Below are 72089 nucleotides of genomic sequence, written 5' to 3' on the forward strand. Positions count from 1 at the left end.
CTAAAAAAAATAACATATTTTGTGCCATTTGTCACTTCCTAAACAAAATTTGTACACATTAATTAGCCTGTTTGGATTGTCATTTGTGACCCCTCAAATAAATTTTTAAACACCTTAGGCTGGGAATTTAAGAGAGCAAACAAAGTATATTGCAGTATAAAGATGAAGTCCAATATACTCAACTCTATATATGCATATAAATTTAAACATGAGATTATATATTCAGAATCATTCATTCATACTTGTGTGGCAATAATGAATATTATGGTACGCACTGCAGATGGAACAGTTATAACCACTTCCCATGCAAGCTCAGCGACCAACTACTTCGCCAGACTGGTAAAATATATACAATGATACATATATATATATATATATATATGAATTCGGTCTCACTGTTTTTAGTTTTATTTTTCTTTTTTTTTGGACTTCCAATAAATACCTCTATATATTGAGGAATTGTTATCAAACTCTATGATTTTTCTGTTGGAAAAAATGATTTTTGGTGACTTTAATTTAATATTAAAGTGTGGTGACTTTAATTAAATATTAAAGTGGGTCCCAACTTTTTATTGTGTTAGGTCCAAGTGAGCCAAAAATCATTGGGTTTTGAATAAGAAATTGCCAAGAAGATGTTAGATTCATGAATAGGATTTTAAAGAGTATTTAAATCCTTTTTCTTGGCTAAAGGGTGTGAATCCTTTGGGCATTCAAACTTTCATATTTTTGGAAAGGGGCTATGGATGCTTGTTGTTTTAATGACCAGCCTTAAAGGCTGGAGGCTCTTCTTCTCTCCCCTTCATATGTATAAATTGAGACCCTCCTATCAACTTTCAATATAGAAATTTTTTGCTTCCATTTTACAAGTCAGTTTGCCAGAAAACACTGAGAGAGTGCTGCCACTGTTCTTGTTCGCTAAGCTAGACAGAAAGTGCTTCTGCCGTAACTGTTTTTGACTGTCGTATCCTAGGAGACAGACGCCGGGTTTCCTCAAGCACTCGACCCGTGAGGCGGCGAAATCTGTTTTAAGGAAACTGCTTCCGTGCAGGCTTCGGTTTCGTCTCTTTACCCTTTTATTGTTTTGTGTATTTATGTTGAAATTTAATTGTAATTATCAGCATATGCTCTTGGTATATAATTTGATTTCTTCATAAATTTATTTATTTAATTTCACAATTTGAACAACAAGCTTAAAACAAATTTTATATATATTTTCTATGAAATTGATCGAATAGATTTATATAGACTATTAGGTTAGCTTTGTATAATGTTACTAGGAATTGTTACGGAATTGCTCACTATTTCAATGATTGTAAATTATGCAATAGTACTCTCTAATTGCTTAGTTTAGTTAGAATTCTCTATCATAATTTACATGAATTTTAAGGTTATAAAATATAATTTATGGATGTTGCAATTTTGACATGCTAATTCTATTCTAGTTTTAATTTGTTACATGCTTATTATTTTCTAGACTAGATTACATAATTTAATGTTTTTAGAATTATTTGCATATGTTAATTGCTAAATGGTTATTGGTTTGTACTCTTACCTATTAATTTTAGTTTAATGCATTTAGAGTTATAGAATTTTTATGAATTGTGTACATGATTAATTTGAATTAATTGGGTGCATTAATCTAAATTATCTAATTGGGTACATTAATGTGAATTATTTAATTGGGTGCATTAATTTGAAATTATTTTGGTGCATTAATCTAAATTATCTAATTGGGTGCATTAATCTGAATTATTTAATTGGGTGCATTAACTTTGAATTTAACTTATTTATTTAGAGTTATTAGTTTAAATATTTATTATGAATTAATTTCATTCATAACTCATGAGTATTGAATTTTTTTTTTAAAGTTTTAATTAAATTGACATTTTAATTCATTGGTTAATTTTATAAATAGTTGCCTAGATGGTTTCTATTATTTATTATATTTATTTTTTGCTTAGATTATCTGTTTGTATTTTGTTGTGGTTTGCTACTAACTTTCTTTGTAGGCATACCAATGCGAAAGGGAATGGAAAAACAAATACAAAACCAAATGAATAGTATTTGGGATGTAAAAAAACAAAAAATGTTTGGACTACTAACTTTTGTGTTGAATAGGAATACCTAAGCGTGGAAAGGCTTTTGGACTAAATAGAATCCTTATGGATTGGCTATTTTATTTAAATGTTTGAAGCATGTTTTGCTTGAGATTTAGTTGGTTTGTTTATCAATTTGTGGTAGCAAATTTTATTTGCTTGTTATATTAGTAGCATTTTATATGCATGTATTTGGTTGTAGCAATTTTTAAATTGATTGTAAATTTAGAATTTGGTTTGGTTTGGTTTTCTCTAATAGAAATCAAAGTGTTTAGCCTTGGCTAAAGAGTATTTCTTATTTGTTCAGAAATGACAACTAAGACGGATTTGGTTGCAAACCTTTGGAGTTTGAGGAAGTCTTTGGGTTTAATCATTTTATTCTCAAAGTGTTGGAAAATCAAGTTTGGAGAAAGTCTTTGGTTATAATCTGATTATGTCCCAAGTGTTTTGGTTTTGAGAAAGGAAACCAAATTTTAGCTTTAGCTAAAATATTTCTGATTTTATTCAGAAATAATGGGCTCAGTTCCGGGAGTACCGGTTAACTTTTATGAATGGTGTAATTCTGGTAGCAAATTTTATTTGCTTGGAAATCGGTTTGTTATAACCTGGTTTATCCCCTGGAAATCTTAATTTTAAAATTATTTCCTATGGACTAGGAGTCAACATGCTCTTGGATGTTTTGTCAAAAAGGTTAACTGGGTTTTAAGCGGGACTGATGTGACCCCTCCAGTCTTCCTAGGAATATTCCTGACCATGTTCGATTCTAGGTTAAATGGTGAGACTAGTTTTGAATTAAATTTCCATCTGAGGGATTTTCTAAGGGTTAAGTTTAATTTCTGAAATCAAAGAAGTGAAATTCTGTTGTGATGTTTCAGAAATGGCTTCAAAAGGTGACAAACAGAAATGTTGTTCCACCTAACAACCTTAGCCTCACGAGATTCTTAAAGGAAGATCTTGAGAGATCAAGTATGATTAAAGGAAATCATAAGATTGTAGTAAAATTTCTCTGATTTGATCAGAGGCAATTAGTTTGGTATCCTTGTGATTGCTATGTGACTTTGCTTGAAAGCAAAGATGAGACAACTTGTTATAGTGGGTGAATATTTTTTGGATTTTTAAATTCCAAATATATTCTTAAATTGGTGGCTCCTAGTGAGTACAAGATCACTGATCACAGAGATAGAAAACTGGTGGTTCCTAGGAGGTGTTAGACCACTGGCTACACAGTTATGAGATTGTGGTTCCTAGTAGTGAACGGATTACTGATCACATGTCAAGACATCATGGTTCCTAGTAGTGGAGAGGCTACTGGTCATATGTCAAGACATGATGATTCCTAGTAATGAAAGAGTCTATTGATCCTATGTCAGGACGTTGTGATTCCTAGTAGTAAAGTGACTACTGATCATAGGCTAAGATATTGTGATTCCTAGTAGTAGAAAGTCTACTGACCACATGTTGAGAAATTAGTGATTCCTAGTGATAAGACTACTAGCCATGTTATGAAGTTCCAAATAGTAGACTATTGAACACTGGATTTGTGTTTCCTAATAGTAAGACTATTAGCTTCAGAATGATAGGCTGGACCAATTATATTTGGGTGCCTAATTCGGTTAATGACATTCTGGGAATGTTTTTACTGTGATATGATTTTGAGAGTTTCATAATCATTGTGACACAAGGATTTGTTTAAGACTTTGTATAAATTCTACAAAGAAGACTTAATTATCCGACTCCGAATTGAGGAGGATAATAGAAAGAAATGAGGGAGTACCTCCTCAGTGAAGGCCAATGTCATTGAGCATGGCAAATCTTCTGGGGTAAGGAAGAAGCCCCCTCGTGAACAAGGGCTCTAAGCTGGGACCAAGTGGCGGTGTTGCAAAAGAAGCTGGCACATAAGCCGCGGGAACCTGGTTATTGGTTCTTTGGGAAGTGCTACAATTGTGGTAGCGAGGGGTTTTAGTTTTACTAGGGCAACACGCCACATCTGCTTCGAGAAGGAGCTGTTTACAACTTTCGAACCAGTTACAAACGATGAGAAGTTGTTTATGGGAAACTCTACTACCTCATTTGTTGAGGGAAAGGTGGTCCTAAAGTTAACCTCAAGAAACGAGCTAACCTTGAACGAAGTCCTGTATGTTCCGGACATTCGTAAGAATCTTGTCTCAAGGTCTCTTCTCAATAAACATGTTTTCGCATGGTTTTTGAGTCCGACAAGGTTGTTCTGACGAAACACAAGTGTGAAACTTGTGTTGAAGCGAAGTAGACAAAATCCCGTATGAGTTATGGAAAGACGTTAAGCCTTCTTATAAATTCTTACGAATGTAGGGGTATCTTGCAATAGTGGCGATTCCTACACCCAAACGGGTTAGGATAGGCCCGAAATCCGTGGATTGTATATTCATTGATTATGCATATAATAGTAGTGTATATCGGTTTCTTGTTCATAAGTCTAAAATTCCAGACATTCACAGGAATACCATCATGGAGTCAAGGAATGCATGTTTCTTTGAAGACATTTTTCCTTGCCGAACCCATGAAGGGGTTCCAAGGACTTTGGAGCAATTTGATGAGCTTGTTAGTGAGGATGATCATGTTGATGATTCAGGTGATGATCAAATTGAGGTTTTAGATAAGCCCAGAAGAAGTAAAAGGGCTAGGATATCCAAGTCTTTTGATCCACACTTCTTGACTTATATGGTTGAGAACGAACCTCAAACTTTCCACGAAGTTATGACTTCTCCTGAGAGTCCTTGATGGAAAGAAGCGAACAAAAGTGAGATTGACTCCATCTTACAGAACCAAACCTGGGAGTTGGTAAATTTACCTCCAGGTTGTAAGCCTTTAGGCTGCAAATGGATTTTTAAAAGAAAGATGAAGGCCGATGGGTCTTTTGACAAGTATAAGGCGAGGCTCGTTATCAAAGGGTACAGACAACGAGAAGGCCTGGATTACTTTGATACGTACTCACCTATAACTAGGATAACATCCATTTGCATGGTGATTGCGTTAGCAGCTTTGCGCAATCTAGAAATACACAAGATGGATGTAAAGACAGCTTTCTTAAATGAGGATTTGAATGAAGAAATCTACATGGAGCAACCTGAAGGGTTTTTAGCTCCAGGACAAAGCAAGAAAGTCTGTAAACTTGTCAAATCTTTGTATGGTTTGAACCATGCGCCTAAACAATGGCATGAAAAGTTTGACAATGTAATGTTGTCAAATGGGTTTAGAATCAACGAATGTGACAAGTGTATTTATGTTAAAGACACTGACAGAGGTTATGTCATTTTGTGTCTACATGTTGATGATATGCTCATTATAAGTAGTAACGATGAAATGATCAAAACTACCAAGAAGTTGTTAAACTCTAAGTTTGACATGAAGGATATGGGCATTGCAGATGTTATTCTGGAAATTAAGATTACCAGAATCTCTGGCGGAATTGTACTTTCTCCGTCTCATTATGTTGATAAGATACTTGAGAAGTTTAGTGGATCAAATACGAGTGTGTCATCGACACCTGTAGACTTATGTCTATATTTTACCTAGAATAATAATGAAAGTGTCTCACAGTTAGAATATTCTCGAGTAATTGGAAGTTTAATGTATCTGATGAGTTGTACTAGGCCGGATATAGCTTACTCGGTTAGCAGGCTTAGTAGATACACAAGCAATCCCGATGCTTCTCATTGGAAGGGCATTGTGCGGGTGTTAAGGTATTTACGCTACACTCGGGATTATGGGCTGCATTATACTCGATATCCAGCGGTGCTTGAAGGATATAGTGACGCGAATTGGATATCAGATATTAAGGACTCAAAGTGCACTAGTGGATATGTGTTCACTCTTGGTGAGGCAGTCGTGTCCTGGAAATCTTCCAAGCAAACGTGCATATCTAGATCAACGATGGAATTAGAGTTTATTGCTTTGGATAAAGCAACGGAAGAAGCAGAATGGCTTCGCCATTTCATTGAAGATATTCTACGTTGGTCTAAACCTGTGCCAGCTATTTGTATTCATTGTGATTGTCAATCTGCAATTGGTAGGGCACAGAGTAATATGTATAATGGAAAGTCTAGACATATCCGTCGTAGACATAATTCCATACGACAACTACTCTCGAATGGAGTTGTCTCTTTAGACTATGTAAGTCTAAGGACAACATTGCGGATCCGCTAACCAAAGGGTTAAGTCGAGTGTTAGTCGAAACGTCGTCAAAAGGAATGAGGTTGAGGCCTTTGGAAGTTACCGGAATGGAAACCCAACCTAGTTGACTGGAGATCCCAAGATCTAGGTTCAATGGGATATCACTAAGGAGGTTAAAGCTCCAGCCATTCCTTCTATCAGTGATACCTGCAAGTGCAGAGGTTAAGTTGAGCTTTTAATGACTCTAGTGTGTTAAGCTGTTGAGCTGAGTATTGCAGGATACTCAAGTAGAGTCACCTATGTAAGTGCGAAGTGGGGCCGCTTCTAGAAGAATTGGGCAGGCCAAGATTCTTTGAAACCACTCACTGAACCAGGCTAGTGTCTAGGGCCACACAGGGCACACCAGTGAGAACAGAATGGTGGTAGGAGTAATTCCTGTGTGAGATCTATTGTCTCAGTTTACATAAACGGCAGAGCAGTTCAAGATGTCTTATTCATTGATCAGCCAGTAAACTCGATAGGTTTTCACTGGGAGAGGTTCAAAGCCAAAAGCTACCTTCTCTGATGTCGGGGTTAGTTCGTTGTACTCTCTCTTCGAGTCATTATTATTGAACGATGTCCGTTTGTTGAGTCTTTCAGTCAATTTTTATTCATGTGGGGGAATGTTGGAAAAAATGATTTTTGGTGACTTTAATTTAATATTAAAGTGTGGTGACTTTAATTAAATATTAAAGTGGGTCCCAACCTTTTATTGTGTTAGGTCCAAGTGAGCCAAAAACCATTGGGTTTTGAATAAGAAATTGCCAAGAAATTGCCTCATGATGTTAGATTCATAAATAGGATTTTAAAGAGTATTTAAATCATTTTTCTTGGCTAAAGGGTGTGAATCCTTTAGGCATCCAAACTTTCATATTTTTGGAAAGGGGCTATGGATGCTTGGTGTTTTAATGACCAGCCTTAAAGGCTGGAGGCTCTTCTTCTCTCCCCTTTATATGTATAAATTGAGACCCTCCTATCAAGTTTCAATATAGAAATTTTTTGCTTCCATTTTACAAGTCAGTTTGCCAGAAAGTTCCTACGTTGAGAGAGTGCTGCCACTGTTCTTGTTCGCTAAGCTAGACAGAAAGTGCTTTTGCTGTAGTTGGTTTTGACCGTCGTATCCTGGGAGACAGACGCCGGGTTTCCTTAAGCACTCGACCCGTGAGGCGGCGAAATCTGTTTTAAGGAAACTGCTTCCGTGCAGGCTTCGGTTTCGTCTTTTTACCCTTTTATTGTTTTGTGTATTTCTGTTGAAATTTAATTGTAATTATCAGCATATGTTCTTGGTATATAATTTGATTTCTTCATAAATCTATTTATTTAATTTCACAATAGGTTTTCACTGGGAGAGGTTGTCACGACCCAAACCCGGCCCTATGGGTTTAGCACCGTAACCGGCCAGTAATCCGAGATTACCAAAGGCCTGCAGAACAGTAATACAGTAAAACAGAGTACAGGGCCTGGCGGAAGCCAATACAGTAAATGAATAATGTCCATTGAGTTGTGTCAGTCTGTGTGCCAAAAAGATTTTTCATGCATTCACATATACAAACCACATATACAAACAGTACAGTCTATACAAAATTTACAGTCACACAGTACAGGGACCTAATCCCTTGATAACAGTACAGTAAACATTCAGTCTATACAGAACAGTAGACGGTACAGAAGGGGGAAAAACAAGACACCCCAAAGCCATAGCATGGCAACTCGGAACCTCGCAGTGAGGCACAAAGGCTGGCTTGACAAAACTGGAGTCTAACCCACGCTCCTAGCTCCGATCTGGTGGCTGAGCACCTACATATATATATAAACAGTGAGCTAAAGCCCAGTGAATAACATAATGCGTAAAGAGGTTAAGAATGAATGTCCTTACAGTATGAAAACAGTTCATTTCAACAGTATTTCAGTTGTTCAGTCAGTACAGTCATATGTGGTACATCCATTAGCATAACAGTACAGTAAACAGTAGGTCTTAAAAGACCGAGCAGTAATGATGGCCATCAGTCAGTAACAGTAGTGGTTCCACAAGGGAACCGACAGAGATCTCTGTAACAGTAACAGTCAGTAACAGTAGTTGCTAAGGATGCCACAATACAGTTCAGAATAGAGGACATACATTCATTCAATTAACAGTAATCAGTTCAGAAAACAGTACAGTTCAGTTGTTCAGAAGATAATCATTTGTGAACATATCTTTACACAATCGTTACTCACAGAGTTTGGGCTACAGTATGCTAGAGCGTGCCTCCCCAGTCGTCAACCCTACACAGTTCACAGGTTGAACACACACTAAGCTACACAGTTGGGAAAGATAACAACTTGATCCCTAATGCCTCGGTGTGTTCTACATCTATATCCTCAATAAGATGCCTTAAACTAGGCCTAAGAATGCCTAGAATGGGATGAGGATGCAAAGATGCACATTTAAAAAGCATTTTCAGAAAACAGAGTCCCGCTCGAGCGGTCATGCAACAAAGGTACACGCTCGAGCGTAAACTTTCCCGCTCGAGCGTACTGTAAAAGTACTGGATGGGTGAAATCTCCGCTCGATGCCCGCTCGAGCTTGAGACATGACTCCGCTCGAGCGCCTAGTTCTCCGCTCGAGCGGACTGTAAAACATTGCAGAAATACTGGATGCTCGGATTCCACGCTCGAGCGGCGATTCCCCCGCTCGAGCGGAAGTGCAGAATCTGGAAATTCCAGATTGCACCTCCAAGCTCAAAACCAAGTTCAAAGGCATCAAAACCGATCCTCTTGGGCCCATTTTCTGGAAAACATTTATAAACACATAGAATAGCACGTTTCAAAGCTCAATTTTAAGAAATCAAAGCCCAAGGGTGTTTAATTCAAACTCAATTTAAACCAATTTCATGAACAATATGAACACGCAAACATGCACGAATTCAAATCATTTTGAAGCTCCAATTTGATGCTCTAAGGAGCCAATTCTTTTCAAAACATGGTGAAATCATGGACTTAAACATAATTATGAACATGCATGTAACCTTTTGCCATGAAAGCAACTCAAACATCTACAATTCAAACATGCATGCATGAAATGAAGCTATAATTCCACATTCTTGAACCAAATCATGACTTAGTTCTACAATAAAGTATGAATTATGCAAGAACTAGCTCAATAACCACAAGAAGAAGATGAGTTTCCTACCTTAGTCTTGTATTCAAGGTTTAGGAGTCCAATTTGACAATTTACACTTCAATTCCAAGCAATTCAACAAAATGAGCTCAATTCTCTTCTATCTCCTCTCTTGGTCGGCAAGAACAAAGGGAATGGGCTGAGGAAATGGTTTGATCAAGCATATACAAGTCTCTAAGTGTGTGAGGTAGTGGCCCACTAAGTGTGGCAAAATGGTAATTACGGCAACTATTGCAATTTATCAATGTTTAATCTAATTTAATCATACCTAACAGTTTTCAGATAAATATACCAAAAATCACATTAATCATGACGATCATAAAACATCAATCAATTTCGGATTCGGCCGCCGATAAGGCCTTCAATTAGCAGTTTAAACACAAAACACAAACAGATCAAATAATCAATCAACAGATAAAAATGCAATTCAAACAGATGTATTCATCCAATTCGGTTTCAATTTCGGTCAGTCAGTTCAGTATTTTTAATCAGTCCAATTATCAGTCACAATCAGTTCAGTTTAACGGTAATCAATGTTTAACGGTACGCAGTGGTGAGGGTTATTACAGAGGTTCAAAGCCAAAAGCTACTTTCTTTGATGTCGGGGTTAGTTCGGTGTACTCTCTCTTCGAGTCATTATTGTTGAACGATGTCCGTTTGTTGAGTCTTTCGGTCAATTTTTATTTATGTGGGGGGTTGTTGGAAAAAATAATTTTTGCTGACTTTAATTTAATATTAAAGTGTGGTGACTTTAATTAAATATTAAAGTGAGTCCCAACCTTTTATTGTGTTAGGTCCAAGTGAGCCAAAAATCATTGGGTTTTGAATAAGAAATTGCCAAGAAATTGCCTCATGATGTTAGATTCATGAATAGGATTTTAAAGAGTGTTTAAATCCTTTTTCTTGGCTAAAGGGTGTGAACCCTTTGGGCATCCAAACTTTCATATTTTTGGAAAGGGGCTATGGATGCTTGGTGTTTTAATGACTAGCCTTAAAGGCTGGAGGCTCTTTTTCTCTCCCCTTTACATGTATAAATTGAGACCCTCCTATCAAGTTTCAAGATAGAATTTTTTTTGCTTCCATTTTACAAGTCAGTTTGCCAGAAAGTTCCTACATTAAGAGAGTGCTGCCACTGTTCTTGTTCGCTAAGATAGACAGAAAGTGCTTCTGCCGTAGCTGGTTTTGACCGTCGTATCTTGGGAGACAGACGCCAGGTTTCCTCAAGCACTCGACCCGTGAGGCGGCGAAATCTGTTTTAAGGAAACTGCTTCCGTGCAGGCTTCGGTTTCGTCTCTTTACCCTTTTATTGTTTTGTGTATTTCTGTTGAAATTTAATTGTGACTATCAGCATATGTTCTTGGTATATAATTTGATTTCTTCATAAATCTATTTATTTAATTTCATAATTTGAACAACATTTTCTTCTTTCACAGCGGATGCAATGGTTTCTACTGGGCTAGCAGCCTTGGGATATGAGTACATTAATTTGGGCAAGTTTTTTTGGGTTTTTTTCTTCTTCTGAATTTTGAAAGAAAGTAAAATTAATTTATATAATCCAACAAGTATTAACGTCTTTTGTTAATTTGTGCGTTTGAATTTTAATTAAACAGACGACTGTTGGGCTGAACTGAACAGAGACTCTAAGGTACAAATCAATAATCTATATAAAGTCTTTTGCATCCATTATTATTTGTACATTTATATTATATATATCTATATATGTATGATTAAATAACAAGAACAAATACTTATATAACATCCTGAGTATTTAATAACTAATTAAAAATATTTATATGAGAAATGATTAGCTTTTCATCTCCATACTCACTGTTGGTGGTGGGTCTCATTGTAAGTAGAAATAAGAAAATTTTAAAAACAAAAGGACTTGGTGGTTTAGACTAGGGCTGAGCAAGAAATCCGTAAAATCCGTAATCCGATCCAGTCCAGTCCAATCCGATAGGTTTGGATTGGTTTTTCGAATCCGTGGTTCGGTTCCGGATTGAAGAATTAAAAATCCGTAGTCCATGGATTGGTTCCGGATTGAACCTCACGGTTCCGGATTGGAACCGATCCGGACCGTATACAAATAGTCTATATTTTTATTATACATCCTCCCCCATAGTATCTTCTCTTATTCTATATAAAATCTAAACTCAAACCTAAACCTCGTATAATATCTTCTTTTATTACTTTTGTTTTTTAGTTTTTAGTTTTAATTTGTAATGATCTAAATACTTATGATGAAACTAGTTTTTTTATGATTGTTTAAATTCTAGAACATTATGTCGCTATTATAAAAAAACATGTTGCTATTGTAGAACTAATATAGCGCTATGTTTATATTTTTATAAAATTAAAGTATTATATATATATATATATATATATTATTTAATTATGTGAATCCGTGGTCCTAAACCGATCCAATCCGTGTTGAAATGGATTGGTTCGGATTGGTTCCAAGATTTAAACGGATCGGATTGGTTCTGATTTTTCAGGAACCGTAGATAACGGATTGGTCCTGGTTTTATCCCAATCCGGTCCAATCCGGACCATGCTCACCCCTAGTTTAGACGGTGTTGGAACTAAAACTATGGCCTCTAGCAAGCATAAGTGTATGCTCAACAATTCACTCTGATCAAGCATCTCAAATATATATACATATCAAAAGTTTTTGATGGTTTGATTAAATTAATTTCTCTCTCTCTCACACACACATACACACATACATATATATATATGCACTAATATATACTAGAAGAAGATTGAAATACATACATCTATAATACGTATATCAATGTTGGGCCGCATTTGTCTTATATATATATATATATATATATGCAGGGAAACTTGGTACCAAATGTTACAATTTTTCCATCTGGTATGAAGACTCTAGCAGATTATGTCCACAGCAAAGGGCTCAAGATTGGGATTTATGCTGATGCGGGGTAACAGAGTTAACTGACAGTTCGAATTTGACAAATTATAGATCATCAAAGATAACATATGTCAGTAATTTGTAAAATTTATGAGAGCTGATTATTTATAGTCCTAAAACCTCACTCATCATAACTAATTCTTTAATCCAACATATGTTATCAATATCTTCTCTCTTTTTTTGATCAGCAAAAAGAAAGAGTATTATTTATGCAAATAAAAGGATTCCCTAGCTTGTAAATTGTTCCATTTATGTATTATTGTTTTCAGGACATTGACTTGTGACAAAAGGATGCCTGGATCACTTGGCTACGAGGAACATGATGCCAACACCTTTGCTTCATGGGTACGTATGCATGTCTTAATTAATTGATCGGTTATGCATTTTCATTATGTTTTATTCATCAAATGATTGCATAATAAACTAAATTAAAATTATATTAGTTATGTATGCCATGTGTGCGTCCATGCTTGCATGCAAGATTAATAAGATGTTGGAGGTGGGAAGAATAAAAACTATAAACTTGGGATTGTATTTGTTTCTATTTTATTGTTCCTTTGATACTAATTAGTTTATTTAAAACTATTTTATTTGTTTCTATTAACATGGCATAAGGTATATAAAGAATATAAAATTTAAAATAAATTTAAGAAAGACTCAATTTAAGTATGTATAGGGAAATGATTCATTGGCATTACGAGTTTAATCTGTCTTCCAACACTGCAGGCTTATTTCAATGCACCTGACGGAGACGAGCCTCTGGCTTTGGACATGGGGAGTATGGGAAAAGGTCAAGTATGGATTAATGGTCAGAGCATTGGAAGATATTGGACAGCGTTCGCAACTGGTAATTGCAATGGACATGGGGAGTATGGGAAAAGGTCTCTTTGCTTGATCAAGTACAAGGCTGATGCTTGGTGAAAAGAACGATCAAGCACAAGGCTAATGCTTCAAAACCATATATATTCCTTCAAGTTTTAGGATTTTTTTTGGATTCCTTCATTGATTTTCCTTTTAATTTTTGTTCAATTACTTATTGGTTTTCAATGGATGGATGTTTAAAACTTGTCTCAATTAATGTTTTGAATGGAATGATTGTAAAGTTTGGGATTCAACAGGAAAATATGATGAATTTTAATGTTATATTTGGGTTGGGTTGAATGAATTTTGTTCAATATTGGACTGAATGTTTATAAACAAAAATTGATTGTTGAAAAAAAAAAAAAAAAAAAACGAGATTTGGTGACTAACTAATTAGTCGTTGATTGTTTAATATCTTTTGGCGACTAAATAATTGGTCGCCAAATTCTACACTTTTGCGACTAAAATCATTGGTCGGCAATTCCTTACCTTTTGGCGACTAAATTATTAGTTGGCGATTTCTTAACTTTTGGCGACAAAAACAGTTGGTCGCCGATTTTTTGCTTTTGGCGATAAACATATTTGGTCGGGAAAATATCACTTTTTGCGACCAAAGTGTTTTAGAGACTAAATGAATTAGTCGCAGTAATGATATATTTAGCGACCAAAAAATTAGTCGGCAAATCTAACTTTTCCCGACCAACCAAAATTTTGGTCGCGAACTACTTTTGCCGACCCTCAATTGGCGACCAAAGTAGCGACCAAAAAAATTGGTCACGGATAACTTTTGCCGACCAAAAATGGGCTTTTAGCGACCAATTTTTTGATCGGCAAAAGTGTTAATTCTTGTAGTGCGTGTTTTATTCTATGTGCGATTTACCCTTTTGACATTTAAAAATAAGCCTATAACCCCCTTATATCTGTCATGTGTTTCACAAGTACTGTTAAGTTAGATAAAATGTTTAATTGTGCACTTCAAACCACAAACTACGTAGGGATTATGTGATCATTTCTAAACGTTAAGGAATAAACCACACATGGTCCAAATCATGTAGAGTAAAATGAAGTTTGACCTAAAGTATATTGTAAGTATTTATGATTAGCATTAAAATAACAGAAATAAGTAATGCATGGTGGGCTTTTTTAAGAGTTATGCTAGGGACTCCAAATATTCTACCAAACCTTTTGCATGGGTGTGGGACCTACACACACGTGGATTTGTGTGAGTCTTACCCTATGTGAGAGATTTGATGGAATATTTGGTAAAATATTTGGGATACATAACATTTCTCCTCTTTTAATACCTAACTGCATTTATTATGAATTTTTTCAATATTTTAACTGTATTTATTATGCTTTAACTAGTGTCTTTCGAGTACTTGTTAGCTAGACCTTTTATTATATTAAACAGTTATTTATTTATAATAATATTTACATATCATTCTTATAAATTTTTTTTTTATCAATTTTATGTATAAATAATTCTTTTTTTTATTGCTAAACTCTCTCTCTCTCTCTCTCTCTCTCTCTCTCTCTCTAAATATAGAGGCTATTACACCAACAGATCATTAAAAAATACAAAAACCCTTCATTATATTGCCTTAGCCATTGGTTATTGAGTTAGTAGCTATCGATCACCTCCCAATGGCACCAAAGTCAATTGCAACACTCACCAAATTGTCTTTCCTCATCCTTCTAGTCATATTTGCATCTTCACAAGCCTATGACTACCATTTCATAGAAACCAACATGACACTCTACTTCCAAGAGTACTACGCCGGCCCCAATGCCATGGTGAACAAACTTACTAGAATTTCCGGCAACATCTGGGCATTCGACAGTTTTGGAACCACTTATGCCGTTGATGATCAAATAACACAGCCCTGACAAGAATTCATCCAAAATTGCACGTGGTCAGGGCATCTACATAACGTCCTCACTAGATGGGGCTAATATGCAGGTGTTGATTTCCATTGTTTTTACTAGCAATGAATACAATGGTAGCACCTTGGAGATTCAAGGCCGCAACATACAACGTGCTGATGTTAAAGAAATCTCTGTGGTGGGCGGCACTGGGAAATTTAAGTTTGCCAAGGGAATTGCGACATTTGAGACGATTTGCACGCACAAGTCGATTTTCTACTCGCTCATACGGTGCAATTTTACTGTGCTACACTATTGAGGACGGGTTTTTCAACTATGTAGGAAATGGAATTGAATAAAATGCAAGTGATGCAAGTGCAAGTGGTTTTTTTTTTTTTTTTGTAATGTCTCGTCAAATCTTAATAATCAATTATCAAAACCATGATTTAAGTCATTTATTCTTTATTTTTGTATTTCCTTAATAGTCAAAAGTCCCCTTTTATCGTTTGCGTCAGAAATGTGAATTATATATAGTAAAATATTTTTATATCACGTGATTGTGAATTTGCCATTTCCTACATAATTTTAAACAAAAGTCAAGTTTGAAAATTGAAAAAAAACTTAAAATATGAAGAGTCAAAATGAAAATATATATATATATATATATATTTTGAGTCGAAGTGAGAAAATAACCAAATATAAAAATAACAAAGCGTAATTTATCCTAACAAAAAAAAAAAAAAAGAAGAAGAAAAGAAAAAACACTCTAACAAACTCACTTAATCGTAACAAATCTCTACGCAAATTTATGCTTTGGAAATTTGACATTTGCCTACACATTTGTTAGTATATTATTATACTTTGTATATAATATAGCATTGTTTATAGCATTACTTTAGTATTGTTTATTAGCATTGTATCCGTTCATTGTTATCATTATGTTTGTTCACTTTCGGCTAAAGCTTTAGCCTTGCCTTTCGGTGCCTCGCGTCTCGCATGGCATGCCTCGCAATATCAGACTATAAATAGAGAGCTAAGCTCCCTTTGTAATAGCACACAACAAATTCAATATACACATTTATTCACTTGCTCTCTCTCTCTATCAATTTATTTTACATGGTATCAGAGCATCACATTTAGACAGATTGTTGCATCTCTTGAACTTCTCTGTCTTCCCTATTCAATCACACCAATCTCTTCGTCTCCTCACGACGAATCCATCGCCACCAAATTCATCACCAGAAGACCTTCCACGCGCCTCCACGCGCTGCCAGAAGTTAAGGCCACGCTCATCCTCGTTCTCCGACGCGCTCTACGCGCCTCTGCACTATCCCGTACTACTGTGCGCCGCGGCCTTCTCTGCTAACGTGAGCCGCGTGTTTCTGCGTCAGCCGACGTCAGCCCTACTGCTTTCGTGCGCCGCCTGCTGTCCTCTGCTATTGTGCGCCGCGCACCTCTCTGCTAACGTGCGCCGCGCACCTCTCTGCTTTCGTGCGCTGCCTGCTGTCTCCTGCTATTGTGCGCCGCGCACTCTCTGCTAACGTGCGCCGGCCGAATTTTGACCAGTAACTTTGACCAGCCCATTTAGTGCCTTTCTGGTCCTATTTTTTGGTCCGGTCACTCTTTTCCCACTGATTTCGACCTTCTGAATTCACTGGTACTCTCGGATTTTTCAAATTCTACCTCGAAAGTACGCTTTTGCCCTCATGGATCGTCTCGACTCCTCTAACCACCCTATTTCCGTTATTCTTGACGGGACTAACTATGTCTTATGGGCACAAGCTATGTCTGGGTTTCTCAAAGGAAAGAAACTTTGGCGCATCATCACTGGGGATGTGTGCAAACCCATCCATACAACCACCGAATCCGCTGCCACCACAGACTCCGCTGCCAAATATATCGATCGTCTGGAGGAATGGGATAGTAAAAACTATCAGATCATTACCTGGTTTCGCAATACTTCTATCACATCTATCAGCCTTCAGTTTGGTCGGTTCCAACTTGACTCTGCTTCCTCTCCCACCAAGGACATCTGGGATTTTTTACAAGAACGCTATCAGACTACTGGCTTTGCTCACCAATATCAGCTTCTGAGTCACCTTCACCGTATGCGCCAAGAACCAACTCAGACCATCAATGATTTCTTGTCCCAAATGTATTCTGTTTGGGATCAACTCGCTCTTTCTGAACCTCCATGGGATTGTACTAAGGATGCTGCCTTGTTTACTACTTACCGTGACCAACATCGCTTGGTTCAGTTTTTTATGGCTCTTACTTCCCGTTTTGAGCCCGTACGAGCTTCTCTCCTCCATCGCACTCCTTTACCCACTCTTGAGCAAGCAATTTCTGAACTCTTGTCAGAGGAAACTCGGTTTGGTACTCTCCATCCGCACCCTGTGGACTCTGTTCTTGCTACTCCCCAGACTAAGAGTTCTCATTCCCCACCTTCACCACAGAAGTCAACCTTCTGCAACTACTGTCAAAATCGCCGTCTTCCGTCGACTCATCTTCTGGTTAATTGTCCTGTTCGCCTCTGTCGGTTTTGCAACAAGACTGGTCCTGGTCATCTCCAGCAAGATTGCTTCCGCAATCCCGCCCGTGCTTCTCGCAATGGTCCTTCCCCCGGGCATTTTTCCCGCAGCACCTCACATGGTCGGTTCCAACGCACTGCTGCTGCTGCCTCAGAGGATGTACCTTCCCCTGTCCCTATCGATCCTTCCACTCCAGTCTTCTCTCACACAGATGTCGAAGCCCTGTTTCAACATTTTTTGCAAAAATCTGGTACTCCTTCCTCTCCTGCCTTGTCTGTCACTGCAGGTAACACTTCCTGGTACTTTGACTCAGCTTGTTGTAATCACATGACCTTTGACTCTACTATTTTTACTCCTATCTCTGTTACTCCTCATGTTCCTTCTATCCATACTGCTGATGGGTCTCTTCTGTCTGTGAGTCATGTTGGTTCTGTTTCCACCTCTCACTTATCTTTATCTCATGTCTATCTTATGCCTGCTCTCACTTTAAATCTTATCTCCATTAGTCAATTATGTGAGCATGGTCTAACTGTTACCTTTTCTCCTACTGGTTGTTTGGTGCAGGACCCTCGGACGGGGCAAACCCTTGGGATAGGCCGTAAGCATGGACGCCTCTACGAACTTATCCATCTTCATGTTCCGGATTCCTCTCAGATCACAGCTCCTACCACTACTACCACTGCTCCTCGTTTATCTCCTTTTCAGCTTTGGCACTGTCGTTTAGGCCATCTTTCTGCTGGTCGTTTAAAAACTTTAATTTCTAGTGGTCATTTAGGTCCTGTCAGTTCTGATGCTTTAGATTGTGTGTCCTGTCAACTTGCTAAACAACCTGCTTTGTCGTTTAATAAAAGTGACTCTGTTTCTCTTGCACCATTTGATCTCATCCATTCTGATATTTGGGGACCCTCTCCTACTCCCACTATGGGCGGAGCCCGCTACTTTGTTGTTTTTATTGATGATTTTTCCCGTTTTACATGGTTGTTCCTTATGAAAACTCGCTCTGAGCTCAAACAACTTTATTACAATTTTGCTGCAATGGTTAACACACAATTTTCTAAAACTATTAAGATTTTTCGCTCCGACAATGCCATGGAATATAAAGATTTTGACTTTCTTTCCTTCCTTCAGAGTCATGGTACTTAACCTCATCGTTCCTGTCCCGGTACGTCTCAACAAAATGGACGTGCTGAACGGAAACATCGGCATCTTCTCGACACTACTCGTGCTCTTCTTCTATCTTCCTCTTGTCCGGAACATTTTTGGGGAGAGGCAGCTCTCACTGCTGCTTACACTATCAATTGTATCCCTACACCTGTCATTCATAATCACACACCTTATGAGCGACTGCATGGCACCCGTCTTCCTTACACCACCCTTCGGGTCTTTGGCTCTGCCTGTTTTGTTCTTCTCCAACCTCATGAACGTACCAAACTTGAACCTCGTTCCCGCCTTTGTTGCTTCTTGGGCTATGGTATTGAACATAAAGGGTATCGTTGTTGGGATCCTCTCTCCCAACGACTTCGTATCTCTCGTCATGTGGTCTTTTGGGAACACAAAATGTTTTCCTCTCTCTCTCTCTTCCGTTTGTCTGTTCCCTCCCCCTCTCTGTTTTTTACTGATCCTTCCACCGATCTATTTTCTGATGATCTTCCTCCCCCACCCACGCCAGCTTCTCTCGAGATCACCTTGCCTGCTGGACTGTCCCATGCTCCTGCTCCCTCTGATGGTCCTGCTCTTACTTCCTCGGCCTCCTCCCCTCCTGCTGAGTCTCTTCCACTGGCTCCTCCTCCGTCTGCTCGCCCACGCCGGGTAACACAACCTTCTACTCGTCTTCGTGACTTTATTGTTGGTTCTACTGCTTTTTCTACTTATGAACCGACCTTCTATCGTGAGGCTCGCTCTAATCCTCTTTGGCAGCAAGCTATGACTACTGAATTGCAGGCCTTAGCCAAAACTCATACTTGGGACATTGTTGATCTTCCTCCTGGCAAGTCTGCCATTGGCTGCAAATGGGTATACAAAATCAAGACTTGTTCTGATGGATCTATTGAGCGCTACAAAGCCCGCCTTGTTGCCAAAGGCTTTAACCAAGAATATGGTATTGACTATGAAGAGACCTTTGCTCCTGTTGCTCGTCTCACCTCAGTTCGCAGCTTAATTGCTGTTGCTACCTCCCGCCACTGGGATCTTTATCAAATGGACGTCACCAATGCTTTTCTTAATGGTATTCTTCTTGAGGAAGTCTACATGAAACCTCCCCCTGGGTCTGCTTATCCACCTCATAAAGTCTGCAAACTTCGGCGTGCCTTATACAGTCTCAAACAAGCTCCCCGCACTTGGTTTGCCAAGTTCAGCTCTACTATTCATGACTGTGGTTTCACCTCCAGCTCTTATGATACTGCTCTTTTTATCCGGAAAACAGCTCAAGGGACCACCCTGCTTTTACTTTATGTGGATGACATGATTATCACCGGTGATGATTTTGATGGTATTCTTCGCCTTAAACAGTTTCTTAGCCACCATTTCGAGATGAAAGACCTTGGTCCTCTCAGCTATTTCTTGGGTCTTGAAATCTTCCATGATTCTACGGGTTCTTTTATCTCTCAAGCTAAGTATACCTCTGATCTTCTCACCCGTGCTGGTCTTACGGATTGCAAGACTGCCTCCACTCCCCTCGAGCCTCAGAGTCGTCTTACACCTCTTGATGGCACTCTTCTCTCTGATGCTACCCTATATCGCCAGCTGGTTGGCAGTCTTGTCTATCTCACTGTTACTCGTCCTGATATTGCCTATGCAGTTCATATTGTCAGCCAGTTTATGTCGGCTCCTCGTACCCCTCATTATGCTGCCTTACTTCGTATCCTTCGGTATCTCAAAGGCACCATGTTTCATGGTCTTCATCATTCCGCCCGCTCCTCTCTCCAGCTTCGTGCCTTTTCCGATGCTGATTGGGCTGGAGATCCTACTGACCGCCGGTCTACTACCGGGTTCTGCTTTTTTTTGGGTGATTCTCTTATTTCTTGGCGCAGCAAGAAACAATCTCTTACTGCTCGTTCCAGTACTGAGGCCGAATACCGTGCTCTTTCTGATACTACTCAGGAACTTCTCTGGCTTCGTTGGCTTCTTACTGATCTGGGTGTTCCCTCCTCTGGTGCTACTGAACTTTTTTGTGACAATCACAGTGCTCTTCAAATTGCTCACAATGATGTCTTTCATGATCGCACCAAACATATTGAGATTGATTGTCATTTCATTCGCTAGCATGTTACCTGTGGTACTATCCATCTTCTCCCTATTGCTTCTGTCGATCAACCCGCTGATATCTTCACTAAAGCTCATCCTCCTGGCCGCTTCATTGATCTTGTTTCCAAACTCAACTTGGTTGATGCTTTCCCTCCTTGAGTTTGCGGGGGGATGTTAGTATATTATTATACTTTGTATATAATATAGCATTGTTTATAGCATTACTTTAGTATTGTTTATTAGCATTGTATCCGTTCATTGTTATCATTATGTTTGTTCACTTTCGGCTAAAGCTTTAGCCTTGCCTTTCGGTGCCTCGCGTCTCGCATGGCATGCCTCGCAATATCAGACTATAAATAGAGAGCTAAGCTCCCTTTGTAATAACACACAACAAATTCAATATACACATTTATTCACTTGCTATCTCTCTCTCTATCAATTTATTTTACAACATTAATGATTTGAAATGAAAGATTCATAGCCATTTGGAGGAGGATCCCCTTCGGTCATTGTTTTGGCTCGTGGGGCTCTACCACGAGCTTTATTTTTGATAATTTAAATTATTCATTTTGTTGGGTATTTCGTGTATTTTATCTTAAAAAAAATTAGATTGATCTGATAACTGTAACTAGTTCAATTTCTTGCAATTTTTACCCAAAAAAAAAAAAACTAGATGACAAAAAAAAAATAAACCATACATTTTTTTTTTTATGATAAATATAATAAATTGAACCAGTTACAATTATTAGATTAACTAGATTTTTTTTATAAATAAAATATCCAACAAAATAAATGATTTAAATTATCAAAACAACACCTATAATAGACCTCACCAGCCAAAACAGTCTCGTCCAATCTAAAACAGTGACCGGTGGGGATCTCCTCCTTTACGATCAAGTGATCAACACTATCTGAGAAAATAAATAAATAAATAAAAAAAAGCTAGTGACCAACTAAACATGTAAATTATTAAGGCTCTTTTTGTATCATGATTTACATCAATTGGAATAAAAATAACGTATGAGTCGATTCTCGATAGCGGTTAAGAATTTATTCACATTTGATATGATCAATCCAATTGCTATAAAGCTTTTTTTTTGTGTGATTGATTATTTTTAAAAATAATAATGTTAAGAACACAAGAGATTCACAAAAGACGAATCCTACATGTGTCGAGTCTTGTATCATGTGGACATCACTCCTTGTAAGACATTCATATTTTATACTCTGTGCACTCAAAAAAATTCATAACGATTACACATACTCATTATTTTTATATCGTTACATTGCAATTGATATCATACTGGCACATTCTTTTATATATAGAGAGACTATGATCATAGCCCACAATAATTTATGACAAATTCAATGAGTGATTATTAGATGGTATTGAAATATTATTCCTCACCATTTATCACTTTGACAAGTTACTTCTAAAAAATCTAATAAAAAGTATTAATTTTCATTATTTTAATTAATAAACGTCAAATTGAAGTATCTCATGGCATTGCCCAACAGTAAAAAACTAATTTCTCAAATTCAATAGCAATGGTTCAACTTCAATCACTCTAAAGTGATAATGCAGATCTGCACATACATTCTGGCACGGAAAATCAAATTAATCAGTGAAGTCTCTCCCACTCCATAAATACATACCATTACACCCAAGGTTTTAAAAAGCGGCTGCAACCGTTACGTAACGCCGTTACGTAACGGTTTTGGTGGTTACCGCCACCCGTTACGGCCGCTTTTGCAATGTGATTGAGATTCACAGGTGTATCGGCCGTAGCGACTGCCGTAGCGGTCATAATGGTGCCGTAACAGTCGTAATGGCCTGTTACACACCGTTACGTAACAGTTCCAAACTGTTTCTTTCGAAAAAACACAAAAAAAAAGCTGAAAATGAGAGAAGAGGGATAAAGAGAAGAAGGAAGATAAAGAGAGAAAATGGAGGAGCAAAAGATAGAGAGACAAAAAAGGGAAGATGAAGAACATGTTATTGATTTGTTGAAACTGTAAGACCTATGCTATTCTATTCAGCTGCTATCACTAAACCATTTTGTTTGTGTGTGTCTATCTATATATTGTTTGAAAATAATAATAATAAGTGTAGTCATTATCTATTTGACTTGGTTAAAATATGTATATATATATATATATATATTTAGACTCTTATTTATTCTCTTACTTTTGTCATTGTTTATCTTATATATAATAGTTAGTGATTGATTTTTTGTATAATATAAAGTCATTAATTATTAAAATAAAATATAAAAAATTCAGTTTATAGTGATTTAAAAATATGAAATATATTGGATCATACTTAAAAATTTACAAAAATTGATCAATATTTATTTTTAACCCAATAAATATGATCATGGAAAAAAAATATACGTATCGGTAAGTTTTTTTCAAATTGTGCAAAAAATAAAAAAATTCACGGTTCCGGTTACCGCAACCGTTACACTACGGCCTTTACACCCCGCAACCGCAACCGCGTCACCGCCACCGTTACGGCGACCGCAACCGCTTTTCAGAACCTTGATTACACCAATGGTTCAATAGTAAATACTACCAACTCAACTCTGAGGAGTTGGGTTAGTGGGTGCAATTTGAGTTTGAGAGTGTGCTCCTTTTAGATATCAGATTCAATTTCCATCAAGTATTATCAATTTTTTAGGGTCACGTTCGTGAGTTTTGTCTGAAATTTGTCCGATACACGTAGAAGGGGCTTTATATAGATCTCGAGATTAGTTGAGATACGCATAAATTAGTCCGGACACCCAATTATAAAAAAAATTAAAAAAAAAAAAAAAAAAAACAACAACATGTAACTACCAACTCCTTCATTCTTTGCTTTTAGCCATAGCCATTAGTCACTCCCAATGGCACCAAAGTCACCCACGAAATTACTATCCTTACTCTTCCTTCTATCAATTTTAGCATTTGCATATTGAGAAGCCTATGATTACCACCAACTCAAACAAACCAACATGACTCTACTTCCATGGCTTCTCTGGAGACCCCAATGCCACGGCTGTTATTCTCACCGGCATCCTTGGGAGGGTGTGGTCCTACACCGGATTCAGAACCATGTTCGTCACTGATGATCCCATCACACAAGGCCCTCACAAGAACTCACCTCAAATCGCACGACTTACTTGACTTCCTCGCTCGATGGGACGAATATACGCACATCCTGTTTTCCATTGTGTTCACTAACAAGGACTACAATGGTAACACGTTGGAGAGATTCAAGGCCGAATTGTTCAATTTGCCAGTGTCAGAAAAACCTTCGTTTGAGACGATTCACTTGGACACATCAATTTTCTACTCGCTCATACGGTGCAATCGTAACAGAACTGTTAAGTTAATGGTATTAGGACTTGTACGTAACAGAACTATCTTTTTACCTAATTAGTATGAATAATTAGCTGGAATTAAAATTTGTTTTACATTCAAATTGCAGCTACTGAAATCAATTATGTCTTTAATCAAGGTTTGGAACTTCTGCTCACATGGATTAATCATATATGATGAAATGAATCATTTTCAAGAGACAATGATTGATTGAAGCTAGACAGTATTTCGTATCTTACACTTCACACCTTCTTGGATTTAGTTTCTGCTAGCAATTTTTTTATCAGCATTTATGTTTGGAATCAATTTTTAAATTTCTGGGTATATTCTAAAATAACTTGTTATTTATTTATTTTCTTTGAAAAGCCACAACAGAGACTTTTTTTTGGGTGTCGTGTCACAAACACATCTCAAAGCTTCCCAGGTTTTGATTAATGGCAATTGGCCAACAATCACAATATTTATTTATTAACACAATTATCAACTATGTCCCATGGCAAGAGATCTTTTGTCTCTCTATTTTAAAATGGCAGTGGCTTTGGTTCAGTCCGATCTGCTGTTGGGCCCGTAGGGACCCATCACGGGTCCCGTTTTGATAATCCGAACTGTTCAATGTGTAGAACTCGTCGAGTACTATATGCTTGTAAAAAATCACGTTGATCGGATATCGATAGCTATGTGAACAAAACAGTTTTTTATCAACCGTTAATTGTTTCACCGTCCATTTTTTTTATTTATATAAAACTGATTTGATCACATAGCTATTGATATCCGATCAACGTGATTTTTTGTTAGCATGTAGTACTCGACGAGTTCTACACATTAAACGGTTCGGATTATCAAAACGGGCCCAAAAAATGGATCCCATGGGCCGAACTGGACGGGTCCAGTCTTGATTTCAACTTGAGACAAGCTGGCTTTTAAAATACCCGTAATTATTAAATTATGTTTCGAGTTTTTTTGTATCTTGAAATTCTCATAACGTGATCATGTGAATGTTCTAAAACAACAAAACAAATAGATTTAAGGACAGATGATCCTTAGTTATAATGCAAAAAATTTGAACCTATTTGGGTTTCATACAAAGTTGCCAAAATAAACCCCGACTGGGGTCCTTGATATTTTTCCAATTTGGTAACATCCTGTAGCTAGGTTATACGTGTGTGTGTCTGTGTGTGTGTGTGTGAGAGAGAGAGAGAGAGAGAGAGGGGAGAGAGGCAGAGGAGGCAGGGACAATATTTTGGTGGGTAGTACCTACATTTTTAGGGCACACCTCAGTTTGCAACATTTGCCACAATTGGCATTACTGATAGGCTCTAAATTAAAAATAGTGATGGAATTAGGATAGCCCACCAGGAACAGGTTGATCAATTCCTAAACACCAAACTTCAAATTTTCTCCTTTAATTCCATTTATATGTACATAGAAAAGTATGACTACTTGCACATGTGGAAAATGATTATGACATTTCCATTACTTTTCTATTTTTTCTTTCTTTATTTTTTTTTCCTCTTCAAGTTTAGACCATAATCTAGTCCAACACTTATAATAAATGGTATCATTATTTAATAATAAATATATGTGTAATATATATACAGTAATTACAATGTTTACTTAGAAATTGAAATAAGTAAATACGTTATAGAGTGAGATTCACTGTCTAATGCATAATTTTATTATTAATTGATGATAATATGTGTCGGTGATTATTGAACTATTTTTCTGCATAATCAATAAATAAGAGTGTTATGCTGCTAACAAACTTTGGACACATCACTCCAACACTCTGGAGGTTCAAGTCTCCATCCACCCTTATTTTGCAATATTGTAATATTCTTATAAAAACAGAATATTCTACATGGACAGTGTATTATATATACACACATCACTCCAACACTTTGGAGGTTCAAGTCTCCACCCCTTTTTTTTTTTAATTTAATTAAGTTCAAAAAATTGATTATCCTAAAACTAAGAAAAATATACTTCTAGATTCTCTTTATAAATGATCGGTTTTTAAATTGTACCAAACGGTACCTTAAGATAAATAACTGCAGCAAATTATAGACTCGGAGGAGAATTTGAACAATGAATATCAGATGGAAAATTAGAGACAACTGACTATATGAACTTTTTTCTATGAGAACTAAAAGAATTGACATTAGACAGGTAAAAAGAATTGAGACTGCTATTGACACCCCTATGCTCTGTACATGTACAAGCTATCAAAATATTACTAATGCTATTTCTACAACTAACATTCCTATCTATGAAATCGTTCTAATTCCTCAATGCTCATTGTTATTGCTTCGAATTGTGATCCAATTCTCATCCCATCTCCAGTTTGCCACCCCGGAACACAACAACAACCCTCCGATCCTCTTCGCTGGAGAATCCGAATCCAAAGTCTCTGACTCTTCTACTGTGTTCCAAACACCATGATCAAGTATACTTGTTGGAGAATCGGAATTGAATCCCACAAATTGCTTGGTATGAGAATTGGATTCTCCCAGAAAAGTGTGGTTGAGAAGTTGTTTAGCCGTCCACCGCTCTTTCGGATCTCTCTTCAAGCACTTGCCCAAGAAATCCTTTGCTTGGCTGGAAAGAAAATCTGGGAATTCCGGTATTTCCCCGGAAAATCCAATTCTGTACAAAACCGATACTGGGTCAGCGACACGTGTCCACGGCGAGCGTCCACCGGTGGCCATTTCAATCACGGTACATCCAAGTGCCCATATATCACCAGACAACCCCTGTTCTTCCCCACGCGCCACCTCCGGAGCCATAAACATCGGCGTGCCGCCAATCGGTGCCGCCTTGTCCTCCCTCGGATTGAGCCACTTGGCACAACCAAAATCTGCCAGCTTGGCACCACTTTCCCCAACCAAAATGTTCTGACTCTTAACATCACAATGTGCTACCCCGATTGAATGAATGTACTCTAGGCCTTTCAAAATTTCGCGGGTATAATTTCCGATCACCGCCTCATCGAGCCGTCCTCCACCACCACCTCCGTGGCGACGAATTGCGTCGGAGAGCGTGCCGCCAGGGACATACTCCATATGCAAATTGTATACGAGCTTGTCTTTCTCTTTAGTGATATCGTACCCAATGTATTCAACTACATGAGGAGAGACGAGAGTGGATAGAATTTTTTGCTCTCTTTGTAAGAATTGGGATTGAGAGAGCTCGGTTGATTTGACAGCGAAGACGTTGCCGGAATGGGGAGATGTGGCGGCAGAGACGGTGGCGGAGGAGCCGCGGCCGATGGTGTGGCCTCTAGTCCAGTTCATTTTTTTTTGGAGGAAGAAAGAACGAGTTTGGGGGTTTGGGGTAGTTTCTGTTTGAGTTGGTTAGTTAATGTTGTTTATATAATGAAGTCATGAGTCGCACAAGGTGTCCTGTTTGTGAAGTAAAAAATTATTGGTTTGGTGGGGCTATATGGAGCTGTAGGCGGCCTCTCTCTCTCTCTAGCTGGCTATAACTTTCTCTCTCTAAAGTTGACGATTCCTTTAACGTATCAAAAGCTTGGTGGGGTTGACAAGGCACCTGAACACGTGGAGGCATTTGGTTCAGAGGTGTGAAATAAGGAAAACTCAGTTTTACAGAATTTTTACATAATAAAACACGTGTGCAAGACAGAAGTCAGGAAATTTATTTTTTTTTGTCTCATATTTGTGTCTTATTTTATGTATTTATAGTATAATTATTTTTACAAGTTATAGGTTAAGGATTCTGTATTCTATGTATTATGTCTATCGTTGTAATGTTATATTTGATTGAGAGATTTATGGAGGAATTTAGAAATAAAAAATTAAAAAATGAGTGAAATTAAGTGAAATATAAGTATATTTTATTCATATTTCATCAATATTTTTTCTTTTTCTTTCCAAATCCTTCAACCAAACATAATATAATATACTTCTAATTATAAATACGATGATAATTATTTGAAAAAAAAATTCTTGATGTATACAATTTCTTTTTTCAAAAGAATTGAAATTGAAAATATACCAACTTTTTAGGGGATTTTAAACAAAAAATGATTTTAAAAAAATGATTTTTAAAAATTTTCAGAACCATCTGATTGAAATGAATCTAAAAAGTAAAAGCATTTGACATAATTTGGATGAAAATTCAGTAATATGAAAATAAGTTAAATTAAATAAGCTAAAACAGTGAACTCCCTTACTAAGAAGGGGAAAAAAAAAAGGTAAGAAAGTATATTAGAACAGGGTGACAGATTTTACGAACAAAAGATTTTATGCAATTTTTATAAAATTGGGTTGGTTATTAGGTGGACATGTGGTAAGGAGGTTGGGGATGGTTAGATTGGGATAAATAATCCAAAATTCCAAGCATGGATGCTCTGTTCTGTATGAGAGTGTAATTTGACTTTGACAGCTAAATTTGGTGGTGAGGTGGGTTGAAGTTGAACCACCAATGTTAGTTCACTTTTTTGAGTGAAAAATTCCACAATTTGGCAGATGGTTGAGTTTGAGTTGATGTGTATACACTGTATACTATTTTATGTGTTTATACATTACACATACCTTGTATCTTGTCAAAATTGAGGTCTTTGGGTTGAAACAAAGTACATAGTCTTAGGAGGCAAATGTAGGAATTTCGTGACTAGTCAAAATAGATAGAAAGGTTTCATGGTCATCACTTATCCAACCCAATACATTGCATTAAGAGATGCATGCATTTCGTAGATCAACTTCTTTTTTCTTGTTTTTTTCTTGACCTAAATTTAATTGAGTTAGGTTTTTTCCAAGTTCAAATCTAAATTTACTGTCTAGATTCTAGGCTTACCATGGATCCCATTTCGATGATCCAAACTGTTACTATCTATGAAAAATGATACAAATAATTTTTATTTATTTTTTTATATAAAATATATACAGAATGATGTGACAGTAATTAGTGGCGGAGCCACTAAGAGTCTGGGGGGTCACGTCCCCCCCTTTCAATTTGTGTGTGTGTGTGTGTTATAATACTAATACACAGCACAGCTTCAAACCAAACACTGCTCATTTTAAAATATATATATATATATATATAAATAAAATATTTTAAATAAAAAAATTTATAAAAATATTATTTAAAGTGAAATTTTAATGACATTTTTAAAATTATGAGAACAATAATGGTTATTTTGATTGAAAATAAAGAGATTATGATAGGTCATATTATTATTTATGAAAATTTCAATATAATAGTGATGTCTATCATTATTGACATGCAAACATAATTAATTTCAATGAAGATATGAAATTTATTGGATTGTTTGTTACATTTGACATGTTGAGTTTATCCTTCATTTGTTTATTTCCATTCATAACTAAAATAACCACTATATAAATTATAATCAAGCAACACATCTTCAATTATAAAAAAAAAAAAATTAAAAAAAGTACAATAGGTTATAACCAATATCAGAATGAGTCATAACTAACTATTACTGGATATATAGTCATAACCAAAATAACAACCACAAGAAGTTATAATTAAATTATATCTAATACTATAATGTTTTATAACTAAAGACCACAAAGATCATAATTGCCACATATGATAGACATTTTTTTGTGGTCTGTTTTATAAAATTTCTCTACTAAAATATATTATTTCTATCTCAACTTATCTTATTTTTAAATTTTTCAATCCACCTATAAAATAGTTACTCCTCAATATTTGTATAAAATTTAATCTCAAATCTTTTAATTTAAAATTTACATTTATCCAAATGAACTCTTAACATTTAAGTTTAATAATATCTCATTGTTATTTATTATAATAAAAAAAATTAATATTATCATTAATTTATATCCCCTCTTCATTGAATCCCTGACTATGTTACTGAGAGTAATATTTTTATAATTTTAAAGTACAATAGCCAAAAGTAGACTTAAAGTCTGTAACCATAAACTGTTTTTGGTACACTCAAGAAATTAAAATTTATCTCGCTCTCTATGATTTCCTCGTGTTGCCATCTAGAAACAAGTTGAACGAAGTCTAATTTTTCAGTCTTAAGATTGAAATCATTTCAAAATTGTAAATCAGTGTGTTTGGTTTAAATTTTTTGAATTAAATTTTTTCAAAATTGAATTTTTTGTTTTTCGTATTTTTTTTGTTTTTAGTGAATGTTTTTAAAATTTTAAATATTTTTTTTAATTTTTTAGATGCACCTTACTTAGATGTATTTAAAAAGTAAAAAATTTATAAAAAAATATTTTAAAAAATTATTAAATACATAAAAATACAAAAAATATATTGAATTCTCGTATTTTTTTTTATATTTTTGGTATTTAGTGAATTTTTAAAAGGTTTTTTTTCACAATTTTTTAACTTTTTAAGTATATTTATGTTAGGTATATCTAAAAATTAAAAAAAATTACTTAAAATATTAAAAAAATTTATTAAAAATAAAAAATACGAAAAATAAGAAAGTAAAATTTTCTAAAAACTGTTTTCAAGAAAAAGAAACCAAACAAGCTGATGGTTCTTTCTTAGTGGTTAATGGCTTCAAAATGAAGACTTGCTTATTGTTGAGTTCCAATATCATAAAGTTGCTCAAAAGCTGTAATCATTTTTTGGAATCCAGTAGCTTCATCGAGCAATTTTGTGAACCCTCCCAAACAAAGCAACCAAGAGTCATCTTTGTCCACCAATCAAAATAGCCACAATCTTAGCAATTTAGCAAACATCAAATGGCAAAAGATCATTTGTGATTACACTACAAGAATTAACACTTTTGGCAACAAAAAAATTGGTCGCTAAAAGTCAATTTTTGGTCGGCAAAAGTTATCCGCGACCAATTTTTTTGGTCGCTACTTTGGTCGCCAATTGATGGTCGGCAAAAGTAATTCGCGACCAAAATTGTGGTTGGTCGGCAAAAGTTGGATTTCGCGACTAAATTTTTAGTCGCTAAATGTTTAATTACCGCGACTAATTTATTTTGTCGCCAAAACACTTTGGTCGCGAAAAATGATATTTTCCCGACCAAAAAGTTTGGTCGCCAATTATTACATTCAACGACCAAAAATTTTGGTCGCCAATTGTGACATTCCACGACCAAAATTTGTTTGGTCGCCAATTGTGACATTTCGCGACCAAAAAATTTGGTCGCCAATTGTGACATTCTGCGACCAATATTTTTTTGGTCGCCAATTGTGACATTTCGCGACCAAAAAAATTGGTCGCCAATTGTGACATTCTGCGACCAATATTTTTTTGGTTGCCAATTGTGACATTTCGCGACTAATCAATTGGTCGCCAATTGTGACATTCTGCGACCAAAATTTGTTTGGTCGCCAATTGGGACATTTCGCGACCAAAAATTATGGTCGCCAATTGTGACATTTCGCGACCAATCAATTGGTCGCCAAAACTATAAAAACAAAACCAAATTTTGGTCGCCAATACTCAACAAAATAAACCTGTAATTTATAATAATTCATCCAATTTATTCAATATAATCTGTAAAAAGAAGAAATCATTCAAACCAACAAATAAATTGAATCATCAACATTCAACAAAATACATATATCAACCATTTCTGAACCTGTTTAATTAAAGTCAGCAACTATTATAAGTTTACATCCGCAAATAATTCGAAACTACATATTTCATCTAGCATAAAAATTAAACACATAACAAGTACTTGTTATTATGTTTTAAATTTTTATCCATGTACATCAACTCAAAAATATAACTAGTAATCTACCAAATATTTTCTATACACACCCATCCAAAAATATAACTAGCAGTGTATGCAAAAAATATAACTACTAGTCTACCCTAATATTTTCCATATACATCTATACAAAAATATATAATCCTTCCAAAAATACAAAAAGTGCCAATTTGTCCTGTACAATTTAGCTTTGTGCACGAGTTCATCCATCTGTACCAAAGAAAAAGAGAAATAATGTCAGTTAAAATTGGACAAATAATGAAAAATGTCCATGAAAAGCAAAGGTCACATTAGCAAATTAAAATGACTACCATTATCAAATTGTAAATAAAACAATAGCATTCTTATGTCTATAGAATAAATTGGATGAGCCACAATTCCAGATCCAATATAGTGCCACACAGCAGAAACCAAACACGGCAACTGAAATTGATCCATATTGTCAATAACTCCTATCTTCCTCAATGAACCTTTCATGTGAATTAAATTAAACTCCTATTTTGGCAACCTATATATCTAGATTGATAAATAATGAATGAATGGATGATGAACAGGTTTCATTACATGGCAATATCGGAGCAGATGCCAATGCCGGAAGATCGGATAAGGGGTGTGGCACTTGACTACCCAGAGGCTGTTCGATTGATTAACCCAACCAATTCACTCCTCAAAGGGGAGGTAGGTAGTCTACTTGTAAAACGGAACTTTTTATACCTGGAAAAAAGTTAAGTTTGTGACTATTGGATAGTTTTATTTCTAATCGTTTTTATTTAGAGATAAGTATTAGAAAAACCAAAGACTAATATATTACTTTATATTTGTCATGCATGTATTGATCAGTGATATAAAAAAATGTTTAAAACAAAAAATAATATATAGCAGCTCTCTAATAAATTTGATACATCGATGATTAATAGTTTGTATTTATAGTTGACTGTCACCTATAAATACAAACTATGAATTGGTGTTGATAGTCACCACCATATATAGTTGACTATTAATTTGTATTCTTTCTTCTGTAACGATGTCATTTGACATCACCACCTGAAGATCATATTCCATCAAAATAAATACAAACACTAACATTTTCATACAACAGAATGTATGGTGTTCTCAGTACTATATTATCTTGAATAAGGCCCACAATTCATGATGATGATTTGTGCACTTTTTTTTTTTATTTTAGTTGTTTCTAATGTGTAGCATTTGAAATTTAGAAATTTCCCAATATTTAAAAATCAAGAAGTTTCTCAATTTCTATACAGAAAGTGTGCACTTTTGCAGTTTCTTAAACATTGTAATTTTTTTAGTTTCTCAATTTGAGAAATTGTGAAATTCGACATTTTTTCTTACAAAAATTGTGAAAATTTCTAATTTCACAATATAGACCACCAGTTTACTCCAAAAACAAGCATCCAGACTGATCAGGATGACCATCCAGACAGATGAGGATGATTGACAAATCAGAAAAAAGCAAAACAGATCTGGAGCACACCACCAGAATTGATCTGCTGCAGACCACCACAAGCATCACAGATCTGGAGCAGACCACCACAGATCTGGGCACACCACCAGAATTGATCTGGACCACACCACCACAAGCATCTAGACAGATCTGATGCAGACCACCAGAATTGCTCCAGATCAGTCCACCTTCATGACTGATGCAATACTTCACCATGTAGACCACCAAAGGAAGAGAAAAGAAGGAAAAAAAAGAAATAGAGAGGAGCTAATTCAGAGCAGTTTTGGACCCCAAACGCCCCGGTTTTGCCTACTTTGTCACACTTTTATGTCCTACATAACTAATAATGCGTCCTATCGAAGCGTTGCTTGCTTTCACAAGTTTGTTTGATCTAGGCCGAGGTGACCGCTACGATCTCGGGTTGTTTCCAGGCTGTTTCCAACTTTTTGCCCCAACCGGCTCGTTTTTGCCTTCTCTATCACATTTTGGTTTCCATGGAACAGTCACAAATTCTTGTTTAACTAGTCATCCTTGGATCAGTGGAACATTACAATGTTTAAAGTTTCTATACTGGTCAACATAAACTAAACTGTAAATTCCATCTTTTATATAGTTAAACAAAAATTAGTTTAAAGACAATCATTTCTCTATGATATTCTCATCAAACGTTTATTTGTCTTTACTTTGAACATAAATATAATCAAATATGGTTTAACACACTTACCAATTACCATGACTATCTATTGTCGAGAATTTGGTGGATTGCGATTTTCCAAAACTTGCGCCAACATGCTCTGAAGTCCAAAAAGCTGCCGCTGCATCTCCTCACGTTGTCTTGTATTCTCTGCCTCTTTCATTTGTAAAAAAGCTATAAAAAAAATTAAATTAAAATTTAAAAAAAAAAAGATACTAAATATCACTACTGAATGGATAGCAGAGAGAGAGTGGTTGAGAGATGACTATCAGTTTCACTACTTGCCTACAAAATTAACATACTAAATATGCACTAGTTCATTTTGATGACAGGAAAAGATTATAAAAAATAAATAATTAAAAAAAAAAAGAAAAAGAAGAATAAGAGGAAGAAAGAAGAAAATGCATTAGTTAAGTAGCTTTGCATACACTATGCATTTAATCATAGATGTATATATGCACATAGGTACACATAATACATGCTCGGTATATTGTTTTCTCTTGATCTGTTGTTCATGTTATAACAGGCTGGAAGACATTCTTGATCATAATTTTCTCAAACATGAATGTCTAATTTTCTCTAAAAAATGTGCCCACCTGAACATAATAACCCACTCGCGAATAGGTTAGTCAAAAAGTCAACGTGGTTTACTCATTCCAATAGCCTCAACTTCTGCTGTGAATCCTGCCCACACTTATGTACCACTTCCTTTGGTCCAGTGAGAGCTGGTTATCATTGGAGGGTCAACAAAATGTACTGTTGATGCACTGCGAAAGGGGAGGATGGCCTGTGCTTGCATTTATTCTTGCTGGTCTTCTGTTGTACCGAAAACAGTATATTGGTGAGCAGAAGACTCTTGAAATGGTATACAAGCAAGCTCCTAGGCAACTTCTTCATCTTTTGTCTCCTTTAAATCCACAACCTTCTCAGCTGAGATATCTTCAGTACATTTCCAGACGGGATTTGGGTTCAGATTGGCCACCATCAGATACTCCCTTAGATTTGGATTGTATTATTCTTAGAGTTATTCCCTTGTTTGACGGAGGAAGGGGTTGCCGACCGGTTGTTCACATTTATGGTCAGGACTCTTCTTCTACCACAGCCACTAAAAGTTCAAAGCTTCTGTTTTCGACTTCCAAGACAAAGAAACGTGCTCGCCATTACCAACAGGTAATGCCAAATTCACACATTTCAAAGCTAAAGGATTATGCGACAAGGATTTGTAGTGTACTTATGACTTCTACCTGCAGGAAGAGTGTGAACTAGTGAAAATAGATATTCATTGTCGTGTTCAAGGGGATGTTGTTCTTGAGTGCATCCACTTGGACAATGACCTAGTAAGGGAGGAAATGATGTTCAGAGTTATGTTCCACACTGCATTTGTCCGTTCAAATGTTTTGATGTTGAATCGTGATGAAGTTGATGTTTTGTGGGGTGCAAAGGACCAGTTTCCAAAGGAGTTCAAAGCAGAGGTATGATCTTGTTTTACTTAGGTGGCATGTCCTTTATCTGAAGCTGTATGGGTTGAATGCATACTCATATTTGTATCAGGTTATCTTTTCGGATGCTGATGCAGTTCTACCTATCATCACCACAGAAAGTGAAGATGAGGATGAAGAAGAAAGTGCTTCCCCTGAAGAATTTTTTGAGGTCGAGGAGATCTTCAGTAATGTAGTAGATGGGCAGGACAGAAAGGGGAACTTGGATACTCATATAGTTCTTGAGGAGAATAATAAAGTAGTTCTTGAGGAGAATAATAAAGTAGTTTGGACTGAGGCTTTGGAGCCTCATGCATTTGAAGACTGTGCATCGGATGATGGAAATCACAAACAGGATGGGGGTTTTTATTCTAAATCTATTTCAGCTGAAGTCATTGCATTTGACGATAGGGATGAGTCAGGTTCCATAATCATGATTGCTGATGTGCCCAGCAGTTTAGAGAGCAAGGTAGTAACTGCAGATATGAATGGCAAGTTAGAAGAGATGGAGAATAGACAAGAAAGAGAAGACTCTGCTATGCAGAAGAACTTAGAAAGGCAGGATTCACAGCAGAAGTTGAGTGCTCATATTAGTAGACAAAAATCTGATGAGTCACTTCCACCCACACCAGAGGTGGTAACTGCATATATGAGTGGCAGGCTAGAAGAGATGGAGAATGGACAAGAAACAGAAGAATCTGGTATGCAGAAGAACTTAGAAAGGCAGGATTCACAGCAGAAGTTGAGTGCTCATATTAGTGGACACTTATTCAGGTTTGATGCTTGAGTGACAATAATTGCCAAGCATGCTGAAGTATTTCTTCTCTATTTCTATGTTACAACCATATCAATGAACTGTTGTGTTAGACTTCCTGCTTATGTAGAAACTTTGTTCTACCTTAGAATATAAATAAGAGAAAATATGAATGTCTTTACCAAACATTGCCTCAAATTATGGGACATCTTGATTCAAATCCATACCTGAAATGCATGCCAAAGTCCAAATATAAAATTGGTGGTCAACCTCAAACAACCCAGTCTGCTGCACTATTTTAGAGTATTTAATCCACATAAGCTTAGTTTGAGAGCCCAAGACGAAGTGCACGATAAGCCCTACCGAATGAGGAGATGGGGTATTTCTATAGAAGGTAGGTGAGTAAACACCTGTCTTGCACTCATTGCAAAACAGTTCCAAGGCCCAATGTCAAGAACACTAAATGTTTATCTTCACATGCTACTAATGATATTCCACATCAACCAAGCACATACCTTTATATCTATATAATACTTCAGCTATTGTTAAATCATCAGAAATTCAATCAATAGAGACAATATTTTCACTTAGGGAGAGCCGGTCAATTCTTGGCTTGGTTGGGGCTAGGGCTGTAGATCAAGCTTTGTTGCATGTGAAAAAATTCATATAAGCCCATTAGGAGCCCTTTTGAGCTTGATTCTTGTGCATAAATTGGTCGAACTTGAACTTGATTTCAAGATTGAGTAGATAGAGATCAACTCGTAAAAGTTGAATGTCATTTTGTTACCAGCTTAAAGGGCTGCTTCCTTAGCTTTTTAGATGGAGTTATCATTAAGAACTATTTTATAACAAGTTTGTACTTAATTCTAATGATTCTCCATTCGATTTGATTCACAATATGATTCTCAATTTGACAACTATGAATAATTTTCAAAATAAATATGGATTTGCAAAAACAATTTTACAATGCATAAATAATAAATCTACTCATCATAAATTCCAAAATCAGGTTTAACATCAAAAGCAACTACCTGATGTAATTCTCCTAGATGCACACTGTTAGACCATGTTTGATACACGTTATAGAGCGGGGATCCAGAGGGGAGGGGGATTGTCAATCGCATGGATCCACATGTTTTTTTCTTGTTTACTATAACGCATTTGATTGGGAAAAAGAAGTGTGATTGCTAGCACAATGGTATTGCTAATTTCATAGCCATGGGATCAGCCACATCACTCAATCTGATTGTCAAAAATAATTCAATGTTATATCCTACCATAATCAAACATAGTACAACTCCCACAATATATATAATCTGAAAGTTGTTGCCAAAATCCAAAGTTAATAGAAAATCAAAAGAGGATCATTAATATATACTGTTTAACTGTCTACAAAAGTTCATTCACATTTCCTTATCATGAAACCCAGCAAAATAAATTTCAGAGATGCATACTAATGGAAATGTTTTGCAGCATACAGCACAAAAAGTATTTTAACATGACAATCACCTATTCCTTCTTCCTGATCTCTCCCAATCAAAGCAAAAAGTTGGACGAACAACAAAACAAGCAAATTAAATAGACTTAAAGGAACTAAGCAGGAGGAAAGCACGCTATTATCATAGACAATGGCTCAAATGGGCAAAAACCATAGTTAGCATACCTTTGAAGACATAAGTAAAGATGCTACTCTTTTCACCACTAAACTTAATCTACTCTATTTTTTCACAAAGAATTTAGATATTATAAAAAAAACACCTCACATCTTATTTCATTCCTTGCAAACATAACCTTCCTAATACAAAACTCTTGCCCCATAGTACAACTTCAACCCTAAAGGAAACAAGATTTGTTATATTAAATAATGAAGGGTTTGGGTAATTAAATAGGTAAATAGACAGTACTGTTAAAAGATGGAAAGTAAGGACATAAGGGGAAGGGGAGGGGGGCCTTCTTCATATGCTCAAAGAACTCCACATTTCTCTAGCATCGGATTGGACAAAATCATCTAATTCCATTTATATTCATAATTTTTTTTTGGATAAGTAATTTATGTATTCAAAATATCATCTATACATATAACACTTATGAATAAGCATTATGACCAATTAAGAGCATTAATGTAAAATACAAAAATAATTTATTAACTTACCTCTCCAACATATAGCACCTCTTCTACTTCTTCTTCCAGTAGCTTACAGAACCAGTTTGAACCCCTTTGACAGGAAATTATCCCTGCAATAAACAAAATCCAACATATGATGCATCAAGTGACATGAAGGTCACTTAGGAAAGAGGCATTAGAATTTTGGGCAAATTACATATACACCCCTCCAGGTTTGACAAAATTACAGATACCCCCCTGAGGTTTGAGAAATTACGAATTCCCCCCTGAATGCTATATTTGCATAAGAAATTAGGGGGTAATTTGTTATGAAATATAAACCTCAGGGGGTAAATTGTTATGAAAATACAAACCTCAGGGGGCGGGATGTAATTTCCGAAACCTCAGGGGGGTATCTGTAATTTAACCAAACCTGGAGGGGTGTATATGTAATTTGCCCTAGAATTTTCATGTCTTACTGCATATAACACTACTGGATGAGAACTCCAGGCTTCCATAAGCAACTGAAATGCATATTGAATAAATGCAGTAGCACTCCATATACGCCATATACACATTTTGTTATTTGAAAAGCCATATACATTATATGTATTCTAGAAGACGTGGGAAATCATCCCTGGAGATGGTAGGAAAGTTAAATTCTGGCATGACCTAATGTGGGGATGTTCCCTTATCGGTGGGGCTTTTCCCGACTAGTTTCAGATTGCAGTGGATAAGGATGCCTTGGGTCTCAAACTACATAAGGATCACTAATACATCATAGTATTTACATTATTAGAATTTGGAGGCAGTGGGTGACTCATTCACATTCTTTATGAGGAGAATGGTGCATGGCCAAAGGAGAATAGGATGGTGTGGAAAGCTAATGGTGAGAGATTATCTGTTAAATCGCTAAAATGGGATTCAACGGGTACCACCGACAAGTCATTGCATGGGACAATATCAAGAAAGTTGGGGTTCACATGAAGGTGTTTGTATGGACTGCAACCTTAGATTCCATCTTGACTTTGGACACCTTGGGAAAGCGGGTGAGATGCTTCCTAATTGGTGTTACATGTGTAGTGGCATTCCAACATGGTTAGTATTTTGGTTACATGAGAAGTTTTGTGACTGTTTAGTCGCTTCTATTGATTTCATAAAAAATAAAAATTCTTTTGTTGATGTGATATAGCTAGCTTTTCTTTAATACCCCTACTATGTAGATGTTGAACCCCATTTCTAGAACCTTTAATTGAATTGTTTACCTATGAATATATATACATAAATATAGCTTAATCTTTTCTTCATCTTTTTTCTTTTTTGTCGCATGGTATACGTCAAAAAAAGTTTGTGGGGGTTACATGTTAGTTGGGAAGGGAGAATAACAAAGGGATATAACTTAATCTAATTGCAAATAGCATAATTTTTACCATGTTAACTTCTTTTTTTTCTTTAAACTTTTTTAAATATGGCTTGCATAAAACCACCAGTGATTGCAAGATATATCCTCGTGTCACAAATATGTCTATAATAAACAAGACAAAAGCACGACAAAGGAAGCAATTAGAATTTAAAATTTAAAAAAGCTAATTGACTTGGATGTTAACGTACAATATATTGATCTAATCTTTTTGTTCTTACTTAGCTCCAGAGCAGCCACTATGGCCCCAAATGTAACAGAACAACTAAAAAAAAATTAATTGATAGTTTTGAAACACTCAAATGCAATGTATGCATCCCCAAGAACGAACCTGCTTACCCAAACACATAAAAATCAACTTGTAAACAAGTCCAAAATTTCAGAAAAGGCCAAATTGAGACAGAAAAAAGGGAAGTGTATGTATAATTAACATGACTTACAAAAATTGGGAAGTGTATAATTAACATGATTTACAAAAATTGGAAGCCCTAAAACATGTATAGATTCTTGGGTGGAATTGTGGAGTCAATTCTTTGAGGCAATTTATCGAACATGTAGAGGACATTAGAGAAAATCCTCTACACATTGAAAAACCTATCATCAAGCAATCTACCAAAGCAAATACAAACAAAAACAGATTAAAATTGAAATGTTAATGGGTTCCCTGGAAGAGGGTTCGACGTTTCTGACGAGACCAGGAAGTTTGGGGAGCAAGACAGAAACAGGGGATTTGAGAGCAGAGGAAGGAGAAGAGAGGTTTTCGTCTTTGCAGAGGTAGCAAATGACATCGACCATGCAGACTTTTCCGACACAGCGACACTCCTCGGCGGCGGATTTGGAGTGGTCACAGGTCCATACGCTGAGGCAGGTGTCGGAGGAGGATTTGAGGGCGGACAAGGCGTCGGCCACGGTGGCGGAGATTGAGAGAGATTTGAGAGGCAGCTTGCCTAGGCAGAGGTCAGCTACCTCGTATGCTAGCAAGCGAACTGCCATACAAAACTGAATATGGGGGTTTTTTGAGAGAGAAAGAGAAGATGTGGAGGAGGATTCCTAGATAGATAGAAAGAGAGAAAGAAAGGCTGAGACTTGGCAGTGAGGCTTGGTAGAGAGAGTGGGCACCGATTGAGAGAACGAAAATTCAAATCCCGCCCCACTGAAAATCAAATTTCCCTCCCAAACTTTTGGCGACCAAAATACCATATTAGTCGCAGAAAATGTACCTTCGCCGACAAAATTTTTTAGTCGCCAAATCTCAATCAACGGCGACTAAAATATTAGTCGCTAAAAGTACTAATTTGGCGACTAATTTTTTTTTGTTGCTGAAAATAAGTTTTTGGCGACCAAATTTTTGATCGCCAAAAAATATGTGACATTCCGCGACCAAATTTGTAGTTGGTCGGCAAAAGTATATCACTTTCTGCGACCAACTCATTTTTTGGTCGCCAAAATATAACCTTCTGCGACCAATAATATTTGGTCGCCAAAAATAATGATCATTCGCGACTAATTAATATTTGGTCGCCAAATATCATTTTTTTGCGACAAAAATTTTTTTTGTCGGCAAAAGTGGTCGCCAATTGTGTAAATTCTTGTAGTGTTAGGTTAATTATTATATTGACAATAATTTTAAAATATTAGTGGTGTGTTAGATACATATTCCTTCAAAACCCATGCTAATTATCTTAAAACTAAAGCAACATAATAAGGGGTTTGTATGAAAATCAAAACTACATAAGGGGTTTTATAGAATATGAAAGATTCCAACGAGGTTGGTTATTAGTATACCTTACAAGCACAAAAGGAGCAAGTCTTCCTTTTCCGCCTCCAATCAAATGATCATTGTCATGCAATTAATCAACAAATTAGAACAATAGGAAGAAGAAAAAAAAAAGTAAAGAAGTCAGTAAATTATTAAATTCATTCAACGAAAGTAAAAAAATAATATTTTTTTATTGATAAACAAAGAAATATTGATCCTACTAGTAAAGGATTTAAGTCAATTTTGAAAGTAGTGAGAGAAAGAGAGTGTTGATCTTAGAAGGAGAGAAATGAAAGGGAGACCAAAAAAGGAGTATATAATAACTAATATTTCTTCTGTAGCAAAATAATAGTTTTTTTTGAGAAATTTAACTTTTTTTTTAATAGTATAATTATTGCACTTTAAAAATATTATTTTTTCAAAATTAGCCTTTAATAGTACAGTTTTTTAGAAATATCAATTGTTATAATTATATTTTTTGTGTTGTTAATGAATTTAAAATAAGAGTAAAATAGAAAATTTATATTATTTTAATTCTTAATTTTTTAAAAGCGGATACTATGATGGGACAATAAAAAATAGACGATTCGTTTGTGATGTGGGTTAGCTTTTGGAATAGTCTTTTTGACTTTTTTGACTTTTGTGAGAGAAAAAATAAAATAATTATAATTTGGATGTGACATTTTATTTTATTAGACTAAAAAACTTATTTTATTTTTTTGTGACTATTTTAGTCAAACAGCTCCCGTTTAGCTTATGCCAAACGAAAGCAGAATAATAGGTTAATATTTTGAGACAGAGAGTGTATTAATTTAAGTTTTCTTGATTGATTAAAAAATATTGACTCGTTTAGAAAATTCATTTTTTATCAAAAAGTTTATTACAGTCACTTTTAAAAAAATTATTAAAAGATTTTAGAATTAAAAATATATCAAATAAATTAAATTTTTTTTGACATCACCAGTAAGATCTTTTTTTTTTTTTTTTCAACAAAAAGTGTGAGATTTTTTTTATTAAAAAAAGTGTGAGAATTGTAACGCTAGAAAAGCAATTCACTTCACATAGACAATTATAAAGCAAGAGAGGGATGATGGGTGGTTCACTTTCCCCGCTAACCGTCCTATCTGCCTTCCCGTCAAATCACAGTTCCGTTAGTTGGGACCAACGTAACGCCATCTATCTAATCTGGTAGATGTGTTCGATTATTATACCCAATATATATAATAAGAAATAAAAAATAAATAAATTACACTTATTTTTTTTAGAATTAAGGCTTTATTTGTCATAATTTTAAAAAGTTAAAAAATTAAAAAGTCACATTATCTTATTTAAGTCACATTACTTCTCTATTACATCACTTCAAACCCAACTCATACCCGACTTATATTTCATAAAAAGTTAAAAAGTATACTTATTTAGATCATCCCAAAAGAGTAAATAAAGTTAATTTCAAAATTTTAATATAATTATATTAATTTTTTAATATTTTATTTTATATAATACTTAGATAATTTTTCATGAATATTTCATTAATTATATAAATAAAAAATAATGATGTCATCTTTTTCATATTAAAATTCATATTTACTATTTGTTTTGGTTTTCATCAACCATCTTCATTAATTTTACACACTTTTAACTTTATTAAAAAAAAATTAATATAATTATATCTAAAGTAATGATATACAAATAGAATATTCGTATAAAAATTCTATACAAAATGATCTAGAATCTTGGAATCCTTTCATTTTTAATTAAAACACTTATTATTATCTTTATAATTTCACAAATAGTATTAACACATTATTCTCAATATATTTTTTTTATATAAATTTTTTATTTGTAAATCACTTCTTTTTTTTTATTTATAATTATGTAGCATATTTTGTCTCAACTTACGCACATCAAATTAAGTTCTTACAATTTAAACAAGCTTTTTAAAACAAGATTTACACCTTGCAGTATGTGATTTCAAAATATGCATTTTTTAACTAAAAAATTTAAACTTAAAACCTAAAAAGGAGCAAACCTTCGTGGCCAAGTCGACTTGTAAATCACTTTCGTCATATTGAAAGCATGAAATTAAACTGTGCTTGTTTTGAATACGAAGGGAGGCGAAGTTTGAATAGACACATATAAACTGTATGATTTGATATGGCATGACATGATCCAATGCGTGGCTTCTAAGATTGCTAATCATGAGGATTACTACGCTTTCCTCACACGCAACTCACGTGTCCTTTCTTCCATTTTTTTTTTAAAGAATCAAAAGTTTTTTTTGTTGTTTTTTGGTCTTTATCGGAAGAAAAAGGTGGGGCCTGGAACTCGACCATTGGTCAAGTGACACGTGTTGTATAAGTCTCTAACTAAACGCAAGCACGTTTTACATGTGCGGGGTTGTTGAATCAATGTCTTGACTACTTTATAAATTCATAAATTCGTGGTCTTCACTGTGAAATTAATTTGTAATTGGATGCAATTTTGATATTTTATTACAAAATCTAGAATGTTTTTAATTACCTACTCCAAATTTCTTTGCACTTTGAAATTGTAATTGAAAGCAATTTTGCTCTTTTATTACAAAATCTAAAATGCTTATACATTATATATATATTTGTCAAACCATAAAAGATTAATTATAAATATAACAATTATTATATTAAATCAAACAATTAAAAGTAAACAATTTACAAACTTAATAATCATCACAAAGAACTCAACAACCCCTTATAATGAGAAAAAAATAATTAATTTTTTATGTTTGGCGATAATTGACCCCGTAACCATATGAATAAAAGTGTACAAGAGTAGTCAACTGAATTAACTTAGTTAATTAAAATGCTTTTAAATATACCAACTAAGCTTTTATAGATTTAGGCCTCGTTTGAAATATGTTTTTTTGGTAATTTTTTGATTTTTTAACTAAAATATGATATAAAAAAATTAGTATGTTTGGATGACTTTTTGATTTTTTACGAAAAGGTGTGTAAAAAGTAGAGATAAAAGGGAATTTTTGATTTTTTTGGTATAAATTGTTGGTTTTTTGATTTTTTTAGTAACTTTTTAACTTTTTACCTAAAATTACCACTTGTCAAACGAGACTTTAGTATAATTTTTTTTTTAAGTTGAAAGTTAATAATTAAAAAGTAGTTAAAAATATCCCTCCTTATACTTTTTGATAATCATTGTTTTTATTTATTTAAATTATTAAATAAAACCGACATCAAACATATTAACACCAACTTTTAAAATAAATTAAAAAAAATAAATATTTCTATTGTACCAAACAAGATCAAAAAAGAGCATGGAGCAGCTATGACCATCTCCAAATCCAATAGTTCAGCAGATGTATCACCAAATTCAAATTTGATAAAAAAGAGATACTTTTGGTGCTCCAATGGTTTTTATCAAAATGGTATCAAATTGATAAAACATCAGATGTTTCACCAAACTGAGGATCTAGGAAGCGTTCATCAATTTACTGTGTATAGACGTTGGGCTGGGACCCACCGGATGACTGGCTACGATCGGCTGGTTGTCCACCCAGTCATCCTGTTAACTGCACAAAATTGAAAAGGAAACAGCCAGATTCAAAAGGGTTACACTCAGTTCTTCGGCAATGAATGTCCTCATGCTTTTCTCTATACTTACCACCAATCTTTTTGCTCTCTGCGTCTCTACATCACCCCCAAAGAACTAGACAATACTTCACGATGCTCACAAGAATATCTTTCTCATCTCAGAGCAAGTGTCTCCAATCCTCAGAGAGATCAATTATTCTTAGAACAAGACCCAACATTGCGAATGAGTTCAAACTCTTCCTCCAACACCACAAGCTCTCTCTGGGGAAAGATTCAAGAACTAGGATCACCGAAATGGTGGCTTCTGTGGGGTCTGTACTCTTTTCCAATTTCTCTTTGGAAGAAACAGAAGAAAACCTTGAAAACACCGAAATGGAGGGTGAATTTTTTTTTCTTCATGAAATGCTCTTGCTGGTCGTCCACCTGGACATCTAGTGTTTTGATGAAAGTATCGTTGGAGTATCTGATATCAGATTGAGGAAATCGGTTTTTTTTTTTACTCAGATTTGATGAAAAAAATAGTGAACCATTGGAGATACTCTAAGGGGAGGTAAAGCCTGCCAGATATCAATATTAAAAGGTTTGGCAATTTTTTTTTAGTTGCTTGTTGTTTTGCTTTTTTAAAACAATATTAATGCGTTTAACAATTATTAAAAAAAATTACTTTTTGTTATGAAGAAAGTTTAATAGTCTTTTTAAACTTTTATTTTTTGGAGAGAAATTATAATATTATCCTTACTAAAGATTGATACCTTAACAAATGTGAGAGTCCTTGCCGAGGATAAAATAATTTTTGCGTTATTCTAGTGAGATTTCTTGAAAAAACAAAAGTTTCTATTTACACAATAAATTTTTCATTACAATCACAATATGCGTTGTAATATTTGTACATTATGGAAAAAAGTCTTGTACAAATAAATGTAATACAAAATTTATCATGTCCAAGTAGAATCACCGAAAGAATTATTTTTTATCAGATACTATCATTTTAGCCAAATGAAACACAAAACTTGAGTTTGACTGGTTTAGGCAAAAATTAATTTTTTAGAGAATAACCAAACATGTTTATATGATATCATCAACACACAATAAAATCACATAATGTGGAAAGTAAATTTTAATTTTCAGATGCTACATATACATGAAAGGTAAGAGACAAAAAATAATTAGATGACGATAGTAATGACATGATACTCAAGTTTTTTTTCATAGTTTAGGATGAGTTAAAATGAGAACTTAGCGTGTCTGTCGTTTTCATTGACGAAAACGAGAGGTTTTACACTTTTTTTTTTTTCTTTAATTTGTTATGAGGTGTTATAGAAATAAATACAAATAAAAAAATGATAGTCGCTATTTCTGGTTACTTTGATGTTCTGTTACGTTGCATTTGATTGGGAGATTTAAAAAAAGGGATTTGGAAAGGAAAAAGAAAAAGATAAGTGAAATATAAATAAAATGCGAAGTGATTGAGACCCCCTCCAATCACCACCCCCACTACCCCACACACATGTGGCGGGTGGTGATTGGAGGAGAAGGAAAAAAAGAAAAAGAAAAAGAAAAAAAAATTGACCAATCAGAGAGAGAGGGGGTCAAAGGGGATGCTTCCTTGAGGGGATCCAACTCATTTTCCAAATAACATATACGTGTATTTCATATAGTTTTATACACATTTTCCTTTTTCTTTTTCAAATCTCTTTCCAATCCTCCAGTCAAATATTGCGTTATGAAAATTTTTGAGTGATGAATAATAATAATAATAATAATAATAAAGCCCTCGTTCTGCGATAGTGTCTTTCGAAGTTTTCTCTTTTGCAAAAGATTTTATTTTATATTTGCGTAGAGGTTATTTTTCTTCTTTTTGGTATTTGTCTCATGTTCTTATATGTTTTATTAGATAACTTATTATAGAATATATAATGTATTAAATCTCGTACTTAAAAAAAAAAAAAAAAAATCAGTAATAGACATAGAATAGCTATCTCGTAATGTAGCAAGAAAAAATTATTTGGCGGTCTAGCAGTTTCATTTGACAAGTTCCCTCACTAGTTACTAAACATCAACACAAAACTAGTTAATATTCTAAGACACCAGATAACCATGCGCCAAAACTACCAAATAACTCCATTGTAGTTAAGAGGATGGCCCATCAATATCTTGAATGGGAGTGTTATCTAGAACCTTTGGCACCAAATTGAATGGATGGTTGAAGAAGGGATCGCCGAAAAGCACACTCCGTGGGGGCTTAGCTTACGTCAAGGAATAGATTCATTGAACCTTTCTCGGATTTGGACTGGAGGGAGGGGATTGTTTGGGTTCACCCCATGTTTTGTTTTGATAATTGAAATCTTTCATTTTGTTGAGCATTTCGTATACTTCATTCAGAAAAAAAATTAAGTCGAGCTGATAAGTGTAACTTGTTCAATTTACCGTATTTTTCATTAAAAAAATAGACAATAATTGTATTTTTAAAAAATAAATCATATATTTTTTTGATGAAAAAAATAATAAATTGAATAAGTTATGTTTATCGGATTGATCTAAATTTTTTTATAGATAAAATACATGAAGTGCTCGACGAAATGAAGGTTCAGATCATTGAAACGGAATCTGTGGTGAACCTCACAGGCCCAAACAGTCCCCCGGAGGAATCCTCCTCCCTTACAAATTACCTCATTAAAATTACATTATGAAAACTGATATCAAAATTAATATAAATTTTATAAACTTCTTATTTATTGATGTAGCAAACAACAATACAATTTCAATGTAATAATATAATAAACATCACACCAGTAACTAATAAGTTTATTAATTTATATAACATTACTTTTAAATTATAAACAAAACTTGTTTTTGGTCCTATAATGTGGCCAACTATACTCCTATTCTAGCCCTTTAGAACCCTTAGGTGAAGGGTTACCATGGACAGTTGGGACGAATTTAGAATATTTGAAGGATGAGTAGGGGTGGATCTATAAAGTTTATCTAGTGTGGGAAAATCTTATAAATTTTCTTCCTAATTGACCATAATTCGTTTCCCCTAATTTTGACCCCAAGTTTTAAAAAATTTAGATGCATTTCAACAAAATTGGACGGACCGTCAAACCCCTAACATAAACAAAATTCAAGAGCTCAACAAAACTAAGTAATTAAAAACAATTCAATACAATTTGTAGTCACATAACACATAAGAAGCACAATTTAACACAATAAATACAAAGATCCATAGCATACATGTCTAGAAGAGAAAAGTTAGAGATCATGAAAAAAAATTCATGAAAATGATCATGAAGGATTTATGATCCTTGGATTACCTTGATTAGTGTGTAGTGCTTTATTCTAAGTGTAATCCAAGGGTCACAAAGTTTTCATGATTATTTTCATGAAATTTTTTTCATGATACCTAACATTGCTGATGTCTAGAAATATGATTGCATAGTTGAAGCTTCCTTTATGAAACCACAATATTAACACCAACATACTTTCATGGAATTATCATTGTATTTTCCACGTATATAACAAAGCTCCATAGATCGAAATATTGACAGATACAACGAACAGAAGTCAAGTCAAGTAAATCACGTGAGTGTAAAGTGTTTTTTTCACTACTGGTAGAGATTACCGAAGAGGCAAACAGAGGTTAAACAAGGATTAATCATTCAAGCTGCTTCAGCAAATCCAACTGTCATATTCCCGTAGTCAAACACTGTGTGATACTGACCCATGAAAACATCTCCCAGAATCCTGCATCAAATTATCAACAGCAATACCGGCAATTACTTGTAATCCCAAACTCAATCCACAATCAATACACTAATTTGGACGATTTTGAATCTTAGTACACTACGACGATATCAGCAACCTATCACTGTCTTTGTAGCTACCAAGTAGAAACATTGGTAAATCCATAGCTTAAGATAATGCATGTTCATGAAAGTTTTGGCTTTAGTGATGCATAGTAACTACATGTCCATTTAGCATGAACAAGTGGAGATGAAAGATTAGGCATTACTAGAAGCAGAAAAAAGTGGAAATTTACCAGAGAGGTCCGCGAGGTGGGGTCACATCTAGAGCTGTAAATCCACTAATACATTGCGTTTCAGGTCCGTCACCGACTTGGAGGACGTACTGAGAGCATCACCACAACGAAGAACAAAAACAAAAGGAATTAACTCGTTGATTAGAGAGCACTTAATGGGCAAGAAACAAATGCAATTGAACCATGTGTGATTAACCGTCTGTGAAATCAAAATGGTTACTATAAATAAGTATTCTAATGACAACAACAAAAAACAACTATTATTATTGAAAGAGTGAAACGCATTGTGCTTAGATCATCAATTTAGAATAGTAGTAATGATGAAAATAATAAGAAAAAACACAATTACAATAATCCATAAACAGTAAACAAATACTAATAGTAACTAAAAAAAATAACAGCCATATTAATAACAAGAAGTCACAATAGTAATAATGAAAATTGAAAATATGATAATCTCACAAGTTGTTCATAAATTATGTCAAGTTCAGGGATATTTTGGAGTTAGAAATTAGATGTAAATGGAATAGAAGAAGAGGAGAAAAAAAAATAGTTAAGGGGTATTGAGATCATTTTTCAATTAATGTTGCGTTTTAGTCCAAAGTCATGTGGGAGGTATGTGGCTATTTAGAAAATACAGGAGGTACAGTGCTATTAGGCTATAGCACAGGAGAGTAAAGTAGATTTTGCCCAATTATCAATATAAAAACATCTTGAGTTTAGTTTAGATGGATAAGTACATAGTTTTAGTTTCCTTACCTAGCAAGTAAAACCCATGTTCCTCGGCCCGAAATTTTCAAAAGTTGTATAGAAGATGAGATGGCCAATATTGGAGTTTGATTTTAGTTAATTATTACCAGTTCATATTTGATTTCTGTTGAATGCAAATTGTTATGATGAGCAGTTGTATGGTAAATTGATACACTGATCAACCAAGTCATTTTTCAGTGCTCAAGTAGATCTAATTAAGGAGATGTCATGTTGGAAAATTGTAGCAGAAAATCTTGAGTTTTTTTTCTTATTCTGTTCAAACAAAACCTAATCATGATTAAGATCACCTAATCTTCAATTTTGATGATCAAGGCCCTAGGCCAAATTTGCTATCTTATTTTCCATGATCACTCATGGCATCTACCCTTTCTAAGTGGATTTTATGAATTGAATAGGCAGGATAACTAACATAAATCAGAGAGTACTTCAGAGGTGTTAGAGATATCATTGGTTAAGGCTATATAATATAGGATGCTTCTAATGATAATGCATGATCAAATATGATAATATAATAACTTGCCAACATCAGACTAACTACACTTTTTACCTGCTCTGGGGTGAGATCGAAAACTTTACCACCAATAGTAAAGGAAACAATGGGCATGGAAGACAGACTACTACAGTCAACTGCTGATTCTCCCATTGGACTAGGCAGTCGATCACAGAGCTGAAATGGAATAACAGTATAAGCCCAAAAGTGAGGCAATCCTTTACCAGAAACATAAAAATAAAGGCTAATTCACCTCATTGATGTAGTTCAAGATTCTTTCTTCTGTCTGATTTCCCTTAAGTTGATTTTGCATCCATATAACCATCATTTGGCAAGCAGTACACGAAGCCTCACCATGAACACCAGATGACTCGTGTCTGTTCTTGTCCACCACACTCTCAATGCCAATACTGTGATGAAGATGACAAGATGAACAATAAATTTATTCAGTGAAAATGACAATGACACTAATTGTTATCACAACAACAAGAGACAAGTTTAATCTGACCTAACATCCTGAGTACCATCAGAATAGCACAAGCCAATTTGAGAGCAGATTTTTTGGGGCTCGGCCTGTGAGAGACCACCAGAGAAAAGCAGAAATAAGTTACAAGGTGATGAACTTGAAGATAGATGTACCCAAAAACTTATACAGGCAGACAAATAAGAATCTCTGTCACATCTATTGTTGCAAGATGGAAAGATCAATAGATAATGACAAGCTATAGAACACCTACAACCATTGTCGATCTTCCAAAACAATGCATACCTGTGCTAAAAGCATTTCCAGTATCATTTTCCCATATTGAGCAACCACTGCTTTGCATTCCTGGCTTACAATCCCAGAGGCTCCAATGGCATGATTAATTTGAGTAATTATTGTCTGAAGAAGAGTCATATTATAGAGGAAATATAAGCAGATTAGCAGTAATGTGAAGGTGCACAAGGAAAAGCAACTGATGTTTGTACAGAGCATGATGTCAGATTCTAAGCCTCAGAATGACCAAATGAATATCCAAAACCATGATTTCTCTTTAAAAGGGGTGACCATTGGTTCAATAGTTAAGACTTGCCTTAATAACCTTGAGGTTATGGGTTCAAGTCTTAGGGCCATCACTTTGTGCATTATGTCAAAGATTGGGTGTGTACTCAATCTTTCCCCTCCCAAACACACATTAATGTGTACTAATTGGGTGTTTTTTTTTTTTTTTTTTTTTTTTTTTTTTTTTTTGTTTTGTGATTTCTCTTTAAAGAGCAAGCAAATCAAAAGTGAGGACATAACAACAAAATGAAGCAAACGGAACCTATAGACATGGTTACTACCAGTACATAAATATGCTAGTCCCTATCTCTGTAAGCACATGGGAAAACAATAAAAAAGAGATAAGGCTAGCCAGAATGTGATGATGGGAAAACATGCAAAACAATCTAAAGATGATAGTTTGAAATGCCTGATGTTTCTGAGTCAGTAGAGTATGCTCATCATTCAACGCTCAATCATGTTAAGGAATGTGTTCCAAGTGTCGGATTTGGTTATCACCCAAATCTTAGGTCAAGAGTACATGATAACAGTAAATCTAAGTCTACAGTAAAATAAAATAAATACAAGAACTTTTGGCTATCTCTCTAATATTATTAGCCAATAACATGCCACAAACTTTTGGTTACTTCTTATCATGTTTAATGCCAAAACCTCGCTTTTTTTTTTTCCTTAATGCATGATACAATAAAACATGTAAAAGTCTATCATGATGAAACGAATGAAACAAAAATGAAGCAGTGGCATTTGCAATCAATTAGTCTACAGACTTCCTATGCAACATGATCGAATAGCAGTGTTTATGATTTGAAAACAAAGATAAACTCCCAGCAGTGGTGATGCTGATGGCAAAGAAAACAAATGTTGGACTGCAGAGCATCAATTGTGAACAAAAAAAGTCTTTCTAGGAGTGTTTGCATCAAAAGGTTAAACAATTAAAATCAAGTTCCAGTTCACGTATTTCAAAATAGGACCTGATTCAATGTTGAAAAACCATGATACTAGTACGACATTAAAATTTTTGTGAAACATTTATGGCTCTACTTTGGAGGGAAATAATAATAATAATGTAGAGAAACATTAGGTTCTGGAAGGAGTAGATGACTTAATAAGACTGTAGAGAAACATAAACAAGATGATTTAAAAACAATCTAGACGCAAATATACTGAAAAATTAGCAGGAATTTGAGAACCCAACTTAAGTTCAGTATATTGATGCTACAAAATATTCCTTATTCATCTCAGATGATAATCAGCCTATCTAGTACGATTCAAGAGGGAGAAGAATTTATGTATTAATGAATAAATAGTGTCTCTCTATATGGCTGTCTACGATACGTACTGTAGGTCCTGCCAACAAAGAGGTTCCAGAATCGGCAATTGCTGAACAACCACCACCACAAAAACCTGAAGAGTGATACAATTCTCTTTCAATACCATAACAAGCACTAGGGGATCCAATAATTAAAAAGAGTTAAAAAAAAATAAAGAAAGAGAAAAAAAATAATATCTAAGCAACAAGCACTCAAACATAAGATCTTTATATTTACCAGTTGTTTCTCCATCAATTAGGACATCACCCATATCAAACTGCAAATGACAAAAACCATTAAACAAATCCTCAAAATTTGAAGTATAGCATGAAAATTTAATCACAAACAATAATAGAAAATCAAAATTTCCATAAGCCAACCTGCCAATAGCCTTTCTGAACCACGGGAACATAAGTATGCTCACCCTTGAAATGATTAGAATCAACCCCACCAAAAACAATTTCACCCCCTTCATTCTCACCAGAATTGCGATTAAACCAAAATGAAAAGACTGGTTCATTAACAAGACCTTGATCGACCATATTGTACCTACACAAATCACAGACACCTTAATCATAACATTATTATATGCCCTCACCTATACAAACATAAAAACAGAAAGGTAGCTTCAAATCCTTAAATTGAAAGATCCATCCACAAAAGCAATGTTACATACATGCCAATCAAGCAGGTTCCCTTAATTTCCAATATTATACAATCAAGCAATCATCAAGATATCAACAACAAATATTTATCAACTTACCAGACAGGGACAGCATTCCCAACTGATATCTCTTGAAAACCAAGTCCAAGTATACCATCAAACTTGGCAGCCAAGAATGTGATGCCAGGCTCTCTAGTTGCCTCAATAAAATCCTAATGAGCAGAAAAAATCTATATAAATACTGAACCGAAGATATCACGATCTACTCATTCTCTTCAAATTTACCTGGTCCTTTACAACAAGATCACCCATTTTCACATGGTCCTGGCTAAAGAAACCTGCAATAGCTCCGGTTCCATAATGAATTTCAGCAGATTTCCCTGCATCAAGAATGAAGTTATGAATGATGTCAAAACACTTCCACATAAGCAAGGGAAATGAAGAGAAATTCATGAACTGACTAATCAATTCCCTAAATATGATTGAATCCTATGCCTTTCAGTGTGAGAATAGAAGGTATAATCATTACTTACCAATCAACACACATTCTTCAGTAATTCTTAATATTAGAGAGGATGGATTCAGTTAGCAACAACTGTTAACTTGAACTTCAGATTTATATAACACTGGAAGGTGTGCACATCTGATGGGTGTGCTATAAAAATCAATCTGTTGATCTTTTACTGAATGATAAAATGAAGGGCAAATTACACTACAGGTGCCTATAGTTTAGGCTTTGTGTCACTTTGGTCCTTGACTTTTCAATTGTGACACATTTGATCCTAAATTTTGAATCTTGTTTCAAATAAGAACATTGAACATACCATTATTCAATCTCAAGGACAAAGTCGTCAATTTGAAAAATATAAACTAATTTGACAAAAATAAATGTCAAAAACATATTTATAAATTTAAAAAAATTATTTCTACCCACCAAAGATAAAATTATGTAAAATTGATAAATTTTTTACACATTTATTTATTTTATTTACCAAATTAGTTTTTATTATGTGCTTGAATGATGATCATGTAATGAGTGATTGTTTTTATTTTCATTAAATTAGTTTCTATTTTTTCAAAAATCAAATATGGCGACAACTTTGATATCATTATTAAACCAATCCATTAAATCAAAAAATTTAACACTAAAAACATTTCATATATTAAATATATCGATTACACATTAGAAGCCTAGCAATCACCCATTACATGATCATCATCCAAATACATAATAAAAATTAATTTTGTAAAGAAAATAAATAAATGTGTAAAAAATTTATCAATTTTACATAATTTTATCTTTGGTGGGTAGAAATAATTTTTAAAAATTCATAAATATTTTTTTGATATTTATTTTTGTCAAATTAGTTTATATTTTATCAAATTGACGACTTTACCCTTGAAATTGAGCAATGGTATCTTCAATTGTCTTTATTTGGAACAAGATTCAAAATTCAAGGTCAAATGTGTCACAATTAAAAAGTCAGGAACTAAAGTGACACAAGTTCCAAATTATAAGGACTGTTAATGTAATTCGCCCTAAAATGAATGTAAATGAAGGGAAAAAGAAAACTGAAGAAGTTAAATAAATTTAAAACAAAAAGTGAGGCAGTTGCAGGACAATTTAGGACTGAAAAAAGCTTTAACAAAGCTTCACTGGGAAGTAAGCTCTATTGAATAGAATAAATGTCGGAGAGCGGCGTGAGTACAATGCATATGACATCACTTAGCAATGATCCTCTGTCCCCAAAAATTTCTGTCCTCCTATCCCAAATCACTCACAGTCATTGGATCAGATAAGAATCCCAAGATGTGAAATTCTCAAGGCATATCCAATGATTGTGAATGATTTGGAACATGGGGACATAAATTTTTGAGGACAGAAGATCCTTGGGCGACATCGCTTATCTTTCACTAAATATACGAATGACTATGCGAAGTTCGATGCACTTTTACAAGCAGCTTGAAAAGACATGCTTTTTTAACTGCAACTGAAACTTATGAATCTGTATCCTCTTCTCAAGGCAGGCACATAAACCAAATCAAACCAAACCAAACCAAACCAAATAAAGGCTTAAGTCCCATCAAATGGGGTCAGCTGCATGAATCATATTTCTTCATTCGACTCTATCCAAGGCCATTTCGTTAGTCAAATTAAGGAGATTCATATCTCTATTTATTACACTAGTTCATGTCAATCTAGGTCTATCCCTTCCCCTAAGATTACTATCTAATGTCACTATATTGTATCTCTTCACTACTGCCTCTGTTAGTCTTCGTTGTATATGACCAAACCATCTCAATCTATTCTCTCTCAACTTATCTTTTATCGGTACTATTCCTATCCATTCTTGAATATATTCATTCATAATTCTGTCTTTTCTAGTCTTGCATACATCCACCTTAGTATCCTCATCTTAACAACACCCGTCTTCTCTACATGTTGTTTCTTAGTTGCCCAACATTCCGTCCCATACAACATCGCTGGTCTAATAGCCATTCTATAAAACTTCCCTTTTAGTCTAATGGGTACTCATTTATCGCACAGTACATCGGAAGCACTCTTCTACTTAAGCCACCCCGCCTTAATTTTGTGGACCACATCCGCTCCAATCTCCCCAATTGTTGTGATAATCATTTCTAAATAACGAAAATGTTCATTCTTAGGTAGTTCTTGATTCTCAATCTCCACTTCTCCTCTATTTCCATTGTGATTGTTACTAAAATTACACTCCATGTACTCTGTCTTAGTTCTACTTATTCTAAATCCTTTAGATTCTAGTACTTTTCTCCAAATCTCCCACTTATTGTTAATTTTTTCTGTAGCCTCATCTACTAACATGATATCATCTGCAGAAAGCATATACCATGGCACATCATCTCGAATATCACGTGTCAACTCATCCATAACTAACGCAAAAAGATACGGACTCAAGGTTGATCCCTGGTGTAACCCTCCAGAAATTGAAAATTCACTCGTTTCTCCAGCAGGCGATCATCACACCTTCATACATATCCCTAATCACATCAATGTAACATTTTGTCACCCTTTTCTTCTCTAATACCCACCTGATTATATCCCGAGACACTTTATCATATGCTTTCTCAAAATCGATAAAGACCATATGAATATCTCTTTTCTTTTTTCTATACTTTTATATTATTCTTCTTAAAAGATAGATCGCTTCCATTGTTGACCTGCCAGGCATAAACCCAAATTGATTTTCTGACACCTCTGTTATATCTCAAAATCAACATTCCATTACTCTCTCCCACACTTTCATTACGTGACACATTAACTTAATTCATCTATAGTTGTTACAATTCTGAACATCTCATTTATTTTTATATATTGACACTAAAATACTCTTCCTCCACCCTTCTGGCATTTTCCCAGTCAACAAAATCTTGCTAAATAACATAATCAACCAAACAACCCCTTTCTTATCCAAATATTTCAATGCTTCAGTAGGTATATCATTGGGTCCTAAAGCCGTATTCAATTTCATCTTCTTAAGTGCAAACTCTACTTCAAAGTCCCTAATCTTGCAATGGAACCTATAGTCCTGATTTTCCATATTACTGCCTACTTCCTCACCTTTTGACCTACCTTCATATTCCTCATTTAACAACTTCTCAAAATAGTTCTTCCGCCTCTCCTTAATCTCTTCATCATTCACCAACACCTTAGAGTCCTCACCCTTGATACACTTAACTGATTAAAATCTCTTGTTTTCCTCAAGGCAGACACATCAGTAATAAAAATGCAATAGCCAAAATGCATAGGCACAAAGCATGAACGCAGTTAGTAAAAATATTTCTTGTAAGTAAATTATATTGATGTAAATCATTAGTAGTTATTTTAGTTGGCTCGTTGTGGTGTCAAGGGCTTCCTTTCTGCATGTGCAAATGTTGTTTGAATCTAGTGATTTGACATCAGTATGATCAGTAATTACGTATATTTATTTGTTTTATACTTTGAAAAAATTGTTAATTTTGTCAGTAAACATCCCAATTCTCTTGAATATTCTGATTACTAACATGAAAGCAAAATACAACAGCTACAATGATAGTCTAGGGGAACCAGTGAATGAGACCAGACCATTTTTCTTATAGGTGCTTGAGTAGCTTGACTTATACTTGGAATGTAAATAGCAAGCAACCTGCATCCATATACAAAACTGTGAGTGTAACGAAAAATCCTGGAGCGAATAAACCATATTCGGAAACTTTAAAGAATTAGTAGACTCACAGAGAAATAACACTTTGCAGAGGGCACCCAAAGATTAGAACTTCCGGTGTCAAATATGACAGTGAATTTTTGAGATGGAGTGCCAATGCCAATCTCTCCAAAGTACTGGGCATTCATGTAGTTCTTTAGCGAAATAATATCAGTGTCAGAGTCCCCGAAATTTCCACGGAGACGATAGTTTCTTTCAGAAGCACCAGAGAATCCTTCTTCACCGAGCCTCTTTATTTGGTCCAGCTTCCTCTTCTTCAGTCCAACTCTAATCAATCGATTATCGGATGCAGAAAAGCTTGTTTGGGACAAAAGAAAGAACACCAGAAGTGCAATCAAATTGGCTCCAAATTTGGTACCCATCTCGACAACTGTAAAACCCATTACAAAAATTTTCTTGTTTAGTCACATTAAAAAGTTACGCTTGGGAAAGCATAATATATTTTTTCTCTTTAATTTCAACAATTATCCTCTAATTTCTCTCATTTGACTGACAGCCAAACCAAAATGACAAAAACATCACAAGAAAAGCAATTAGCATTGATTTCAGCTAGTGAATCACGTTGGGACCTAAGATTAGGGAAGCGCAAAAGCAAAAGCAAAAGTAAATTTCATGGGCAAGAGCAAGAGAAAAAGCAAAAGTAAATGTCATTGGCAACATCAGAAGATTAAAAATGCTTATTCTAGGAGTAATACTTTATTCAGCAGCTTGAAAACACTATAATCCATCCTGATTGTGTGATGATTATTATATATGTTCTACATAAAAAGCTGCAGCAACTTAGCCTTCTTCAATCTAAGTACACCGGAAAATAAAATTGGGTGTGCAAAACACTAATAAATGATATGAAAATTACTACTGTTGTTGAAAAAAATTGAAACATTGATCACAGAGCATAGCATCAAGTAATCAGTAACTGGGGGACCATTTTAAAACTGAAAATTAATTACTCAAATTTATTAATACTGAATTTTTAAAACTCGAAAATTGCAAGATAAAGTTATCTGTTAAAATTAAAATTACAAACACCTCTCATAAAGTGTTTTCATTATTCGATGATAAGTCATGCATAAAATTAATATTTTCAGATTAAAGTAGTAGGCGATTTTTCATTATTAAACGTACTTATTTAAGACCATTAAATATGTTCAGTTTCAAGTATTTAATTGGATTATCAAACAAGCCCTAACATACCAACGAACCTGAATCTGTTTGGTAAAACAAAAACTGGAGAAAAAGGCAGAACAAACACAAAATTTTGGAACTCACAGCGTTACAATATTTCAAAAATATAAATCTCCACCACACTCACTTACGTCTTCAACTACAGGATACAAAACATAACACCACAAACGAGATTCAAAATTATAAATATTCCTTTTCTTTTTCTTTTTCTTTTTTTCCTTTTCCTTTTCCTCAGCTTTCTCGGCAGCCAAACAATCAGTGAAGACTACTGTAAATCTCGATAATGTAGAACATGACGATCAATCGAAGAACGAACATATATGCGTATATATCTATACTATTCACAAAGTGATATATAGAGAGAGAAACACTTTTCTCACCTGAGAATCGATGCGGAAAGAAACGAAGAGTAACCGGAGGAATGAACCAACAACGAAATGGAAGTGAGAGGTGTACGAAATATACAGTGAGGGTTTTATTGCGTACGATGAGGATTAGGTTGTCTTCTGTGTTCCTCGCCAGTGATTGGAGTTTGATTTCAATTGTTCTAATTCAGTGGTTGATTGTGGCGTTGTGATTGGTGCAGTGTTGAAATTTTGAAGCCCCTTAAAATAGGCGTGTGAACAACGCAACCTTTCCCAGCTCAACTGCCGGTCCACCCTTTGTCACGAGAAAAAACTACCGGTCCACAGATATTAGTAGTTGTATAAAAATTTAGAAACTTAAAAATTAAAAATTAAAAATAATTTTTATAACAAAAAATAATTATTTACCAACATAGACCAATTACTAAATCAATCACAATAAATTTAAGTCAAACATCCTTTGTTAGTGGTAGATTCACCGTATGATGTATATAAATATTACTATTTTCTGATGTGTTTGATTTTGTGTTATTAATTTAAAATACGCTTTTATTTTTGTTTATATTAGAGGTCACTAAGCCACGCATGCATGTAACTGAAACTCTTTAAAATAAAAATAAGTCTAGGAATATGTTCGAAACTTCACTCTGAATCAAACCTTTATGCGATGTTAAAAGGATTTTATTTAAGCATAATGTGAAATTTTTAAAAGTTAGTTGGCCAAAATTTTTTTACATTTTATTATGAGGTTAGTGGTTTAAATTTCTTTATATACGTGTAGATTTTATTTCTCATATATTTATTTGAGATTTTTCTATCCCACTTTGAAATTTTTGTATATTAATTATATGTTGTATTTAATTTTTATTGTAAGGGTTCTATTGCAGTGTGCAACCCTTTAAGAGTTGCACACCATATGCACCTTCATTATTGGCCATTGGATTACACAAATTGATCCTAACCATTGAATTCTTTAATTTCGAAAAATTGAACACCAGAGCAACCGGTTGACCGATCTCTATTCTATCTTCTTCATAACGTATTCTCTCTCTACTTTCACTTTCGTCTCTGTGTGTGTGTGAGTGTGTGTCGCCCCCATCTCTCTCTCTCTGCTAACCCTTCCTTTCATCTCTTCCTCGGCTCATCTCGCTCTCTTCTCTCTCTACTATAGTTATTCCTCTCTCTTTTTCTGGCTCGACTGAATGTAGGACGAAGTGGTTGTTCTGTTTAAAACCCTAATCCAACCCAGTGAGCCTCTGTTTGGTTTGTAAGAAAACAAATAATTCTTTTTTTGAAGATCAATCAACAAGGTATGCCTCCCTCTGATTATTTCTGAAACCCCCTCTTCTAAAACTCTCTTCTTCTCCATTTTTTACTCTGTTTTCTCTCTCTGAATTTGTATTCCAGTCTCTCCTGGCTCACACTGATTCGAAATTTGTACGAATGAACCAAGGCTTTTGAAGGATTTTATTCTATTTTGCTATTTATATTTCTCGGTTGACATTTGTAATGAAATAATCCATTTTTACATTAATTAATATCGTATTTTGTAACCATTTTGTTGCTTCCATGACTTGTTCTTGCAAAATATTTGATCTTATTTTGGCATTAAAATTATAGGGCTAATTATGTTATTTAATTTTGATTGCATTTAAAATGTTTGTAAAAATGCCTAATTTGTTAGCAATTTAAACAAAAGTATTTTGGAATTGTATTTTCATTGCATTTAGATGTTGTTGAAAACTTGTGATTGATTTAACATGTTCTCTGAAGATTTATCCCAAAATATATTTAATGATACTCACATGAAGGCTGTAACTTGTGGTTGAGACCTCCCAATTTGTAAGTTAGGGCAAATAGTTATTCCAAGTGTTTTTGGTAATGTGTAGTACTTATTGTTCTAGTTAAATTAAATAGCCATCTGAATTAAATCTTTTATTTGATTGGTGTATATATATATATGTATTGAAAGCGAACGTAGTTCACATACAATAGAGATACTTCCAAAAATGTTAATCAAATAGTGCTTGAACTTTACTTGTATCTTTCTTTAAGCATGAGCAGTTGACAAGATAACGAGAAAGTGACTCTAACCAACGAAACAACTTTGAAAAGGTAAAAAAAATTGAAGTATATGATTTTAAATTTTAGGTAAAAAGTAATCAACGTGAAGCTTATGCTTAATAAAATGAATTTCCGCAACCTTTTTCCTAGGTATATTGATGCTAAGAGAATCCATGAATTATTATCTTCCCTCTAGGCGTGGTGGCTTTCCTAGCAACCATGAAAGATTAGTGCAAAACTTTATAATTGAAGTAGTGGGTAGTGTGAGAAAGGGAAAATTTTGAATTTTTCTTCCCTTGTTTGTTTGCATGATAAATTTACCATGATAATGTTAGAAAATGTAAGATTGTTAAATTTTGGGTACAATCCATAGCAACATGGTAAGTTGCTTTTCAATTTCTTGCAAAATATACATAAATGTTTCTTGCAAAAAGCAAATAATGGTTTTTTTTTTCACTATATTGTCAATTTTGATTTTCTATCTAAACATGTAACTTTTTACACTTGGTTAATTTTGACCTAACGAATTGTACTTTGTTTTTCGAGTAACATTCTTATGATAAGGGATGTGCATAGTAGCATTTCTTTTTATATATGTAAATTATATACTTGTAAAATCTATATAACTAAACAGCTCTATTGATGGGACATCTATCCTAAGTGGCAATAAATTTAAAGGTTGAGATTAATTTCAATTTTTCTGTCTTCTTATCTTCACTGTTGGATATAGCTTGAAACTTGAAACCCATTTCACTCCCCCTTCCCCGCTGGATATAGATTTTCAGATCTGTCTTCTTATTTTCTGTCTTCAGATTTTCAAAACAGTTCAAACCCATTTCACTCTCCCTTCACTGCCCAAAACCCATTTCATCAAAATTGTCTCTCTCTTTGCTACAATGGTTGTATTCAAACCCATTCATTGCTGCTTCGGTGGTTCTTCGTTACTTCACCAGCTCTTCGTTGCATTGGTGGTTGTCGTTGGTAGCAGCTATTCGCCTTCAGGTAATACCTATTTCTTCCCCTCAAGGTCTCAGTCCCCCTTCTCTTCCCAATCCCACCTCAAACTCCCCACTCTCGGTGGTTGTTTCATTTATAAATTTTCTTTGCTGTTTCAACAAATTGGACATTTTTGGGTCAGAAATTGAACAGTTTTTGGGGACTAATCTTATGTTGTGTTAAATTGATTTTTTCCCTCAACTTAAATTTGTCAAAATCATTGATCTAAAGGGCTGTGTTTCTGTTTCTAAGGATTGTGTTTGATCTAAACAGTTTTTTATTTCTGTTTAAACCCTTAGTTTGTTGTCATATTTTTTGTTCCTCTTACTTTCTTTGTTCATATTAGTTTGTTGTTGTTTTCTCTCATCTTAGTTTTTGGATTGTCGGATTAATCAAGAAATCAAATGTTTTGGGGATTAATCAATAAATCAAACAAATGTTTGGGTCAGACAGTTTTTGGCCAATCAGACCAATATTTTGTGTTTGTATTTCTAAGGGTTTGAAAATATTTCTATCTTTTTTTTTTTTGGGGGGGGGGGGTGAATAAGTCATAAACATTTGTCTTAAACACAAATATAGCAAGCTATCAATGTATAACAAACAAGGTTTGAGAACAAAAACTTACACAAAAAACTACACTAACACAAGAAGTTATCAATGTATCACAAACAAAGTTTGTAGCCTGCTGTTATATCACAACCTGTTATATCACAAACCATGAAACCATATGTATCACAACCTGTTTAGGGGCCACATAATTGGGTTATGTGGACCATGAACACAGTCAGGGTATATTCCCTTGCATAGCCTGCAAGGGTAGGCTAAAAAAAACTTGCTATGAGCTTAACAATTTCAGAAAATACCCTGTCCACCCAAAAATAAAATTCCCAGTAGCCATTCTTTGTATCAACAGTCTTCCAACAGTCAAAATACCCTGTCCATGATAGGGAATAAAGTGAAATCAAAGATAATGAAACTGGTAGTTAATTGAATTTGTCATATGTCATTTTAGCTACTACTTAGTAGGTTTGTTTATGTAGTGTTGATGGAATTTTTTTCTCTTCAATTTCTTTATGGATAATTGAAAGAGGAGTGCAAAGAAATTGGGCATAATTGTTTGTGTTTCTTTATGGTTTTGATTTCATTTATATGAATATGAAATAGGTTATTATGAGATGAGATAAGTCTTTTTCAATGAAATGAGTTTCTATGAATGTGTGACTTCTATTTGTTTTTCTGCTCTGAGATGAGATAAATCTTTTTCTATGAATGGATCTTTCATGTTAAAAAATTGTCACTTAGTATGGAAGGTTGAAACAATGATTGTGCTTAATTGCTATTTACTACCTTCAGCTTGGTTTGTTTCTTTATATGTTCATAGAAATGATTTTTCATGCTTTTTGGCACTTACATTTGTGGATTGAAATGTGACATTTGTTTGGTTACTAATTGATAGTTGTAAAGAGCATGCATTTGTCTATTCTCTCTCAAATTGGCCCCTCTATAAAACATGTATTGGTACCATTCCATCAACAAAAATAATTATGCTTAGGTATGTAAGGTTGTGTTTGAATCATTATAACTTTTTATTTCCCTCATCTTTTCTTTTTACTTTTTAAATCCCTATCTAAATTTAAATTGATATTCTCAGACATTTCAAGTTCTTAGCCATTGATTGTTAACTACCCTAAAGAATCAGTGCTTTAACCCATTTTGTTTATTTCATGTGCTTTAGAAGGGTGCAGACTAATTTACATCTTTTGGTTGCATCATTATACAAATTTTGTATCCTTGAAGTCAGAATTTTGTTTCAATGTTTGATTTGATGATACATAAAACATCTTAGGATAAAATTGTTGGACAATCTTCACTGTATTTAAAAGATTAAATTCTGTTGTGTACAAAACAACAACAAGAATAAAAGAAATAGAGAAAAGGAGAGAATTTGTTTGATTACAAAAATCAAACTCGAAATAATAAATAAATAAATAAATAACAGATTTTATTTTGTTACAAAAACAAAATTCAAATTTGATTTTAATAAATAAAAAACAACACTGAAAATAAATTTAATAACTTACTTGATTTAATTTCTTTGAATTATTTTCTGATCAAGTCCAGTGTTTGACACTGTGTCCTTAAGACAGATTCGTTCTCTCCACGGTGCTTTCAGAATTCGGACGTCTATCTCCCAGGATAAAATGATCTACTACAAACAATAGCAGCACTACAAATTGTTTGTCTAACGAACACACTAAGTGTTTATACTCTCTCTGACAAGAAAATAATGCAGCAAAATGAAGAGGATGTTTGCAGAATTATGAAGAACGAAAATTGGAGTTACAAAATCCAAATGAGGGATGTCCTATTTATAGATGTAAAGGTGGCTCTTGGTTTTAAATTGAACAGGTATGATACTTGTTGGTTTTGAATTCAAACAGATTTGAATCTGTTAATAATTCAAATAGATAGCAAAAAAGGGGAAGGGCCCTGTTTGGGTGTGCACTAATTCCAAACTAGTTTATTTCTGTTTGAAAACGGGAAGGGCCCTGTTTGGATGTACAGAAAATCCAAATCAGTTTAATTTGAATTCTGGATTTTATTTTACCAAAAAATAAAATTAAATTCAAATGTTTTTGGCCCAAAAAGATTAGTATTGGGCCGAACAAGCCCAACCCCAGGCCCAGCCCAGCCCGCCCGACCGGACGGACGGCGGCGGCGGCGCGCACGTGTGTGGTGATTTTTGGGTCCAATGGGTCTAGCCCATTTTGTCCATAACCTCTCCCTCTAAAACACTTGGGTACCCCTTGGGGCACACCCCAAGTATCTAACCCAAGCCTTATAAACCCTTTCAAAACTTCTCACCAAATCAATGTGGGACAAGCCAATTTACAACTTTAAGGAATTTCCACCATAACTCCATTTCCATGGAGCACACTTTGGCTTCAATTTCCCATTCACTCGGTAATGGTTTTGAGCAACCAAATATACCACATGAATCACAACGCGGCATAGAACGCGTTACCACTTTGACCCATGAAAATCGACACACGGGGCCCACCTAAAAAATAGACCAAACTTGAGAAAAAATTCTGGTTTTACCTAGAATTTTTCTACCATTTCCAACAATCCCCCACATGAATGGAATTTGATGACAACGGAAATGCAACAATATGTAGACTTAACGAAAGAGTATAAGTTGAAAATATCTTGCATCAGGATAGGTAGTTTTCGGCCTTGAACCTTCCCTAGTGATAACCTATCGGACTTACTGGCTAACCAATGGACGCGATGCCTTGAATTGTTCAGCCGTTTGTGTAAGCCAAGACAATAGATTTCACACAAAATATCTTCTAACACATCGTGGTTCTCACTGTTGTGTTCATTTTGGCCTTGAACGTGCCTGGTTTTCATAAGTGTTTCTAGAGAATTTAGCCTTTCCATTCTCATAGAACCGGCCCCAGTTCAACACTCATATAGGTGATTCTTATTGTGAGTATCTCCTTATACTCATCTTGATTTTATGCCTTAACCAAGATATAAGTAATCATTAAAAGCAAAGCTTATCCTTATACCCCTGCATACAACATATGTTGCAGATATCACTCTCACCATAGGAATGGGTAGGGAATTTTTAATCCCTTGGTGATTTCTGGTGAGCCATACATAACTTAGTTGTCTCTTTGAACTTAGTTCTTGGGATCTCCAGTCATATAAGTAGAATTACCATTATGACGACTCTTATGTAATAGGCTTTAATCCCATCCCCTTCGATGAACTATACACTAGCTCTTTTGTCAAACCTTTTGTTAACGGATCCGCAATATTCTCTTTAGATTTTATATAATCTATTGAGATTATTTCGTTTGACAACAATTGCCTTACGGTATTATGTCGACGACGAATATGTCGTGACTTACCATTATACATGTGATTCGGTGCCCTGCCTATTGCAGATTGACTATCACAATGAATGCAAATAGCTGGCACAGGTTTTGGCCACATTGGAATGTCATCTAAGAAGTGACGAAGCCATTCTGCTTCTTCACCTGCTTTGTCTAAAGCAATGAACTCGGATTCCATTGTGGATCGTGCGATGCAAGTTTGTTTCGTGGACTTCCAAGAAACAGCAGCACCTCCTAGAGTAAAGACATATCGAGTAAACTAGTGGATTTCGAATCTTTAGTATCCGATATCCAATTGGCATCACAATAACCTTCGAGTACTGCTGGATATCGAGTAAAGTTCAAACCATGATCACGAGTAAATCTTAGATATCTAAGAACCCGAATGATCGCTTTCCAATGGTCTTCTCCAGGGTTACTAGTGTACCTACTCAATTTACTGATAGCATAAGCTATATCAAGACGAATACAATTCATTAGGTACATTAGGCTTCCAATGATTTGGGAGTATTTTAACTGAGACACTGCATCACCTTTATTTTTTGATAAATAAAGACTGATGTCTACAGGTGTTCTAGCTAAATTCAAATCATCCTTGATAAATTTATCAAGAATTTTCTCAATATAATGAGATTGAGATAATGCATATCCGTCAGATGTTTTAGTAATTTTCATTCCTAATATAACATCTGCGACCCCCATATCTTTCATATCAAATCTTTTGTTAAGCATTTGCTTAGTTGATTTGATCATGTTTTGACTGCTTCCAATGATAAGCATGTCATCCACATAAAGACAAACTATGACATATCCTTGGTCAGTGTTTTTAACATAGACGCATTTGTCACATTCGTTTATCTTAAACCCATTAGTAAGCATTGCATGATCAAATTTTTCATGCCATTGCTTAGGTGCTTGTTTTAATCCATAAAGGGATTTTACAAGTCGACAAACTTTCTTTTCTTGCCCTGATACTACAAACCCTTCGGGTTGTTCCATATAGATCTCTTCATTTAGATCACCGTTTAAGAAAGCTGTCTTAACATCCATTTGATGTATTTCTAAATTAAACAACGCTGCTATAGCAATAAGCATGCAATGGATGTTATTCTTGTCACAGGGGAATATGTGTCAAAATAATCCAGACCTTCCTTTTGTTTGTAACCTTTAACAACAAGTCTTGCTTTATACTTGTCAATTGAACCATCTGCTTTCATTTTTCTCTTGAATATCCATTTATATCCAAGAGGTTTAGAACCTGGTGGAAGATCCACCAATTCCCAAGTATGATTTTGCATAATGGATTTAATTTCATTATTAACAGCCTCTTTCCACAAAGGTGCTTCAGGACCTGTCATTGCTGCCTTAAAGCTTTGAGGTTCATTTTCTAACAAGTATGTCAGAAAATCTGGACCAAAGGATTTAGATCTTCTCGCTCTATTACTTCGTCTTGGTTCATTAGTTAAATCCTGTTGGTCGAGACCATTACTAGTCTCTTGTGTTTGATTGTCATTAGTCTCTTGACTTTGTGTACAATCATAAGTTCTTTTCTGTGAACTTAATTCCTATCCTTTCTTATAAGGAAAGACATGTTCAAAAAATACAACATTCCTTGACTCTATAATAGTGTTCACATTTATATCAGGTATTTCTGATTTATAAGTCAGAAACCGATATGCACTACTATTCTGAGTATAACCAATAAACACACAATCTACTGTTTTTGGTCCAATCTTAGTCTTTTTAGGAACAGGTACTTCAACTTTTTCCAAACACCCCCCACACTTTTAAGTATTTGTAGGAAGATGGTCGACCTTTCCACAATTCATAAGGAATGCTTTTGGTTTTCTTGTGGGGTATTCTATTAAGAACATAATTAGCAGACAAAATTGCTTCCCCCCACAAGTTCTGTGGTAAGCCTGAACTTAGTAACATGGCATTCATCATTTCTTTTATAAATCAATGAATTTTAAAATAAATTCAAGAAAAAACCAAAATAATTATGACTACTCAAGTCAGAATTAATGTTTTGACAAAATCATATCCTCATAAAAAAAAATTTGCCTAAGAATCAAACAATTCAAAAACCCATTTGATTGTATACATTATTGCAACTCAATAACAAATAAATGTCACTATCATAAAATATTTGTGACAGAAGAAAATTAAATTATCTCAACTAATGCAAGAGATATACCCCCATATTAATAAAATGGTTCATGATTTAACAAATTCTACTACGCAAGTAAAATAATTATTAATGACATCTCATGTCACATAATTCAATAATCAACATAAAAGATTTCTTAAATTACTTCCCAATTAAACGGACCGATATAATTACATACATCTTCATGTTTAAATTTCTCTGGTATTTAAACACCCATTCAAAATTGATTAGAAATATTCAAATTAACATGCTTATGTCCAAAGTCGACATAACAATTTATCATTCCAAATCACTTGAAATTATTGTTAAGAAATAACTTGAGTTGATATCATACATGCATATCAAACGCATCAACTAAAAATAATGAATTAACAAAATAAATTAATCATACACGATCTCATCACTTGCATCATGAAATAAAAGGATTCTCAACTCATGAATAAAATCCAACGCATTTAAACTTTAAACTTCAAAATGACAATACATACCTTCATTTAACAAATTTGATTTGTACATAAATAAACAAATTAAATATGAAATAAAATGTTCTTGTGAATATATATATATATATTTTCCGACTCAAGTGCAGAAACAATTCAAGACTATGAATCCACATTGTAATAAAAATAAAATTAGTTTGTAAAACTAATATTTTACTCTAGAAACAAATTCTTCCATGTATACTCACGATGAACTATGATAAAGTCAAATAATTAACACTTTTTCACAAAGGGTTCACAAATAAGTGGTCTACCAAACGAAACCATAAGTTACTTACAAAATTAACAGATTGTGACCAAGTCACAAAGTTACATGATTGATTAACAAAATTAATTTTCTAGTTACTAAAACCAGAAAATAAATTACAATACAAAATAATTTTATTTTCCTTGTTACTAAAACTAGTAAAATAAAATACCAAAATAATATCTAATTACAAAAATCAGAAAACCAAACCACAAATTAATTTTCTAGTTACTTAAACCAGAAAATAAATTATAACACAAAATCATTTTTTTTTCTTGTTACTAAAACTAGAAAATACTGTAATTTTATTTTCCTTGTTACTGAAACTAGAAAATAAAATACCACAAAACTATCTGATTACAAAAATCAGAACAAACACAAAATAATTTTCTAGTTACCAAAATCAGAAAATAAATTAAAACACAAAATAATTTTATTTTCTTTGTTACTAAAACTAGAAAATAATATAATTTTATTTTCCTTATTACTAAAACTAGAAAAATAAAATATCACAAGAATTTTCAGTAATACCAAATAATATTCTGAATTGTTAATGACACCAGTATCGTACTACTAGTTGTTGTCAAAGAAAAGAGACAATATATTACTACTATCTGTCAAATAGCATAAATGACTATTTGTTTTTCCAACCAGAATATTAATTTGAAAACACAGAAAATTAAATACAATGAAGATACCCAAAAAGGAGTCTGTCTTAAGATTGTTGGACAATCTTCACTGTATTTAAAAGATTAAATTCTGTTGTGTACAAAACAACAACAAGAATAAAAGAAATAGAGAAAAGGAGAGAATTTGTTTGATTACAAAAATCAAACTCGAAATAATAAATAAATAAATAAATAACAAATTTTATTTTGTTACAAAAACAAAATTTAAATCTGATTTTAATAAATAAAAAACAACACTGAAAATAAATTAAATAACTTACTTGATTTAATTTCTTTGAATTATTTTCTGATCAAGTCCAGTGTTTGACACTGTGTCCTTAAGACAGATTCGTCCTCTCCACGGTGCTTTCAGAATTCGGACGTCTATCTCCCAAGATAAAATGATCTACTACAAACAATAGCAGCACTACAAATTGTTTGTCTAACGAACACACTAAGTGTTTATACTCTCTCTGACAAGAAAATAATGCAGCAAAATGAAGAGGATGTTTGCAGAATTATGAAGAACGAAAATTGGAGTTACAAAATCCAAATGAGGGATGTCCTATTTATAGATGTAAAGGTGGCTCTTGGTTTTAAATTGAACAGGTATGATACTTGTTGGTTTTGAATTCAAACAGATTTGAATCTGTTAATAATTCAAACAGATAGCAAAAAACGGGAAGGGCCCTGTTTGGGTGTGCACTAATTCCAAACTAGTTTATTTCTGTTTGAAAACGGGAAGGGCCCTGTTTGGATGTACAGAAAATCCAAATCAGTTTAATTTGAATTCTGGATTTTATTTTACCAAAAAATAAAATTAAATTCAAATGTTTTTGGCTCAAAAAGATTAGTATTGGGCCGAACAAGCCCAACCCCAGGCCCAGCCCCGCCCGACCGGACGGCGGCGGCGCGCGCGTGTGTGGTGATTTTTGGGTCCAATGGGTCTAGCCCATTTTGTCCATAACCTCTCCCTCTAAAACACTTGGGTACCCCTTGGGGCACACCCCAAGTATCTAACCCAAGCCTTATAAACCCTTTCAAAACTTCCCACCAAATCAATGTGGGACAAGCCAATTTACAACTTTAAGGAATTTCCACCATAACTCCATTTCCATGGAGCACACTTTGGCTTCAATTTCCCATTCACTCGGTAATGGTTTTGAGCAACCAAATATACCACGTGAATCACAATGCGGCATAGAACGCGTTACCACTTTGACCCGTGAAAATCGACACACGGGGCCCACCTAAAAAATAGACCAAACTTGAGAAAAAATTCTGGTTTTACCCAGAATTTTTCTACCATTTCCAACAAAAATTTGTCCATTTTTTTTATATAATTTTTTGTATAGGTTTTTGATCTTAAAACGTTGTTGTGGTCTAATCTGAAGCTGAACATTGAACCAAATGAAGTAGAAAATTCTTCCAGTATATCTGGTCACAATATGGTAAGATATTGAGACAAATTTTTTATTCCATTGCTATTTTGGGTCTATTTGATTAAATAGAGACATTCACTTCTATATTAAAAAAAAAATACAATTTTTGAAAATGTCCATCGCTTTTAATCGGTTAGCATTGATTTGGATTACGTGAAGTCTTCTTTTATTTTGAAGGAGGTGTATCATTGTCTTATTAATTATTTATGTTTAGATTTCTTTTTTTCCCTTATTTAAAAAAAATTATAGATTGATTAGTCAAAACTTCCTCTTTGGCTTTGAAGCTAGAAAAAACTAGCTTTCAATCAAAAGCTGCTACGCATGCTTGGTATTAGCTTATTCATTTACTTGAGGCATAGGTGAGATAGAATAGGACTTCTTTTTAGCCTCAAAGCATGTCTTACTTAGTTAGTATACACAACTATTCTGTGCAGGACTTGGTCTTTGAGTCGAGTCAGATTAGGTATTGTGAGAGTGGTAGAGGTTTGGGCACCATCTAAGATTTCTGAGGGCATGCTTGTTTTATTTTTGATGTAGTAGGGTGTGGGGTGGTTGTGTTTACCACTCTTCAAATTTGCACCATCTTTGGATGACTTTGAATCTACACTGAACCTACAGTAGCGAAGATTACAAATACCAATTGCACAAACCCCACTGTCACAATTTAAAAAAAAAAAAAAATCAAAATGCATTCAATTTTGAATCTGCACTGACCCGGACTTTTATTTTGTCCTTTTTAGCAAGTATAGTCATTCGGATTGGTAAGGTCCTTGATGTGGTGAAGCGGTTGGAAAACACCCAA

The 72089-nt window shown here is 34.5% G+C and overlaps 4 protein-coding genes and 1 long non-coding RNA gene across 8 annotated transcripts; 2 read left to right on the forward strand and 3 right to left on the reverse strand.

Moving 5' to 3' along the window:
- The first annotated feature begins 14884 nt into the window (after positions 1–14884).
- LOC145798222 (dirigent protein 22-like) lies at positions 14885–15422 on the forward strand. Its single transcript, XM_082885718.1, has 2 exons — positions 14885–15100; positions 15201–15422. The coding sequence occupies exons 1-2, from the start codon at positions 14885–14887 to the stop codon at positions 15420–15422; spliced, it is 438 nt and encodes a 145-aa protein (XP_082741844.1).
- Positions 15423–26303: 10881 nt separating this feature from the next.
- On the reverse strand, positions 26304–27643 carry MAPKKK18 (mitogen-activated protein kinase kinase kinase 18). Its single transcript, XM_028208301.2, has one exon. It carries the CDS (start codon positions 27525–27527, stop codon positions 26523–26525), a length of 1005 nt encoding a protein of 334 aa, XP_028064102.1. The 5' UTR covers positions 27528–27643; the 3' UTR covers positions 26304–26522.
- Positions 27644–31881: 4238 nt separating this feature from the next.
- On the reverse strand, positions 31882–34827 carry LOC145797253 (uncharacterized). Of its 2 annotated transcripts, XR_014338562.1 has the most exons (3): positions 34123–34722; positions 32498–32647; positions 32021–32143 (listed from the first exon to the last, which is right to left on the reverse strand). It is a non-coding gene; the product is annotated as an uncharacterized LOC145797253 (long non-coding RNA). The 2 variants fall into 2 exon arrangements; XR_014338561.1 differs by lacking the exon at positions 32498–32647 and having other exon boundaries at positions 31882–32143; positions 34123–34827.
- A 27-nt stretch (positions 34828–34854) lies between these two features.
- Positions 34855–36396, forward strand: LOC114292116 (formin-like protein 20). Its single transcript, XM_082883926.1, has 3 exons — positions 34855–35262; positions 35343–35564; positions 35644–36396. Exons 1-3 carry the CDS (start codon positions 34855–34857, stop codon positions 36355–36357), a joined length of 1344 nt encoding a protein of 447 aa, XP_082740052.1. The 3' UTR covers positions 36358–36396.
- Positions 36397–48619: 12223 nt separating this feature from the next.
- On the reverse strand, positions 48620–59608 carry LOC114267284 (cyprosin). 3 transcript variants are annotated; one of them, XM_028208302.2, is made up of 14 exons: positions 59311–59608; positions 57757–58115; positions 57607–57667; positions 53790–53884; positions 53604–53716; positions 53221–53389; positions 53078–53117; positions 52870–52934; positions 51258–51371; positions 50997–51061; positions 50742–50898; positions 50546–50665; positions 49228–49316; positions 48620–48932 (listed from the first exon to the last, which is right to left on the reverse strand). In XM_028208302.2, the coding sequence occupies exons 2-14, from the start codon at positions 58105–58107 to the stop codon at positions 48848–48850; spliced, it is 1524 nt and encodes a 507-aa protein (XP_028064103.2). In that variant the 5' UTR covers positions 58108–58115; positions 59311–59608; the 3' UTR covers positions 48620–48847. The 3 variants fall into 3 exon arrangements, with proteins under 3 accessions (XP_028064103.2, XP_028064105.2, XP_082740053.1); XM_028208304.2 differs by having other exon boundaries at positions 59062–59363; XM_082883927.1 differs by having other exon boundaries at positions 59015–59341.
- Positions 59609–72089: the final 12481 nt, after the last annotated feature.

This window comes from Camellia sinensis, chromosome 8 (genome assembly GCF_055761805.1).
Source record: "Camellia sinensis isolate YWXY chromosome 8, ASM5576180v1, whole genome shotgun sequence".
Lineage (NCBI taxonomy): Eukaryota > Viridiplantae > Streptophyta > Magnoliopsida > Ericales > Theaceae > Camellia > Camellia sinensis.

Coding starts and splice junctions, on each gene's coding strand:
- LOC145798222 (XM_082885718.1), top strand. CDS start 14,885: ATGGCACCAAAGTCAATTGCAACACTCACCAAATTGTCTTTCCTCATC. Junction 15,101..15,200: donor GTTTTGGAACCACTTATGCC/GTTGATGATCAA, acceptor GCTAATATGCAG/GTGTTGATTTCCATTGTTTT.
- MAPKKK18 (XM_028208301.2), bottom strand. CDS start 27,527: ATGAACTGGACTAGAGGCCACACCATCGGCCGCGGCTCCTCCGCCACC.
- LOC114292116 (XM_082883926.1), top strand. CDS start 34,855: ATGCACTGCGAAAGGGGAGGATGGCCTGTGCTTGCATTTATTCTTGCT. Junction 35,263..35,342: donor GTGCTCGCCATTACCAACAG/GTAATGCCAAAT, acceptor TTCTACCTGCAG/GAAGAGTGTGAACTAGTGAA. Junction 35,565..35,643: donor CAAAGGAGTTCAAAGCAGAG/GTATGATCTTGT, acceptor TATTTGTATCAG/GTTATCTTTTCGGATGCTGA.
- LOC114267284 (XM_028208302.2), bottom strand. CDS start 58,107: ATGGGTACCAAATTTGGAGCCAATTTGATTGCACTTCTGGTGTTCTTT. Junction 53,118..53,220: donor TTCAGAAAGGCTATTGGCAG/GTTGGCTTATGG, acceptor TGTCATTTGCAG/TTTGATATGGGTGATGTCCT. Junction 52,935..53,077: donor AATTGATGGAGAAACAACTG/GTAAATATAAAG, acceptor ATCACTCTTCAG/GTTTTTGTGGTGGTGGTTGT.